The sequence below is a fragment of the Bactrocera dorsalis genome, chromosome 6, assembly GCF_023373825.1.
Source record: "Bactrocera dorsalis isolate Fly_Bdor chromosome 6, ASM2337382v1, whole genome shotgun sequence".
NCBI lineage: Eukaryota > Metazoa > Arthropoda > Insecta > Diptera > Tephritidae > Bactrocera > Bactrocera dorsalis.
In genome coordinates, this window is record NC_064308.1 from 13303904 (window position 1) to 13357472 (window position 53569).

At 40.0% G+C, this 53569-nt stretch overlaps 2 protein-coding genes and 1 pseudogene across 2 annotated transcripts; 1 reads left to right on the top strand and 2 right to left on the bottom strand.

The window, feature by feature from the left end:
• Positions 1–16937: 16937 nt before the first annotated feature.
• On the top strand, positions 16938–18835 carry LOC125779670 (uncharacterized). The gene is made up of 2 exons (XM_049460946.1): positions 16938–17076; positions 18061–18835. Exons 1-2 carry the CDS (start codon positions 17042–17044, stop codon positions 18833–18835), a joined length of 810 nt encoding a protein of 269 aa, XP_049316903.1. The 5' UTR covers positions 16938–17041.
• A 13443-nt stretch (positions 18836–32278) lies between these two features.
• Positions 32279–35450, bottom strand: LOC125779190 (uncharacterized). Its single transcript, XM_049459834.1, has 3 exons — positions 33120–35450; positions 32881–33061; positions 32279–32825 (listed from the first exon to the last, which is right to left on the bottom strand). Coding segments are annotated over exons 1-3 (498 nt in total). The 5' UTR covers positions 33122–35450; the 3' UTR covers positions 32279–32510.
• A 486-nt stretch (positions 35451–35936) lies between these two features.
• On the bottom strand, positions 35937–47245 carry LOC125779671 (uncharacterized; annotated as a pseudogene).
• Between the last annotated feature and the right edge of the window lie 6324 nt (positions 47246–53569).

Sequence of the window (53569 nt, forward strand, 5' to 3'; positions counted from 1 at the left end):
GACATTGTTGGTCATTCCTATCTCACTGCCCCCCAGTGAGAGAATTCTAAGACCGGGTAGGGTCCTGCGTCTCGTAAACGGGACTACTGACTTCTTGGTGCGGTTGATACTCAGTTCAACCTCCCTACTCGACCCCTTCGCTAGATTGAGACCTCTTTGGATCAAGTCACAGAGAGTGTCTTCATATTTGCCTTTTGCCATAATTACAATGTCATCCGCATACCCTAGGCAGCGGATCCCATTGTCTGTTAGCAGTGCCAGCAGGTCGTCTACGACTAGATTCCCCCCTGTGGGCAGCCTCTTGTTGTGCCGAGACGAATTCTGCTATCACCGACTGTGGTCTCAGCAACCCTTGTGCGCAGTACGGCCTTTATCCATCTAAGCACTGGTGCCACCACATTTTTTTTCTCCAGTTCCCTGGCTACACTCTTGTGGGATGTGTTTTCAAAGGCACCTTCGATGTCCAGGAACGGGCAAAGCATCACCTCCCCATGCTCCAGTGAACTCTCTATTTCAGAGGTCAGCTGGTACAGAGCAGTACTGGTAGATCTGCCCGCTCTGTAGGCATGCTGAGCCGCATGCAGAGGTGAGCTCTTCAACGCCTTCGCCCTTTTTTCCTGATCCACAATCTTCTCCATGGTTTTTAGTAGGAAAGACGTTAGACTTATTGGCCTAAAAGATTTCGCCAACGAATGGTCCTTCCTTCCTACCTGGGGTATGAAGATCACCTTCGCTGTCCTCCATACCTGAGGGATATATGCCATTGCGAGGCTCTCTCTCAGCGACCGTACTGGGTGAGGCAGCAGAGACTGCTCCCCCTGTTGTAACAGCGCCGGAAAGGGGCCATCCACTCCCGGAGACTTGAATCTTTCAAACGAGGCCATCGCCCACCGGATCGAGTCCGCCGTAAACAGCTGTTTGGCGATACTCCAATCCTCGCGGGATGGCCTGTGTTCGATCATGGGTGGACAGTGGTCCTCCAGAACTGTCTCCGGGAAGTGCGCCCGCAGGAGCTCTATGGTTCTGTCCTCCGCACTGGTCGTAAATGTACCGTCGTCGCGTTTGATGGCTATCTCTACGTCCTTCGTGCCCCTGGCCAGAGCTTTGTTTAGCCGTGCCGCTTCTGGCGTAGTGGCGATATTTTCGCAGAATCTCCTGAAGCTGGCCTGCTTTGCAGACCTAATCTTTTATTGTACAGGGTGAGATAGCTCCGGCATTCTGCCCAGACTCCCGTACGTTTCGCTCTGTTAAACAGGCTGCGTACCTTTTTCCGGAGGTCTGCTAGTTCCTTTGTGCACCACGGACAGTCTCGTCTGTCGGTGGGCGCTTTTAGGGGGCAGCTGCCATGATAAGCGTTAATTACAGCCCTGTTCAAGTCAGAAAGCCTATTTTCTAGCCCAAGGCCTGAAACGCTATCATCAGTCTGCCCCCTCCTGCTTATCAAATCCCTGATGGTGACCCAATTCGCCTTCCGAGGGTTGCGCCTAGGGGGGAGTTGTCTAACCTCTACCTTTAGCTTGAACCTTACAATCCTGTGGTCTGACAAGGACGGCTCCGTCGAGACTCTCCATTGCGAGACCAGTCCGCTTACAGGCTCATTGCTCAAGGTGAGGTCCAACACCTTCCTCCTGCTTATAGTTATGAAAGTGGGTTCACACCGTACATTCTCTATACCTAAATTGCTGCCTACAATGTACTCTAATACAGACTCACCTCTTATGTTGCAGTCGGTGCTGCCCCATTCCGTATGGTGAGCGTTCGCATCGCATCCTATGATGAGGGGGAGCCTGTGCCGTCTGCAGTGCTCCACCAGCCTTTCCACGACCTCCGGGGGTGCTGTAAGTGCCTCCCCTGGGAAGTATGCCGAGGCCAGGAAGAAGGCCTTGCCTTCAAAGTCCCTGGCCTGCACCGCCACCAAGTCCTGCGTCAGGAACTCTGAAATACAGAAGAAATCAATGTTATTCCTGACAACTATACATGTTCTAGGTCTCTCGCTAGAGAGATCCCAGATTACCTTGTTTGCCTCCGCCTTGAGGCTTTTGACCTCTTCTCTGTAGACCCAAGGCTCTTGGATCAGCAGTATGCCCAATTTCTCCACTGTGAACCTGCTTGTTATGAGGCTGCAGCGGCGTGATGCAGGTTAACTTGGGCAATCTCCGTATTGACGGCCATTATAAAATGGGATCGAGGAAGGGCAGATCCTTTTCCCCGCCGTCAATCGCACTGCTATCCATAGGGACTCCTAATCCGTCGAGGAGCTCCTGCGTGGAGGGTAGCTCTGCTGTCTGACCGACTTCGGGGACGCCGGTAGTCGCTGTTGGCACTGCCTTCTCCGTCCTGCTTCCGCAGGGCCACTCCGACACCTCGTCCACCTACATTTCTGCTACTTCCGGGTCTGCCTCAGATACTGCTTGCTTATCCAATCCTTTGCTTTGGAGAGTCGCAGACGTTGCAGCTCTCTTGCTCCCGATGGCTGCAGGGTTGTAAGGCCGCATGACCACCGTGCTGAACCTGTAGAACAGGCGGAAGCTCGCTGCCCGGACGTACCTGTCCGATTCATCGTCGATGTATCCGTTCAATCTCCATCCTTTAATCTCACGTATCTCCTCCATTTTGCTGCTGGCGACACGCCAGGGCGAGATGCTGAGTCCCCGGTTCTGGTTTTTCATCAGGCCCAAGGCGAACTTGTTCCCGCACCGAGGGAGGAACATTGTCATGCTGTGCATGATTGGCAAGTCTTCCGCCCTCTTCACGCAAAGGACAGGGCCCTTCCAGCCTCCCAGCTTTGGAGCGTACTCTCTCAGCCAGTCAGCGGACTCTTCATCAATGTAGTCCACCTGCAGCATACCTCCTCTGAACTCTACACCTAGGAAGGACGCTGCGTAGTCGTCCCTTCTGAACACCTCCTCCACGAGGAGGTCCTGGAGCACGGTGGCGGCTCCTCCGGTTTCAGCGACTCCGCCGGATAATTAAGAGGCAGTACAGCCATGCGGATGCCTTTAACAGCGTCCGCATATCTGCGCGGCCCTCCTCCACCCGGTGGGAGCCGGTCCAAATGGTCGGCCCCCGGCTGCCTTTACATTGATGCCCCGCAGCCTTTTGGAGCTGGGGGGCTCCTGCGGCGTGATCTGGCCACTCTTACATTTTGCGGCTTGGGCATACGTGTCTGCGGGCATTGCCCTGCTATCGCCCCGCCTTGCGGTCAGGGTGGTGCTGACCGGGCCACGGTTGCCGGCTCCGCTGCCTTACACGCGAGCTGATACGTTTTTGTCGTGCCCCTTTGCCGGGGATGAGTTGCTCCCTTTGCCGTTGTTCCTTGCTATAGCTTCCGCTACCTTCGGAGTCTTCCCGTCGCGGATGTACTGTAGGTACCATTTGATGGTGGAACCGCTCATTCCCTTCCTGTGTGGATCGTCGCACCCACCGGGTTGACCAGCTTCTGGGAGAGGGCGTTGCCCACCTCGTCTGCGCCTCCTCCTTCTTCTCTTCCGAGCGCCGTCAGGCTCTGCCCGATGTGACTCCTCCGAGTCCGACCCACTGCGCCTTTCGGCGGGAGTCTTGGCAGCACTCGTAGCTGATACAGCGGCACCAGGCGTTTTCGCCAGGTGAACGCCGCTGCAAGAGGGCATGTCGTCATCATCCTCCCTGGCGTGCTCTTCAAACAGCGACCGCTCCTCTGCCGAAAGAGCGTCAAGGTAGCTAAACTTTCGCTTAGCCCCTCGACCACCCTTGCCTACTGCTGTGCTTATCAGCACCAACCATACAGGATTGGGGGGCGCCGAGTATGCCTTGCGCCTAAGCCCCTGCCCCACGACAAGGTGCCTACCATTCGCAGAGGTTAAAGAAAATAAATATACTTTAAAAACTATTTTGCACATCCAAACTTTCAAGAGATTTGTGTGTTTACATTTATAACAAAAAGTAGTTTGCCATACTTAGTGTCTGTTTAATATTTAGAGATATAAATGATTCCAAATAAAATATTGATTAATATATATGGATTATATACCATAATAAATAGAAAAACTTATTATAGAATGCAAAGTTTTTCAGTATTTCTCTCCTTTTGATTAATATAGATGGGATATTTTTTTTGAAGCGCGACCGAAGGCCTCCAGTGCAGAAAGTAGTTCGACAGAAACTACGAACACCCCGGATTTGGACCAAACATGGTTATTTTTTTATCTTTATACAAAAACCATTTGTATTATATATTCTCTATTCTCTATATACAATATGTTAAACAGAACATTTTTTGATAATTTTTTCAAAACACAATATGTGGCAAAGCTGGTATTTGTCATGTCATGTAAATAAAAATAAAATGAGAGTGAATTGCATATAAAATTGTTGAACTTTAAATACAAATATCTCGTAAACTATAGTCTGAGAAGGGTATATGTGTATATATTTTTTAATCCAAAGATCATTCTCTTTCAGATTATACCCTCAAATCGCGGCGCCAAAAGAATCGTAATCGTGCTGAACCTCTAATTCTCCCGTATTGACTCGACGGTTGGGTATACCCTTTATAAACGTTGATTTCTGCTCTTTCGGTATTATAGAATTTTCTTTATTCACATAACATGATTTTCGTTACATTTGAAATAGACTTATTTGATCTTATGATTCTGCGATACATATATACGTATAGTTGCCATTTACATTTAATGTGCAAAAATGCAACTGTTAAAGATGTGTGTTTCTCCTATTTATAATGCATTTTACACTAATGTTTTTATTTTTTATATCCGCTAACACCTCACTAACATGGTTCTCTTCTTCTTAATTGGCGTAGACACCGCTTACGCGATTATAGCCGAGTCAACAACAGCGCGCCAGTCGTTTCTTCTCTTCGCAATTGGATATTCCAAGCGAAGCCAGGTCCTTCTCCACTTGGTCCTTCCAACGGAGTGGAAGTCTTCCTCTTCCTCTGCTTCCCCCGGCGGTTCTACCCATTTATTTTATGAGAAATAGTGAAAAAATAACTTTTATTTAATATTTTACTTTTGCTCAATTCTTTTTCTTTCACACAATAACAAAAGGGTTACGAGGTGTGTTCAAAAAGTATCGCGAATTTTGTGTTTTTTCAAAAATAATTTATTCATGAATATCTATTTTGTCCACTTCAAAGTAATCCCCATGAGATATTATACACTTGTGCCAACGGTTTTTCCAACCTTCGAAGCCCTTCAAAAAATCATTTTTTTTTTATCTTCTTCAGCTCCTCCTTCGAAGCCGCCTTTATCTCGTCAAGAGAAGCGTAACGTCGTCGTTTCATGGGCATCTTCAGTTTAGGGAACAAGGAAAAGTCACAGGAGGCTAGATCTGGGGAATACGGTGGCTGCGGCATTATTAGTGTGTTGTTTTTGGCCAAAAAGTCGCGCACAAGCAACGATGTGTGAGCAGGGGCGTTATCGTGGTGCAATTTTTTTGATAGGTAAAAATCGAAGACGACCCAAAACACGTGCAAGCAAAGCAGCTGTCAACAATTAAATGAACATTCAAAATGGCCGAGCTTGTCGGCATAAGTGAGAGACATGAGTACCAACATAACGCCACAAAAAATTCGAAACTCGAATATACGTAACCCGCGAAAATTCAAAATTCGCGATACTTTTTGAACACACTTCGTACATTCTAATTTAGAATTAGTGCTACCTCTCAATTGAAAACAAACAGATCTAGTAAGCTGATATATTTATTATTTGATGAATTTAACGGATTACTTTAAATTTTCTTCAAGAAACAATTCTTGATTTCATGTTTCTTCGCAAAACCAGGTTTGCCATATTTGCATTTTATTGAAAAAATGTAAAATTAGTAGATTTCTTTAGAGCTGCATACTAGCACAAGAAAATTTGCCGCAGGAAATTTTCTTCACCATTTCTTGAGCGTTTTTTATATATTTTTTTTTTTTTTCAAAATTAATTTATTTATTGTATCTGCTTTTTCTTAAAGCCTAACAATAAGTAATGAAATCTTAAATCTATTTAAAAACTATACAGACTCAAGCAAGTGATTGAGCTGTTTTGGTGTTACGTCGCTCTTTAATACGCAGGCATATCTCTTCTTTTAAGTCGTGTTTGATCGCTGGAATGTACCAAAGCATTAGCCAAAGGGTTTGGGTGATCTCGGAGTTTAGATATATATTTAATTCTGCTGTCTTCTACTTCTTTTTTTACCATAGGAATACCAAGGTCTTTATGGATATTTTCGTTACGCATGTACCATGGTGAACACGTGATTGTTCTAAGCATTTTTGATTGGAACCTTTGTATTAGATCAATATTAGTTGCACAGGTCGTACCCCACAGTTGAATGCCATACATCCAAATCGGTTTTATGACCGCATTATATAAGAGCACTTTGTTGTCTAGGCTAAGTTTGGAGTTTTTATTTAAAAGCCAATTTAAATTTGCAGCTCTAATCTTTATACATGTTATTTTACTAGATACGTGTTTTCTCCACGTGAGCCTTCTATTCTATTCTTAGGTGAATTCCAAGATATGTTACTTCGTTCGCTTGGGGTACTAAGATATTGTTTATTTTTACTGCCGGGCACATCTTTGGTCTTAGCGAGAATGTAATGTGCTTACACTTCTGTTCATTCACATTTATACGCCAGTTCGCTAGCCATTCTTCGACAGAACTTAAATGCTCCGTTAATATTCTTGATGCTACAATGTGGCATTTGTTACGGCTCACTATTGCTGTATCGTCCGCAAAAGTTGAAGTTAATACATTGTTAGCTGTTGGAAGATCTGCTGTATATATGATGTATAGTGTTGGGCCTAAAACACTGCCCTGGGGAACACCAGCCCTTATCTGACGTTCATCAGATATGAAATCTCCCACCTTTACCATAAATTTTCTATTTTTTAAATAAGACTCCAAGGTTCTATACAATTCTAAAGGTAGAATTTTTTTAATCTTATATAAAAGACCTTCGTGCCACACCTTATCAAACGCCTGAGCTACATCTAGAAATATTGCTGAACAGTACTCCCTGTGCTCAAATGCCTTTCTTATCTCGTTAGTAATTCTATTGACTTGCTCTATTGTGCCATGTTTCGCACGAAATCCGAATTGATGCATTGGTATTGTGTTATTTTCGTGGAGGAAAGGAGACATCTTTGATAGTAATACTTTTTCAAATACTTTTGAAAGACAGGGTAGAAGACTGATTGGTCTGTATGAAGACGGCTGTGTTAAGTCTTTCTCAGATTTACCTATAATGATAATCTGCGACTTTTTCCATAAAATTGGGTAGTATCCAAAACTAAGAATTGCATTGAAAAGCAAAGAAAGCACCTCTACAGCAATATTTGGTAACTCAGTTAGCATTTTTGGGGAAATTTTATCATGTCCCGGCGATTTTTTTGGATTAAGTTCTTTGATGATACCAATGATTTCAGAAGGTGAAGTCATAAGAGGCTCGAGCGACTCTTTAGCTGTGTTGGGTAAGATTGACAACTTAAAGTTGTTCTTTGGCAAATTGGGTTGAAATACCTTTTCTAGGTGATTTGCAAAGCAATTAGCCTTTTCCTCGTCACTTCGAGCCCAATTTCCTCCCAAGTCTCGTATAGGCATGTTGGAGTCATTTGGTGGCTTCATGGACTTTTGGGCTTTCCAAAGGGAATTTTGCTTGTTTGAATTCGGACACAGCTTCTTCATATACATTTCGGTGTTCAATTCTTCCTCACGTTTAAGCGCGTTTTTTAATCTACGTACAGCAGATTTTAATTGAAGCTGAGTGGAAGGGGAACGATTTATCTGCCATTCACGTCTTGCACGCCTTTTTACATTTACAAGCATTTCTATTTCTCTATTAGAGATTTTTCTGAAACCAAGCGGCTTATAGCTTTTGTTTGGTGTTGCTAAGACAGCTGCGCAGGTTATTATATCATTGACTTCTCTTATACTTTCGTCAATATCTCTTCCTGTATTTATTTTATACTCAATATTAATGTGGCTACTGACGTATTTTTTATATTTTAGCCAATTTGTTTTATAAGAAGTTAGACCCACTTTTGGATTAACGAATATGGGTTGTTCACATAATTTTATTAGTACCGGAGAGTGATCAGAAGATAGATCAGTACATGTATCTGCTGTTACGTGCGATTTATCTATATTTTTGATTACAGCAAAATCAATTAAATCTGGTATTTTCTTCCGATCACTAGGCCAATATGTCGGCTTACCAGGAGATATTATTTCAAGGTTATTGTGCCTATTTATAACAGTTTGATACAGCTGTCGTCCTTTCGGATTAATAAGACGTGAGCCCCAGTACGTGTGTTTTGCGTTGTAATCTCCACCTGCTAGAAATCTTTGACCTAGTGTTCCAAAAAAGTCTTTAAATTCGCTTTCTGTAATTTTAAAACGAGGTGGACAGTATATAGCCGTAAGGTTTAAGTCACAACCCTGATTTTTTAGTGATATTGTTGTAGCTTGCAACTGTGGTGTAGCATAAGATTCTAGAGCATAGTGGTTTAAACGATTTCTAATCAACACTGCCGTGCCACCCTGCGCTTTTCCATCCGGATGATTTGTAACATATAGTCTAAATCCCGGTATGTTGAAATTATTTTTATTTGTTAGATGAGTTTCTGAAATAAGCATTACATCTATATTCTTTTCAGACAGAAATCTGATAATCTCTAATTTATGTTGGTTAACACCGTTAGCATTCCATATGCAGATATTTAGTAAGCTCATTTTTTACTTAATAAATTTTGCAGCATTTGATTTTGTGATTTTATTAAATCTTGGATCATGTTTTGCATGGTAGACATAAATTGTGTCATACACTGTGTAAGATTTATAATCATAGTTTCAATACCTCCATTTGGAGGATTTTGCGGCAGTTGCATTTGCACAGTGTTGCCTTTCACCACATTTGCATAGCTTCCTTGCATATTATTATTGTTAGAAGTAATAGGATTTGTACTTTTTTCTGAGGTTGCTATAATTTCATTACGGGGCGTTTGTAACATTTGGTGACGACGTGCTTGAATGCCCTGAGACAACTTCGATTTCAAATCTTTATATACAGGGCAACCTCTGTAGTTAGCAGTGTGATTCCCTCCGCAATTGCTGCATTTTTTATTTAACTCTTCTTTTTTAAGAGTACATTTAGAAGTGGGATGTAAATCACCACATACCACACAAACACTGCGTAGAGTGCAGTATGATTTAGTATGCCCATATTCAGGGCAGTTAGTACATTGTACCGGACCGTTTCTTTTATGTGGTTCTTCCACAGTTACTCTACGATGCAGCAAATATTTCAAATTATAAATGGGATGGGTCTCATTTTTTTTTAGTTGATTCGAATTCGGCAACAATTCAATTTTAAACATTGGCTGTGGTATTTTGTTTCTATTAAATATATTTACAACTGTTTTAATTCCAAAACCACATTCTTCCAATGCTTCTTTGACTTCACTAGAGTCCACGGCGGACTCTATACCCTTGATTACAACAACAGTCATCAGTTGATACGAATAATAATTTTTGTTTTTATTTGACAAAAATTTAGCTATGTCCATAAAACTTTTTTCAGTGTAGGACTGAATTTTTGTTTCATCTATATTGCATTTTTTCAAAGGCAGTATATGGAAATTGTTAGTACCTACAATTTTACTTATTTCAGCAACGAGAGCATTACTGCTACGTTCGCGCAAATATATTGGGGGTGGTTTGGCATTAACGACTGTGGTGGTACCCTTGGCATCGTCGTCTGTTCCATTGCTTAGTAAGGCAAACCTATTGCCATTTAAAACTTCCGGTTTATTCTTAAATGGTGTACCGGCTTGAAATTTCTTGGGATTGACCGCTGACTTTGAAGGACTTAATTTCCTTTTTATGTTAATATAGCGGTCAATGCCAGTTTGTACAGACTGGCCTTTTTTTATTGGTACATTCTCACCTTGCTTTATGTTGTTCTTCGCTGCCTGCGTACTTGCTGGTATCTGTTTAGTTGGTGTGATCATGTTTGCTGCGTGCCGTTGTTGACTGCCGTTCTCTCCTGCTTTAGTTTTTTGTAAGCTCTGCTTATGGTGCTGCTCAGTTGGTCGCTGCGATGACTCATGCTTCTCACCGTTGCCTTGTTTGTTGGTAGGAGCTGAACTCGCAGGCTCAACAAAGCTGAAGAAGGCATTCAAAGAATGCCTACGGCCTTGTTGGTGGGGCTGCGCTGCGCTCATGCCTTTGTATTTATTTTTTGTTTTATTTCGCACTTATTATTTGTTATTTTGTTATGTTTTTTGTTTATAAACAGTTTGTGGTTTTTTATGTTTTGATTTGTACTTTCGGCGATATTGCCTAACGTTGCACTGAATGCACTTTTTTTTAATATTTGTTTATTTTGTTTTATTTTTGTTTTTTTTCGAAAGTTTCTACGGAGCGAATGAAAAACACGTCCGTATCGGGTGAAAGTTCGAATATATGAAGTTTTTACATTTCTTGAGAGTTGGATACTAAGCTATCGAAATGAAAATATTTATTTTACTACACACATACATACATACATAATACGCATAAAGTTAATTTTCTTTGTTTATTCCCTTTTGCTCCCTTTAAGAGTTTAAGGTCCGTATCTAGCTCTTAAGTAATTGCTCTAGAAAAAAATACATTAATTCTTCAAGTAATAGGATGAATTTAATGATTACTTTCATTTTCCTTCAAGAAGCAATTGTTAATTTCATGTTGCTTTGCAAAATCAGGATGGTTTGGCATTAACGACTGTGGTGGTACCCTTGGCATCGTCGTCTGTTCCATTGCTTAGTAAGGCAAACCTATTGCCATTTAAAACTTCCGGTTTATTCTTAAATGGTGTACCGGCTTGAAATTTCTTGGGATTGACCGCTGACTTTGAAGGACTTAATTTCCTTTTTATGTTAATGTAGCGGTCAATGCCAGTTTGTACAGACTGGCCTTTTTTTATTGGTACATTCTCACCTTGCTTTATGTTGTTCTTCGCTGCCTGTGTACTTGCTGGTACCTGTTTAGTTGGTGTGATCATGTTTGCTGCGTGCCGTTGTTGACTGCCGTTCTCTCCTGCTTTAGTTTTTTGTAAGCTCTGCTTATGGTGCTGCTCAGTTGGTCGCTGCGATGACTCATCCTTCTCACCGTTGCCTTGTTTGTTGGTAGGAGCTGAACTCGCAGGCTCAACAAAGCTGAAGTAGGCATTCAGAGAATGCCTACGGCCTTGTTGGTGGGGCTGCGCTGCGCTCATGCCTTTGTATTTATTTTTTGTTTTATTTCGCACTTATTATTTGTTATTTTGTTATGTTTTTTGTTTATAAACAGTTTGTGGTTTTTTATGTTTTGATTTGTACTTTCGGCGATATTGCCTAACGTTGCACTGAATGCACTTTTTTTTAATATTTGTTTATTTTGTTTTATTTTTGTTTTTTTTCGAAAGTTTCTACGGAGCGAATGAAAAACACGTCCGTATAGGGTGAAAGTTCGAATATATGAAGTTTTTACATTTCTTGAGAGTTGGATACTAAGCTATCGAAATGAAAATATTTATTTTACTACACACATACATACATACATAATACGCACAAAGTTAATTTTCTTTGTTTATTCCCTTTTGCTCCCTTTAAGAGTTTAAGGTCCGTATCTAGCTCTTAAGTAATTGCTCTAGAAAAAAATACATTAATTCTTCAAGTAATAGGATGAATTTAATGATTACTTTCATTTTCCTTCAAGAAGCAATTGTTAATTTCATGTTGCTTTGCAAAATCAGGATGGTTTGGCATTAACGACTGTGGTGGTACCCTTGGCATCGTCGTCTGTTCCATTGCTTAGTAAGGCAAACCTATTGCCATTTAAAACTTCCGGTTTATTCTTAAATGGTGTACCGGCTTGAAATTTCTTGGGATTGACCGCTGACTTTGAAGGACTTAATTTCCTTTTTATGTTAATGTAGCGGTCAATGCCAGTTTGTACAGACTGGCCTTTTTTTATTGGTACATTCTCACCTTGCTTTATGTTGTTCTTCGCTGCCTGTGTACTTGCTGGTACCTGTTTAGTTGGTGTGATCATGTTTGCTGCGTGCCGTTGTTGACTGCCGTTCTCTCCTGCTTTAGTTTTTTGTAAGCTCTGCTTATGGTGCTGCTCAGTTGGTCGCTGCGATGACTCATCCTTCTCACCGTTGCCTTGTTTGTTGGTAGGAGCTGAACTCGCAGGCTCAACAAAGCTGAAGTAGGCATTCAGAGAATGCCTACGGCCTTGTTGGTGGGGCTGCGCTGCGCTCATGCCTTTGTATTTATTTTTTGTTTTATTTCGCACTTATTATTTGTTATTTTGTTATGTTTTTTGTTTATAAACAGTTTGTGGTTTTTTATGTTTTGATTTGTACTTTCGGCGATATTGCCTAACGTTGCACTGAATGCACTTTTTTTTAATATTTGTTTATTTTGTTTTATTTTTGTTTTTTTTCGAAAGTTTCTACGGAGCGAATGAAAAACACGTCCGTATAGGGTGAAAGTTCGAATATATGAAGTTTTTACATTTCTTGAGAGTTGGATACTAAGCTATCGAAATGAAAATATTTATTTTACTACACACATACATACATACATAATACGCACAAAGTTAATTTTCTTTGTTTATTCCCTTTTGCTCCCTTTAAGAGTTTAAGGTCCGTATCTAGCTCTTAAGTAATTGCTCTAGAAAAAAATACATTAATTCTTCAAGTAATAGGATGAATTTAATGATTACTTTCATTTTCCTTCAAGAAGCAATTGTTAATTTCATGTTGCTTTGCAAAATCAGGATTGCCATATTTGCATTTTATTGAAAAAATGTATTGTTTAATCAAGAAAATTTCCTGCTGAAGAAATCTGGTACTAATTTTTGATACATTTTTTCTATAAAGTGCGTATATGGCAATCCTGTTTTTGCGAAGAAACAATTCATCAACAATTGTTTCTTGAAGGAAGGTGACATTGGCGTGCGAATATTGTGAAATTTATAATCTATATATATAAAACAAAGACGGGTTTGTTCGAACACTTATAACTCGAGATCTGCTGAACCAATTTTCATGGTTATTGATTCGTTGGATTTGTCTCCACCCCGAATAGCAAAATACATATTAAAAACATTGAAAACTCGATAAAATTGGATAATTCCAAATAGTAACTTTTTTCCATACAATTTTTTTTTTAAATTTTTGTTTGTTTTGGTTTTCAATATTTTGATTTGTAAATTATTTGAATAGTTTAATTTCGGTCGCTTGCTTTTTTATTCCGGCTATTCAAAAGAAAAATTATTGAAAATTATTCAAAGAAAACTTTACTTGTGTTTCACACAAAGAGGTCAATTGCAGATTGAAATTTGTTACGAAGCCACGAAGAGGTCGCCCTAATATCGGTCGGCGTTCGTTTTGCCATCAACGTATGGCAGCCCAAGGCAAGGCAAGAAGTACTCCCAGGATGCGGTGACATACGTGCGAAATTATGGATCGCGGTCAATCAGCAAGCGATCATCACAGCACGACTTTTCAAACAACAGTTGCGATGTTTGATTGACTTTATCTTGAAGCAACGTATAGATGGTGTTGTTGGATGCTAGATGTACTCTGTTGAGTGGCAAAATAGAGGTTTTCGGCACGCACACATTCTTCTTTGGATGGTGTATGATCAAATTGATGAAATCATTTCTCCGGAAATTCCTGATGTAGAGAAAGATCCAGTATTATATGAAGTGGTGGAAACCAATGTGGTTCATGGACCTTGCGGACACTACAATCGCTTTTCGGTTTGTATGTCTGACAATAAATGCACGAAACAGTATCCACGTGCTTTTCTTTCGGAAACACAAACTGGAAATGATGGATATCAACTCTATCGGCGTCGCTCACCAGATAACAGAACATTCAGCATTCAACTTAGAAGAGTAAATATCGAAGTTGACAACACATGGATCGTGCTATATTCACCATTATTGTCTAATTCATATTCAAAACTCATATCAGAGTTTAGTATTGCAGTTTGGTGAAATCGATAAAATACGTTTGTAAGTACGTCATCAAAGGAACCAATATGGCGGTTATTGGTCTTGAACGATACGGTAGATACGTGAACTGCACTAAAGCGCTTTGTAGGATATTTACTTTTGCAATTCATGAACGTTTTCCGACTGTTGTGCGTCTCGCAGTTAATTTGAAGATTGGCCAAAGTGTGTATTTCAACCCAGAGAATACAGTATAGCCAGTGGAAACATCGCCAGCAACAAAATTAACATTGACGAGTTTTTTCTCAACTTTCGTCAGTGATCCGTTTGTGAGAACATTGCTCTTTTCGGAAATACCTTGATCTTATACATGGAATGCATCGTCGAAGAAATAGTTACGCAGAAAGCAAGGCCAACCAGTAGATTGACATCCAGGTGTCTTATCAACTAATGCATTAGGACGAATTTACACAATCCACCAGAAAAACGACGATTGTTTCTACCTTCGGTTGCTATTGATTAATGTACGCGGTTCAACTATAATTGAGTCATTGCTTACTGTGAATGGTTCGATGTGTGCAAGTTTTGGAGAAGTAAACCAGCAATTACATTTGCTGGAACACGTTAATCACTGGAATGAAAATGAAGTTCGCATACTTTTCGATATAAACATCGACATTGCCAAAGACATTTTACATCGTCTTCGCTAAAAATTGGAAATGGTACAATTTCGGTTGATACTTCCGGTGGTTCGATTCCATCCATTCCATCTTCCCTTTATCAATTGACGAAAGATGAACTCATCACAAATATTCGCACATTGGCCAAATTATCATAACTACGATTCCTTAAGTGTACGCGCAATGTTAGCTGCCAAAAATACCGATGTTGTTGACTTCAACTGGAAGATTCAAAGTCAAATTCCGGGAGACTTGCGCTCATACAAATCTATCGTTCGTCTTGACAATGAAGACGGCGCCGTGAATTATCCAGTGGTATTTCTAAATTCTTTGGACAGGCTTGGTATGTCACCGCATCATTTGCGTCTCAAAGTTGGATCCGTCGTTATTATGTTTTGCAATCTTCATGCGCCGAATACAAGGGGGAGAATGTTTGATTCTAAGAATTCTTTTGAGTTCTAACGATTTTCCATTTCAGTTCATCTTTCCATCTTTTCTGTACACCGGAACAGAAACCAAAAAGCGTTGTTTATAAAGCTGCGTTACATTGAAAAAAAAAATGAAATGATAAACTTAACTTACGTTTCATTTCAAAATACATAATTTTATGCAGGACAACGGCTGCGGGGTCAGCTAGTTATATATAATTTTTGAAAATTAAAAAAATTGATGCAAATTTAGAAAATGATGACTCATTAAAACATTATTGGAGAAGCGCCAACTTGTGATTTGCGTGAAGGAGTGGCCCAGGATCTGGGATATTAGCAACACATTACATTGCAACAAAAATGCTGTAAATCAAGCCTGGCTTCATACAATATAAGCAATGCTCTTGATAAAAGTGGTGAGATAATTTATGTTTTGTATTCTGTGTTTTATTGTGTCTAATAAAATGTATGCCTTAGTAGATAAGTGCAAATCAGCGTGGGTTAGTATGCGCGAAAGCTATCGCAACCATGCTAGGGTAGCTGGCAGCGCTGATAGGGAAGTTTAGGAAACTCCATCATTTTCGGAAAACGTTGATTGGGAGTTTGCGGAGAAAATGTTATTTTTGGTGAATGTATCCCACAAACGGAAGAAAGTCTGAATAATTTGAACGTTCGCCAAACTAACAATTAATTTTTTCTATAGGACTTTCACAATTCCAGTGTCTTTCGGAGAAGATTCGCATACATCGCCAATAAATATCGGGGAAGATTCTAATCTGTCGCTACCAAGTGCAACCGACTCACAGCACTCATACGATTATGTGAGTACATACATATATTGAATATTATATTTGTATATGAAGAAATTTTGTATATGGCCCTAAGTATGGGAATTTTAGTTATTTTTAATTTATTATGTATTTTTAAAGATAGATATACATATTTAGATTCTTTTTTTATTTTTAAAATGTAAAACAATTATAATTGTTTTGTTTTATATTTCAGAACCCAACACCCTCGAAACGAGGACGGCCCTTACCCCACAGAAACCAAACATGGAATCGATTTGATAATATACTCAATAGGCAAGGGGAAATGTTGGAAAGTCGCTCAAGTACCACGCGCAGCTCCCCTTACGAATAAGCAGTTTCAAGTTTTGATATTTTTAAATTAGCTATTAAATCAACTACCTCGATCTTGTTTTTTTTATAGTAGGAGGAAGCATCGAAAGCCCGAGAGCGGGACTTTAATCCGCTAAACCTAACCTACTCCCACCTTATGTCTCTCTCACAGGACCACTGGATAAAGTATTACTTCATGGGAGAGAAGAAGACGTTAAGTCTCCTCTATTGCACGGACCGACTGACGCCTAAACTGTTCTAAATGTTTCAATTTTGTCATAATTAGATTTGCCGCTTCGCTGACAGCATTCCACTTTACAGAGGACTCGCACATAAGTGCTGTCAAATTTTCTACCGTGATACTATCTCCAAGGGTGGTTTTCAGCTTTTCCCTTAGGGTGCGAACAGAGTGGCCGCTTGTTGCCGAGCCGAGCCGGCTGACGCTTATTGCGAGAACCAATGCGAGAAAACTGGTACTATATAAATTAGTACAAATAAGCGCGATCAGGTCATAGTGGGCGCCGAGCTGGTCAGAGCGCAAAGCTGATTGAATGCGAGAAAACAGTTCCAAAGCGTATTCTAGCGCCGAAAACATTGTTTATTCTGCGAAAAGCTAGTTTTGGATATAAAATTCTTTGGAAAAAGTGAAATTAAAAATTATATGCTGTCATTCATCATTTAATGGCATTCTTGTTGAACTTTTCTTGAGTACAGTCGTGTGTTTTGGTTTATTTAAAATGAATGTAGAACAATTAATAAGTGAAGTTTTTTCTCGGCCGGCTTTGTGGGATCAGAAAAATAAATGTTATCATAACCGTGTTTTAGTGGAAAAGCTATGGATGTCCGTTGCTTCAGAAATGAAAATACCAAGTAAGTTACATTGAAATTTATTATATTTTATTCATGCATACGAAATTACAAAATTTATCTCTTTTTAATCTACCATTTTTGACACTTGTTTTATTGAATTCTTTTATGATTTTTTCCAAATGTTCTTTTTGCACTTCTTCTTTTAAATTTTCATCTAATCCCTCTAAATCAATAATTATGTTGTGTAGAAGGCATATACATTTTACAATGAGTTCAGCGAAAAAAGGATCCGTTTCAATGGGTTTCCATAATATTCAATGCACTTTCTAGCTCTTGAAAGCCGGGCATTAAAATATTCATGGTCTTCCGTTATCTCCTTTCGGCTATACGGCCTTAACAAACATTTTAAAAGGGGATAAGCCTCATCCCCAAGAAATACATATGGCACAGTTTCTTCACTGTTTGGCAGACATGTATTTCCAGGTAGTTCTCCACTTTTTAAAAGATTAAAGATTTTGGAAGAGTTAAAAGTGCCACCATCACTTTGCTTTCCGTATCAACCAACTTCAACCGCAATAAATTTGCAGTTGGCATCGGCAATACCTTGCAACACAATAGAAAAAAAGTGTTTATAATTATAATACATGGAGCCAGTAAACCTGGACACTTGATTCGTATGTGCTTCCCGTCGATAGCACCAATACAATTTGGGAAGTTCCATAGCTTCCAGTATTGCTCTGCAATTTCTTGAAAACATTGTTCGTTTGGCTGCGGCATATGTATAGTAAACATATTATCCCATAGAACTTGGGTTGTCTCCTTAACAATAGCTCCTACTGTTGATTTGCCTAGCCGAAACGAAAAAGCTAGTGAGGCAAATGATGCTCCAGTTGCCAGAAATCTAAATAAGAAAGTTAAAACAAAAATTGTTATTTAAATTTATATTATATTATTTGTATAAATTTTTGTATTTTATTGTTTAAATTCATGTATGCATATAATTTTTATCATATTTTAATTATATGGTTTTATTTGATCTTGCAGAGGAAGACTTAAAAAAAAATGGAAGTATTTACGCGCTCAATTTCGATGGGAAGTACGCAAAATTCCAACTCCAAAATCGGGGGATGCCGCATCACAAATTACTTCGAGTTGGCCTTATTTCAATTCTCTACTGTTTTTAAAGGACCAAATGAAATACAGAAATTTAAGTGGTAATTTAAAAGCGTCAAGTGCAAAAGCTACCCAAGAAGAGGTTAAATATGAAGAAGAAATTGAAGATATTCTCAACACTTCACAAGTCGAAGAAACAAGAGATCTGTGCGACAATGACGAGTTCAGCTGTGAAGTTCCATCGAAAAAAAAAAATACCTCTAACAGCACTGCCCAATTGTTGGAAATTGAAAAAAGAAAATTGGCACTGCTGGAAAATAAAAAAATGGAAAAAAAGACTGTATTGGATGAAGATGAAGCATTTTTTGTAACACTTTTGCCGCATATTCGGAAGTTGGACCCAGAGAATAAATTTCTGTGTCGAATGGAAATGCAAAATGTACTTTATAAATACGTGTATGCAAAAGTTAAAAATATGCCCACACTGTCCAATGAAACTTCAAGATACGCGCCTTTGTCTTCACCAATCAGCGTTTCTTCTGAAAGCTACCAGATAAATTCTTTAGACCTTAGCATAACTCCTTGTTTTCAACCGATCTCATTTACCTCAGTTGAAGGTACAAATATACCATCAACTTCATCATCATTGGTTTCAGACCAAAATACAATGGAAACTGTAATTTATTCATCTTTAAACTCCTCTTAATTAATTTATATTATTTATTTTTAATTTTTTTGTATAATTTTTCTTTTTATTTATAAAAAAATGTATTCATGAATTTAATACGATATAAAATTAATTTAATACAATAAATACAAATATATAAAACATAAAAAATTTCTTACCTGAGAGTTACTATCAAGCGTTCACATGGACATATTGGTACTTTAATAAAATACTCCACTTCTTTTTTAATTTATCACCAATCTTTTAGAGCAGGCCTGTCCAACATACGGCCCCCGGGCCACCATCCGGCCCGCATAGGCCATTCACCCGGCCCGCCATCTCTTAGAGTCTTTGGACATCCCAGTTGTATAGGTTTGCTTCTATATGTTTACATGTGTGTGTGTCAATTAAAAAACTTACTCTATTGCAAGTAAAACAGTGCTCCCTGTAGTAAATAAAATAAGCAGTTGATAAGAAAGAGTACCTATAAAGTACTGTACTTTGCAAGTGCCTACAAATAGGTTTAAATCTCATGAGTATATCAAGCAAAACGCGTACATGTACAAAAAGAAAACAAAACAAAAGAAGCGTGTCATATGGCACGAACTGATTCAAATAGCGCAACAACAAATTCATGAGAAATATTTTCGTCACAAACATCAGCACGAGCTAATGGGAAAACTTGTGTATTTGTTTTTTCGCATTCTCGCTCCAGCAAATTTTGTGAAAAAAATAGCAACAACATTCATCATTTTTTCTTATGATCCGTTAACCAGGAAGTAATAGGAAATCCTATGCAAAAAAATGATAATTTGGGAGCGATAAAAAAACAAATTGTTTTTGTTCTCGCACCACAAATTTCATTTTTGGAAAGCCTTTGCATTTGTTTTTGTACAAATTAATATACATAATATTAATTACATACAAATTAAATTAATATCAATTACATACAAATTGTTTGAAAAATAAGTAATTAGTAAGTGATGGATAAAGTAGTGCAGACAGTTAATTTTATACGCGCAAGAGGGCTTAACCACAGACAGTTCCAGGCTTTTCTGGCTGATGTCGGTTCAGATCACGAAGACATTGTATACTTCAGTCGCGTTCGCTGGCTCAGCAGAGCAGCTACACTAAATTCTATGCCCTGCTGGACGACTTAAAGATTTTTCTTGACAACAAAGACCAAGAAATTACTTTCCTTACTGATGAGCAGTGGTTGGCTGATCTGGCTTTCCTGGTTGATATAACTAAATATCTTTCTGATCTTAACTTGAAACTGCAAGGGAAAGACCAACTATGCACACAGTTATACGAACTCGTTCTAGCTTTCACAAAAAAGCTTTTGTTGTTGGAAAAGCAGCTGAAACAAAAGCAGTTGATTCATTGGGAGACCTTATCTACAAGAAAGCAAGCTACCTTGGATTTTGACAAGTATGTACGTGTTGATGTTACAAAGATTAAGGAACGAGTTTGACGACAGATTCGCAGACTTCAAATCACAAACTCCCTGCATGAAAGTGTTTCAAAAATTGAATTTACAGCTGGAGTTAATAGAATTGCAAAGCAGCTCTCATCTAAAAACAGCATATAATAATTGTCTTCCAAACTTAATTGAATTTTACAAAAAGTATATTACACCCAGTCAATACCAAAACCTTACTAAGCTGGCTATTCAACAAATTTCTTTATTTGGTAGTACATACAGTTTGCGAGCAGCTGTTTTCTCGCATGAAATTTAACAAATCAAAAACCAGATCATCTTTATTAGATAGCCATCTTAAAGGCATTTTGCGCTGTGCAAACAGAAAAAATGTTAGACATCTCATTAATTAGATTTTAAGAATAAGAATATCTTTATATGCTAAGGCCATAGTTACATTAATAATAATATATTAAGATTTATGTGATGTTGCTTTTTATAAATAAATAAATATACCAAAACTGAAGGTCTTTTTATTGTTTTTTTGGCCCGCTACGGTTATGAAAATGCTAAACCTGGCCCTTCACAAAATTATGTTGGACGGGCCTGTTTTAGAGAATATAGTCGAAAGCTTCAATACTCATTCGAGTATATTCTTTAAACTCGGCAGGATATTTTCTTAAATCACTATATAAGTGATGAAATTCTCCAAATTCACTTCGTTTATCATTTATTGGATGTTTTCCAAATGATTGATTGATAAAATACTTTAAAACAGTAGCCGAAGCTAAATACTCATCACCTGACGAATCCATATCTTTTCACTTCAATTTCACAAACACGAATGAACAACAAACAAATGCATACAAACATACATAAAACACAAATAATAGATAAAATATCAGCGCTGATTCTCGCATCCACTATGCACACTCAAACTTGTTTCTCGCATGAACAAGTTCTCGCAATAAGCGTCAGCCGGCTCGGCTCGGCAACAAGCGGCCACTCTGTTCGCACCCTTATACTTGAAAACCGAGGACAATAAAAGAACACGTGTTCAGAGTCTTCTATACACTCTGTACACGTCGGACAGTATTGACTAAAGTCATGACGATATTTGAATAGGTAGCTTCTGAAACAACCATGACCACTGAGTATTTGGGTAAGGTGGGCATCCAGGTCTATATGTTGTCCTCCTATCCACAAATGTATGTCAGAAATCAGTCGGTGGGTCCATCGTCCTTTGCATGAAGTTTAACACCGTTGCTGCCACTTTGCAATGCTTTTTATTCTCTCTTCTTTTTTTGCTGTGATAGACGTCTCTGGGAGGATGGAGTCATGTGTAGAAGTTCACGTAAGTGAAAAAAGTTCTCTGATTGCCATTCACTTGGGAGTGGCCAGAAACGATTCGTTTACATGTGACTCAAGCAGCTCACGACTTCCGGTCTTTGATCAAGTATCCTCTGGGTAGCCTAAGAACATCCGTTTGAAGGCGAGCTAAAGTGAGAAGGCAAAACATCCCCTGCATAGGGTTGTGCGCTGGGTATGGGACCCGCCACGTAAAAAAACACCCCCAATGAAAAGGAAAAAACAGCCTCGGATGAGAGACCCCCCTTTTGAAGACGACCATGGCAAACGAAATAAGGACTACGAATTGAGGGCATGCACCTGGAATGTCCGGTCCCTTAACTGGGAAGGTGCCACTGCCCAGCTGGTTGAAGTCCTCGTGAAAACAAAGGCTGACATCACCGCCGTCCAAGAAATGCGATGGACGGGACAAGGACAGAGACGAGTAGGTCCTTGTGACATTTACTACAGTGGCCATCCTCGTGAAAACAAAGGCTGACATCACCGCCGTCCAAGAAATGCGATGGACGGGACAAGGACAGAGACGAGTAGGTCCTTGTGACATTTACTACAGTGGCCATATAAAGGAGCGCAGGTTTGGTGTGGGATTCGTGGTGGGAGAGAGACTCCGTCGCCGAGTACTATTATTCACTGCGGTGAATGAACGTCTAGCCACAATCCGCATCAAAGCGAGGTTCTTCAACATATCGCTGATTTGCGCCCACGCCCCGACGGAAGAGAAGGACGATGTGACCAAAGATGCCTTTTGTTAGTGCTTGGAGCGCACTTATGTGAGATGCCCCCTACGATGTAAAAATCGTGCTTGGCGACTTCAACGCCAGGGTGGGCAAAGAGGGTATCTTTGGTACTACGGTCGGTAAATTCAGCCTCCACGAGGAAACATCCCCAAATGGGTTGAGGCTGATCCACTTCGACGGGGCCCGAAATATGGTTATCTGTAGTACTAGATTCCAGCATAAGAAGATACATCAAGCTACCTGGCTGTCTCCGGATCGAAAAACTACCAACCAGATCGATCATGTTGTGATAGACGGAAGACACGTCTCCAGTGTTTAAGATGTGCGTGCGCTCCGAGGTCCTAACATCGACTCGGACCACTATATTGTTGCAGCCTAAATTCGCACCCGCCTCTGTGCAGCAAAAACGCACGCCAACAAACACAAGGAAGGTTCGACTTCGAGAAGCTGCAATCACAACAGACAGCCGAACGATTCTCTACTGGGCTTGCACTCCTGCTCTCTGAAAGCACTAATCAACAACTCGGTATAAGGGAAGTGTGGGACGGCATTTCAAACTCCTTACGGACAGCTGCAGCCGAAACCATTGGTTTTCGGAAAGTGCAAAAGAACAGCTGGTACGACGACGAGTGCCGTGTCGCAGCGGAGAGAAAACAGGCTGCCTACCTCGCAACGTTACGATCGACCACAACACGTGCAGGATGGGATAGATACCGATAGTTGAAGAGGGAAGCGAGACGCATTTGCAGACAGGAGAAGAAAGAGGCCGAAATGCGTGAGTACGAACAGCTTGATAAGCTGGCCGACAGGGGTAATGCCCGAAAATTCTACGAAAAACAAAGCGGAAGCCGGCCGAGCTATTCAAACACGGCGGCGAAGAACTGATAAGGAGCATGCATCAGCTTCTTTGTAAGATATGGTCGGACGAAAGCATGCCCAACGATTGGAATTTTAGTGTGCTATGCCCAATCCATAAAAAAGGAGACCCCACAATCTGCGCCAACTACCGTGGGATAAGCCTCCTCAATATCGCATATAAGGTTCTGTCGAGCGTATTGTGTGAAAAATTAAATCCCACCGTCAACAAATATGATGATATTGATATCATCGGCTTCAACACCCGCGCCGTTAGTTCTGCTTTCTCCAGACTGAACAAGGAAGCAACGCAAATGGGTCTGGCAGTGAACGAGGGCAAGACGAAATATCTCCTGTCATCAAACAAACAGTCGTCGCACTCGCGACTTGGCTCTCACCTCACTGTTGACAGTCATAACTTTGAAGTTGTAGATAATTTCGTCTATTTAAGAACCAGCATTAACACTACCAACAATGTCAGCCTGGAAATCCAACGCAGGATTACTCTTGCCAACAGGTGCTACTTCGGACTGAGTAGGCAATTGAAAAGTAAAGTCCTCTCTCGACGAACAAAAGCCAAATTCTATAAGTCGCTCATAATTCCCGTCCTGCTATATGGTGCAGAGGCTTGGACGATGACAACAACCGATGAGTCGACGTTGCGAGTTTTCGAGAGAAAAGTTCTGCGAAAGATTTATGGTTCTTTGCGCGTTGGCCACGGCGAATATCGCATTCGATGGAACGATGAGCTGTACGAGATATACGACGACATTGACATAGTTCAGCGAATTAAAAGACAGCGGCTACGCTGGCTAGGTCGTGTTGTCCGGATGGACGAAAACACTCCAGCTCTGAAAGTATTCGACGCAGTACCCGCCGCAGGAAGCAGAGGAAGAGGAAGACCTCCACTCCGTTGGAAGGACCAAGTGGAGAAGGACCTGTCTTCGCTTGGAATATCCAATTGGCGCCACGTTGCGAAAAGAAGAAACGACTGGCGTGCGGTTTTTAACTCGGCTATAATCGCGTAAGCGGTGTCTACGCCAATTAAGAAGAAGACGTCTCTGATAAGTTATATATTCGCGCGAATTCATCTCCCTGGATGTAAATCGGCGCCATACTGGCTAATACCTCAGCAGTGTCATTTGAAATGGTTCGGAAAGCACTTATCACACGTATTACAGAAAGCCTATGCACTGTGTTAATTGGTCTAGCATATGATTTTGTTTCTAGCGCCTGTATGCATATTGGAGCCGCATACAGGATCATTGAACATATTGCCTTACCTATTAAACATCGCCGGCTGGAACGCACACAGCTTTTATTTGCTATCGTTAGAGATAACGCATTATATATTTTATTTGCTTTACTCGTCGCATTTTCCAAGTGGTCTTTGAGCTTGAGTCTTGAGTCCACTATTACCCCAAGATACTTCAACCGATTATGAGCAGGATTTCTGCACGTTTGCAGTATCAACTACTTCTCTTAGTGGGCCTCTCTTTAATAAAGCCGTATTGTTTCTCTGAAAATCCGCCGGACTTTTGGATTACTAACTCCAACCGGTTTCTTACAATGCTTTCATACACTTTCCGAATTGTGTCAAGCATGCAGAGGTCGATAAGATGAAGGTTCTTCGGGTGGCTTATTTGGCTTTGTCAGTAGAACCAGACGCTGTATCTTCCACGGATCGAGGAATATCCCTTCTAATATACACGCATTGTGCATGTTAACAAATAATTTGGGCCTTAGAGTTATGGCTTCCTCAAGGGCTCTATTTGGTATACCATCTATTCCTGGCGCTTTGGAATTTTTGATTTTTTTCGCAATAGCCAATAGTTCGTCTTCTGTGAGTAATAGGGGTGGCTCCGTAGCTTCGTTTCATTTAATATAGGAAATGTAGGCATGTGTCGGGAATAACGCTTCGACAACATAAATAATGCGTTCTTGGGTTGCTGCGACTTATTCTTGAATTTCGACATACAAATTTTGTATGCCGTTCCCCAGGGGTCTATGTTAGCTTCTTTACAGAGCTTTTCGAAACAGGATCTCTTACTACGGATAATGGCTGACTTCAGGAGCTTTTTTTGGCATTTAAATGCTTCTCTGAGGCTGATTTCGCAACGTGTACAAAGGGAAGACCTATTAATGGGGCTGCAACATTTGTATGCTATATGTCCTAGTTGGAAGCACCTAAAACCACGAGTAATAGGTGAAAATTCCCGGAGGCGGCAGACGGACCACCCGATCTTTACTTTGCCACACTTGAGTAAAGTTTTGGCATCCTCAGCTCGTAGGCATTTGAGTGCCACTTCGAGTTTTCCGCAAATTTTTTATATTTTGCTTCTCCAGGTTTTGGATCCCACACTCCTTTTGTAATGCCTCGCAGATTTCTTCAGGGGTGGCTATCTCACCCAAGTCTTTGCACATAATGGTAATATTATGAGTTTTTGGCTGTATTACGACCATTTCACCAATAACTCCCTCTAGGGCGCTTTCGAATGTGTCGGCTCTCTTTTCTGTTTGATTTTTTAATTCGATTATTAGGTCTCTTTTTAGGGTTTGTCTAATGTACCTCACGTTTGAACTCAGTTCTTCAAGGCCTCTGTCGCATTTTATTTTCTTCAAGATATCCGTATACGACGCTCCCTCCTTTTTTGTTAATATTATAGCGTCTGGTTTCGATATGATTCTCTTCTTGATCGGTTTCTTCTTTCTAACGACGTCTACCCATTTCTCGCCTGCGGGCTTGTCTCCCAAACTGTCTTTGTGCATGCATTCTGTGACCTCACTATATGTTGCTAGCACTTTATGACTTATCTTTTTCAGCTTCTTCGTTGGTGGCAAATATCCCAATATCTCGCGAGGTCTCTTTGGGGCATTTTTATCACTTTGCGGCGCCTTTCCTACCATAAATCTTTTCGACGGGTTCTCTTGCTTTTCTGCCTTGTCACACACCTTACCAGATCACACATAGCTTGGTTAATATGTCTCTGACCAGACATGATGCTTTCGAGCTCTTTAATTTTCCTACTCAGTTTGCAGAAAATATTGGGATTTCAACTATTTTGAAGTTGCTCAGATATGCCACCTTTGCCTGCTTGGTCGGCATTTTCGCATATTTTTGCTGATCCAGCAGCGGTGGGTTCTTCAGGTTTGCCTTTTGGAGGCGTTCACAAGATTTTTGAGTTCCTCCGAAAAGGATTCTCTGGTGTACATCCCAAACTGTTCTCAGAGGCCATAACTCTGTCAGAGAATAGTTGGGAACACCTGTCAGTCTTTTCCCTAACAGAACTTACTTATATTTTGATGGTTGGCAATGTCGTAACCAAAACAAAACGAAGAAGGAGAAAAGGAGAAACAAAACAAAAAACAGCTGATAGACTAAATCAAAACGGCAAAAAAAGAATTGAGTGCACGTTTTGATTCGCTGTTACGTGGGGAAATTCCTATTTAATTTTTTTTTATTTGTATATAAATTTACCAAAAAAGGGGCAGGTAAGTGCCAAATAAATTCTATTGAAACCAAATCAAAAGTACTTATCTAATTTTTGGTATTAGCGTCCAATCAATCAAAAGTTCAGTCACAGTCTCCCGGTAAGTCTCTAACAAAAACAAGCCTGCTACCACTTTAAAAACCACAAAAATTCTTGCTGATATTTTAGACCACTAGAAACACGTCTACTTTCACTGACTACTTTCAACAATCACCTCGATCCGGTCAAAACTACCTCCATCTGTTGGCGACGACATGTGTATTTCAATAAATCTAATGCTGCATAAGAAGGTTGAAGAGCATAAAATTAAGTACAGAACCAACGACGGTTAAAATTTTTTTTATAACTATTTTTTAATAATAATTTACTACTGAAATTTTTTACTGAAATTAAAATAAGTATTTTTAATAATAAAATTTTTTACTGAAATGAAAACTAAAAGTTATAGTCTTGATGTTTTTTATTTGCATAATATAAATAATATAATTCTAGACTAAAATGTTTTGCCAGGGAACAGTAGAATTAATATATGTAGTCTGTTAATACAATATATGGGGTATTCCATACCAAATGGACCACTTTTGAACTCGACCCCTTTAGATTTTGCTGAAACTTATCCATCCTTTTCTACCCTTTGAAAAACATTTTTGAGAATTTTTTAAAAAATTTTTGTCCAACTTCAAAAAAGTTATAAATTTTTCAAAACAATGGCTTTTTTATTTTCAAATAGCCATAACTTTTGTAGAAATTGACTTTTGGGGACCTTTTTTCTTTAAATTTTTGTTTTTGAATGAACTTTTTAAAAAAATACAGGAAAAAAATTTAACACGATCAATTATATAAAATAATCGGTTTTTTTTAAGTAAAATCGTAATTTTTTGGAAGTTCGCCATTGTTTTTTCTAAAAAAAAACTTCAATTAATTTGACAACTATCCCTGCTAATCCCGGAGTGGGTTGATTTTTTTTATATTATTTTTATTTATTTAAAAAAAATGTAAAATTTTCAAAAATGAAAAAAAAAAAAATGTTTCCGTAAACTTTATTTCTGTCATATCTTCTTCTTCTTAATTGGCGTAGACACCACTTATGCGATTATAGCCGAGTCAACAACAGCGCGCCAGTCGTTTCTTCTTTTCGCTACGTGGCGCCAATTGGATATTCCAAGCGAGGCCAGGTCCTTCTCCACTTGGTCCTTCCAACGGAGTGGAGGTCTTCCAGCTCATCGTTCCATCGAATGCGATATTCGCCGTGGCCAACACGCAAAGGATCATAAATCTTTCGCAGAACTTTTCTCTCGAAAACTCGCAACGTCGACTCATCTGTTGTTGACATCGTCCAGGCCTCTGCACCATATAGCAGGACGGGAATTATAAGTGACTTATAGAGTTTGTTTTTTGTTTGTCGAGAGAGGACTTTGCTTCTCAATTGCCTACTTAGTCCGAAGTAGCACCTGTTGGCAAGACTAATCCTGCGTTGGATTTCTAGGCTGACATTGTTGGTGGTGTTTACGCTGGTTCCAAGATAGACGAAATTATCTACAACTTCAAAGTTATGACTGTCAACAGTGACGTGAGTGCCAAGTCGCGAGTGCGACGACTGTCTGTTTGATGACAGGAGATATTTCGTCTTGCCCTCGTTCACTGCCAGACCCATTTGCGTTGCTTCCTTGTCCAGTCTGGAGAAAGCAGAACTAACGGCGCGGGTGTTGAGGCCGATGATATCAATATCATCGGCATACGCCAGCAGTTGTACACTCTTATAGAAGATGGTACCCTCTCTGTTGAGTTCTGCAGCCCGAAATATTTTCTCCAGAAGCAGGTTGAAAAAGGCGCACGATAGGGAATCACCTTGTCTGAAACCTCGTTTGGTATCGAACGGCTCGGAGAGGTCCTTCCCGATCCTGACGGAGCTTTTCGTGTTGCTCAACGTTAGTTTACACAGCCGTATTAGTTTTGCGGAGATACCAAATTCAGACATCGCGGCATAAAGGCAGCTCCTTTTCGGGCTTTCGAAAGCAGCTTTGAAATCGACAAATAGGTGATGAGTGTCGATTCTCCTTTCACGGGTCTTTTCCAAGATTTGGCGCATGGTGAATATCTGGTCGGTTGTTGATTTACCAGGTCTGAAGCCACACTGATAAGGTCCAATCAGTTTGTTGACTGTGGGCTTTCATTTTTCACACAATACGCTCGACAGAACCTTATATGCGATATTGAGGAGGCTTATCCCACGGTAGTTGGCGCAGATTGTGGGGTCTCCTTTTTTATGGATTGGGCATAGCACACTTAAATTCCAATCGTTGGGCATGCTTTCGTCCGACCATATTTTACAAAGAAGTTGATGCATGCTCCTTATCAGTTCTTCGCCACCGTGTTTGAATAGCTCGGCCGGCAATCCATCGGCCCCTGCCGCTTTGTTGTTTTTCAGGCGGGTAATTGCTATTTGAACTTCTTCATGGCCGGGTAATGGAACGTCTGCTCCATCGTCATCGATTGGGGAATCGGGTTCGCCTTTTCCCGGTGTTGTGCTATCACTGCCATTCAGCATGTTGGAGAAGTGTTCCCTCCATAATTTAAGTATGCTCTGGGCATCGGTAACTAGATCATCTTGGGGGGTTCTACAGGAGTATGCTCCGGCCTTGAAACCTTCTGTAAGCCGCCGCATCTTTTCGTAGAATTTTCGAGCATTACCCCTGTCGGCCAGCTTATCCAGCTGTTCGTACTCACGCATTTCGGCCTCTTTCCTCTTCTGTCTGCAAATGCGTCTCGCTTCCTTCTTCAACTCTCGGTATCTATCCCATCCCGCACGTGTTGTGGTCGATCGTAACGTTGCGAGGTAGGCAGCCTGTTTTCTCTCCGCTGCGACACGGCACTCCTCGTCGTACCAGCTGTTCTTTTGCACTTTCCGAAAACCAATGGTTTCGGTTGCAGCTGTACGTAAGGAGTTTGAAATGCCGTCCCACAGTTCCCTTATACCGAGTTGTTGACAAGTGCTCTCAGAGAGCAGGAGTGCAAGCCGAGTAGAGAATCGTTCGGCTGTCTGTTGTGATTGCAGCTTCTCGACGTCGAATCTCCCTTGTGTTTGTTGGCGTGCGTTTTTTGCTGCACAGAGGCGGGTGCGAATTTTGGCTGCAACAATATAGTGGTCCGAGTCGATGTTAGGACCTCGGAGCGCACGCACATTTAAAACACTGGAGACGTGTCTTCCGTCTATCACAACATGATCGATCTGGTTGGTAGTTTTTCGATCCGGAGACAGCCAGGTAGCTTGATGGATCTTCTTATGCTGGAATCTAGTACTACAGATAACCATATTTCGGGCCCCGGCGAAGTCGATCAGCCTCAACCCATTTGGGGGTGTTTCGTCGTGGAGGCTGAATTTATCGACCGTAGTACCAAAGATACCTTCTTTGCCCACCCTGTCGTTGAAGTCGCCAAGCATGATTTTTACATCGTGACAGGGGCATCTCTCATAAGTGCGCTCCAAGCACTCATAAAAAGCATCTTTGGTCACATCGTCCTTCTCTTCCGTCGGGGCGTGCTTGCAAATCAGCGATATGTTGAAGAACCTCCCTTTGTTGCGGATTGTGGCTAGACGTTCATTCACCGCAGTGAATGATAGTACTCGGCGACGGAGTCTCTCTCCCACCACGAATCCCACACCAAACCTGCGCTCCTTTATATGGCCACTGTAGTAAATGTCACAAGGACCTACTCGTCTCTGTCCTTGTCCCGTCCATCGCATTTCTTGGACGGCGGTGATGTCAGCCTTTGTTTTCACGAGGATGGCCACTGTAGTAAATGTCACAAGGACCTACTCGTCTCTGTCCTTGTCCCGTCCATCGCATTTCTTGGACGGCGGTGATGTCAGCCTTTGTTTTCACGAGGACATCAACCAGCTGGGCAGTGGCACCTTCCCAGTTAAGGGACCGGACATTCCAGGTGCATGCCCTCAATTCGTAGTCCTTATTTCGTTTGCCATGGTCGTCATCAAAAGGGGGGTCTCTCATCCGAGGCTGGGGATGCTTCGCCTTCTCACGTTAGCTCGCCTTCAAACGGATGTTCTTAGGCTACCCAGAGGATACTTGGTCAAAGACCGGAAGTCGTGAGCTGCTTGAGTCACATGTAAAAGAATCGTTTCTGGCCACTCTCAAGTAAATGGCAATCAGAGAACTTTCCTCACTTGCGTGAACTTCTACACATGACTCCATCCTCCATTTCTATCATATAAAAAATATAATTTAACAATTTTATGATATAATATTCTCAATTTATAGACTTATTTTACGAATATAATCACCAAGATTCACACTAGTGTATAGTTTCTACATAGTATACTGACTATAGGTACGTCTATAATTGGGCAACCCTAGTTTATCGACCTTACTAATAGGAAAAAATTTGAATCTTGGTGATTACATTCGCAAATTAAGTCTATAAATTGAGAATATTATATCATAAAATTGTTAAATTATATTTTTTATATGATAGAAATAATGTTTACGGAAATTTTTATTTTTCATTTTTGAAAATTTTACAATTTTTTTTAAATAAATAAAAATAAAATAAAAAAAAATCGACCCACTCCAGGATTAGCAGGGATAGTTGTCAAATTGATTGAAGTTTTTTTTAGAAAAAATGGCGAACTTCCTAAAAATGACGATTTTACTTAAAAAAAAAAACCGATTACTTTACATAATTGATCGTGTTAAATTTTTTTCGTGTATTTTTTCGAAAAGTTTATTCAAAAACAAAAATTTAAAGAAAAAAGGTCCCCAAAAGTCAATTTCTACAAAAGTTATGGCTATTTGAAAACAAAAAAGCCATTTTTTTTTTTAATTCATAACTTTTTTGAAGTTGAACAAAAAATTTTAAAAAAATTATCAAAAATGTTTTTCAAAGGGTAGAAAACGATGGATAAGTTTCAGCAAAATCTAAAGGGGTCGGGTTCAAAAGTGGTCGATTTCGTATGGAATACCCCATATGTACTTGTATTTGTTGAATTCATTTCGATTGCGAGTGTCTTCTTGTTGTTGCAACACTTCCCATTCTCCTACTATCCAATTTCCAGTGCTATCCTCAAAACCAGAAAACGTATTCGAATTATAACTACGTTCGCTGACATTTATTTATGAAAAAATTATGCAACAGGCAATATGCCGAAACAACAACTTGCGCTCGTTCAGGATTGCAAAATAAAAGTTTTTTAAGGCAAATGCCGAAAGCATTTTCAATGCACCGCTTAGCTCTACTTAGCCCGTAGTTAAAAATCCTCTGCTCTACCGAGAGTTTTGTGGTGCTATACGGTTTTATTAACAAAAGGCGTCGTCTCCTACGATGAAATGCGGATTTTTTTTTATTAATTACTGTGTCTGGAGGAAATAGACAGGTGTCATTCAGAATGCTGCTACCAAACTTAGAACTTCTCATAATATTAGAGTCGCCTTCACTTCCATAAGCACCTATATCCAAATATGTAAATTTATAATTAGCATCACAGGTAGCCAGCAAATTTATTGAATGAAACCTCAATAAATCCAAAAGTTTAAAATTCGTATTACTTTGTGGTACAACCGAGGCATATAATGTGGTCTTATCTTGTAGTTATAAAATACTAGCAACCCGCCCCGGCTTCGCACGGAAATAAAATATAAGGCCTATGTCACTCACTGAAAAAATGATTAAAATCGATCCCGCAGTTTTGATTTATTCATTACTGTCCGTGGCCCGCACGCGTTACATTTGGAGTAAAACAATTCCCCTTTCTTTATACCATGAAGATTTGCTTGCTATTTTTGAAATATCTAAATTCATACCCTTCATTTTTTTGCATTTTTACATATTTATTTTATTTTTACAACTTGTTGTCTATTGGATGCATTATAACTTGAGTTTATATTTTGTTGCTCTGACGATGAGGAAGACAAATCTACATTCACCCCTGCAATTGTAATATTTGAATTTTCATTGACGGGTTGGGTGCCAAGAGCAACACCTGGTATGCCTTCTATAGTTTGAGAAATGACACAAAGACGCACAATAGTTCCTTCGTTTGGAGTGAGCTGATATTTAGAAAATGGGCCACCTCCTGTTGCTCGACTCTCAATTTTGTTGTGAGCTAATTTTCTTTTGATTTCGCTCTTCCACTCAGTAATAACCTATAGAAATAAGTTTGTTTTAATTGCAGTTTAATTTTGACTGAAATTTACTTACCTTTTTCCACCCGTTTACATCTTTGTGTGGAGGACCTGCAGCATTAAGCGATTCAGTTAATTCCTGCCATAACGATTCTATTGTCGGTTTATTGCGTTTCGTAAACCCTCTTAAGATATCTGGATTTTTTTCCATAAATTCAATTATGATCGTATTTTGCGTTCTATTCTTATGTTTTCCCCTACAAAAATAAAGTTAATTACTTTGTAAGAATATAATAAATAAATTCCTGAACTTACATTTTCTCAACCGTCTAACAACACACAGAAATATAAACTAATATTCAAATCTGTTGGCGATTATCTTCTTGTTTTATTTCTGATAGCAAAACCGATAAAATTGGTTTCGATGACACCCAAAACCGATACAAATTCTGTTTCGAACATCAAACCAATAATATCTGAATTCATGACACCTACTGCTTTTTTTGATCGGTTTCAATTCCGATTCCGACAACTATCAGATTCCACAACACCCCCGAATTACATGGAATTCAGTACGGTAATAACGACATGAATTGAAAATACATACATACATATTTACGCCCGAAATTTAATGATGCGAGAGATTCGTACATATGTATGTACTTACATACATGTGTACGTACCGAGTTCTTTCACCACACGATCTAATTCAACACGAATGAGGTGGGGTGAGATTCCCACATAACTTCTAAAGTTTCATTCGGTTGACAGCGAACAAACACACAAACAATTTTTTTTGGAAAAAGTGCTGCTCTTGTTTAAACAATTTTGGTTAAATAAGAAATGAATCAACTATTTTTTTGATGCAGAACGAAAGTAAATATTTGAAAGTTTAACTTCAAGTAAGTTTCATTTTAATCGGTGGATTCTTTTATGATGTATGGCTATGTAAACAAAAAATATATGGCTTTTTACCACATTTTGTCCGAGTGCCACACCCCCTTTATATATTTCTTCAAATTATAATGACATAAACCTTCCTCTTCAAGCAATCTATCTATTAAAAAAAACCGCATCAAAATCAGTTGCTTAGTTTTCAATATTTAAACATTTAAGGGGACAATAGGACAGAAAAAGTGACTTTGTTTTATAATCGATAGCGAGAACCTAAGTGACGTTGCAAACCCCCCGAAGGTAAGTATCTGTAAGAATATTTTTCAAAAAAAAAAACAACACGGTTTAAAATTCAGAAAAAATGTATAAAACCAGAACCACTGCCAAATTGGCTTTGATTGGCATAAAATCTTTTGGCCTGCTGTTGCGTTTCAGAAATAGATGCGGCTCCACCATCTCATAAAGTTCATCAAAAGCTTGTGGTGCCATGCGAAAGTTTTCAACGAATAAATTTGGAGAATTTCGCAAGGCTTCGAAATCGGACAAGAATCTTCCCTTGTTGTTCCGTTCCTTAAGGTATGGTCTCAGCCAATATTTCGCCTTCTTCTTATGCTCTTTGTTTTGGGATTCAGCATCCATCTCTATGGCAGCCATCATGGCACTACAATTCAACGTAATCATTAAATTCATCCTCCAGTGAAATAAAACCATTTTTATGAAATATAGTTCATTTCAAAATTTGATATAAAACTTACCAATCTTCATCCATATTCCGTAAATCGCAATGCAAATATTTCTGTGCTTACACACATACATAAGTTAATTTTCTTTGTTTATTTTCTCTTGCCCTTCTCATGTGAATCATTCACAATGCGTGACTAGCTGTCAAAATTACTTGAGGAAATAATGTATTTTTTTCTTCAGCTATTATTTAGAAGCTGGATACCTACCTTTATGACTAAAATAAAGGACGAAAAGAACGAAATTGATTGATTTTTGAACAACCGCACAATCTTACCTAATTTAGCTTGGTTGATATTTACTTTTAATTTGATTTTTATGATTTTGTGATCTGACATGGAGGGCTCTGATAACACGATCCGCTGTCCAGCACCTCCCTTCTGTTCTCTGTAACAAACGTGGGTTCACAGCTCTTGCGTAGCATTTCGCAAGTTCGGAGTTGTCTCAGGTACCACTTTAGACTGGCATCGCTCATACCCTTCCTACAGGGGGCACCTGGTTCTCCTGGAGAATTGCTGGTGGTAGAGGGCAGTCTGTCTTTTCTCTTTCTCCGAGCACCTGCGGTGAAAGCCCGTTGTGACTCATCCAAATCAAAGCAGCTGAGCCTGCCTCCTCATGACAACGCATACTCCTCTGGCAACAGGGAATTCGGGAAGTTAAACCGGTCTACTTACTTGCACCAGTGCTGTTGTTCTTGCTGTTGGCTTTAGTCGTCTGCAGTGGTTGTTGTTGTTGTTTTGGTGTCGTTGACGAGGATGTAGCATGATATTGATATTGGGGTCGGACAATGGAATCGATGGCAAGTGCTCAAAAACAAAAGAAATATCTCTCCGACTTTTCTCGCTTCTTATCTGCATGAAGCTTAATACTCCCACCACTAAATCCACAGCTTCTATATTTATGAACTGGACGAAGGAGTACAGATTACACCTTAACATTGCAGTCGATAATGTTAAGATTTCGACTGTGATTTGCTGAACACATTGAGCGCGACTAGGGATGGCAAATTATTATTTTTTAATCGATTAAAGAATCAAATGATTTATTGCAAGATATAACAAATAATTGCAATTAATGTAAAAAATCGATTAATCGATTAATTCCAATGTTTTTAAATAATACTAAATTGCATAAAGACCACCACCAAGTTTCTGCGCCGAATCTTGTATTATAATGCTCTATCACAGAGTCCCAGACATATCCTAAAAGAGAAAATGGCCTATATTTCAAGTTAAGTAGCACAATGACATTAAATTTTTCAAAATATGTACATCAATCTTAAAGTAAAAGAATTGCCTCATACTTGAAAGACTAGGTTTTGCAAATTTTGCGTAAAAATAAAACCAATAAAATATAGGAGACTATATTCTTATTTCAGACATTCAAATTATGTTGGTATATACACAAAAACAAAAACGGAAATAAAATTAAATTATCGTATTAAAAATTCATTTGTCTTAGCATAAATGAAAATGTATTAATTGAAGTCAATAAAATTTATTCTTTGTTCAACCAAGTCTGAAGAAAAAGCAATTTCGATAAACGTTTTGTTGTCAAACGATTGCGTTTTCGGTCGCAGTTGCACCCGCTTTTGAGAAAAACCGCTCAGCTGGTACTGAGGTACCAAGTAGATTTTATTTAATAATTTTACGCCAATCGGCATTATACAACATATATAAAGAAATATAAATTGATATAGAGGGGAAATATAAAATTATAATATAACTAGCTGACCCCGCAGCCGTTGTCCTGCGTGAAATTAAGTATTTTGAAAAGAAAGTTAAATTTATCATTTCATTTTTGTTTTTGTTTTTTTTTTCCATGTAACGCAGCTTTATAAACAACATTTTTTGGTTTCTGTTCCGGTGTACAGAAAAGATGGTTTTCCAATTCGTGAGAATGAGAATTCCAAATTTATGCCTCACACTATGCGACTATCTTTAGGTCCTGTTGATTGACATCACAAATGCAATTTTCACTGGAAACGGAATACGTTTGAACTTAAATGAGAAATCGTTAGACCTCAAAGGAATTCGTAGAATCAAGCATTCTCCCCAATTAAGAAGAAGAAGCATTCTCCCCCTTGTATTCGATAGGTGCGTCACAATCAGTCGGGTTCCATTACACACTTTCAGCGCATGAAGATTGCGAAACATAATAACGTCGGATACTACTTTGAGACGCAAATGATGCGGTGGCATACCAAGCCTGTGCAAAGAATTTAGGAACACCACTGGATAATTCACGGCGTCGTCTTCATAGTCAAGACGATCGATTGATTTGTATGAGCGCAAGTCTCCCGGAATTTGACTTTGAATCTTCCAGTTGAAGTCAACAACATCGGTATTTTTGGCAGCTAACATTGCGCGTGCACTTAAGGAATCGTAGTTATGATAATTTGGCCAATGTGCGAATATTTGTGATGAGTTCATCTTTCGTCAATTGATAAAGGGAAGATGGAATGGATGGAATCGAACCACCGGAAGTATCAACCGAAGTTGTACCATTTCCAATTTTTAGCGAAGACGATGTAAAATGTCTTTGGCAATGTCGATGTTTATATCGAAAAGTATGCGAACTTCATTTTCATTCCACTGATTAGCGTGCTCCAGCATTTGTAATTGCTGGTTTACTTCTCCAAAACTTGCACACATCGAACCATTCACAGTAAGCAATGAATCAAATAAAGTTGAACCGCGTACATTAATCAATAGCAACCGAAGGTAGAAACAATCGTCGTTTTTCGGGTGGATTGTGTAAATTCGCCCTAATGCATTAGTTGATAAGACACCTGGATGTCAATCTACTGGTTGGCCTTGCTTTCTGCGTAACTATTTCTTCGACGATTCATTCCATGTATAATATCAAGCTATTTTCGAATAGAGCAATGTTTTCACAAACGCATCACTGACGAAAGTTGAGAAAAAACTCGTCAATGTTAATTTTGTTGCTGGCGATGTTTCCACTGGCTGTACTGTATTCTCTGGGTTGAAATACACACTTTGGCCAATCTTCAAATTAACTGCGAGACGCACAACAGTCGGAAAACGTTCATGAATTGCAAAAGTAAATATCCTACAAAGCGCTTTAGTGCAGTTCACGTATCGACCATATCGTTCAAAACCAATAACCGCCATGTTGATTCCTTTGATGACGTACATACAAACGTATTTTATCGATTACACCAAACTGCAACAGTGGCGAATATGGTACGATCCATGTGTTAACAACTTCGATACTCACGCCTCTAAATTGAATGCTAAATGTTCTGCCATTGTCGTCTGGTGAGCGACGCCGATTGAGTGGATATCCATCATTTCTAGTTTGTGTTTCCGAAAGAAAAGTACGTGGATACTATTTCGTGCATTTATTGACAGACATACAAAACGAAAAAGGATTGTAGTGTCCGCAAGGTCCATGAACCATATTGGTTTTCATCACTTCGTATAATACTGGATCTTTCTTTGCATCAGGAATTGCCGCATGATTGAATGATTTCATCAATTTGATCTGGTGTAACCACCTTCCAACATCCAAAGAAAAATGTGTGCGTGCGGCAAACCTCTCTTTTGCCACTCAACAGAGTACATCTAGCATCTAACAGCACCATATACATATGCACTGCTTCAAGATAATGTACATCGAAGCTGTTGCTTAAAAAGTCTTGCTGTGACATCGTGACGATCGCTTTCTGATTGATCGCGACCCATAACACCGCACGTATGTCATCGCATCCTGGGGGTACTCGTTCATGTGCCTTGGGCTGCTAATGTATGTTGATGCCAAAAAGAACGCCGACCGATATCAGCGCGACCTCTTCATGGCATCGTGACAAATTTCAATCTGTAATTGATCACTTTGTGTGAAAAACACATAACATTTTCACTGAATAATTTTCAAAAATTTTTGAAACAAACGCCAAATTTGAAAGATTTAAATAATTGAAAAACGAAATAAAAAAATTTGTATGGAAAAAATTAACTTTTTGGAATTGTTCAATTTTCCGACTTTTCCTCATAAAAGACATACAGATTTTTTATTTCTAAACCTTTCCCAATCCACAACGAACAACTTCATAAGATTTCATCAATATTGGTTCAGCCGTTCTCTTAGCATAACTAACGAACAAACATTCATTCGTTTGTATGAGAAAAAGAAAAGGGCTGTTGTTAGGGGTTTTCCGGCAATTATTCGAATTTTTTTCTCCGCAGAAATCATCCCTGAACCTCAACGAACATTTTAAAAAAAGAATTATCAAATTTGGTTCAGTCGTATGAAGGTTATGAGCGTACATACATTTTGGCGATTCATTTTTATTTATATAGATTATTACATAGAAATTATAGTAAAGCAAGTAAAAAAAAAAGAAAATTAAATTGTCTTGAGTAGGGGAATATTAATAGACGTCGTTTTATATCAGGGATGAATGCGTTGAGTGAGCCGTTGTAGAAATCCACTTCAGTATGCAGCGCGTTGACAAGCAACGCGATGCGATTGTGTGGGCCGAACACGTAGTTTTTTGAGGTTTTTATGGTTTTTAGCAGGCGGTTGCGTCTTAAAAAGATACCCGTCGGTGCCAACTCAAAACAGCTGGTGATGTCCGGAGCATCAGTTAATCCATTCACGACTTTAAAGAAGAACATTAGGTCAGCTCCCTGATGACGAGCATGTAACTTGTTGATGTTGAAGCGGTCATAGATATCTTCAGTTGAGTTGTGACCACCAGAAACATCGTGACAGTACCGGTAGCCTAGAAGTTTACATAGTTTCGCCTGAACTCTTTCAACACGGTTGATTGTCACGTCAGTGAAAGGTGACCAAATTACACTACCATAGTCCAGGACTGGGAGGAGCAGCGAGGAAGAAAGACGCGGAATGGAGTTTGGATTCTTAAAGTCTTTACTTGTCCGAGTAACATATATATAAAACCAAGAACTTTGAAAGCCTGATATAAGATTTTGTCGATGTGTTTGCTGAATGTCAATTTGTTGTCGATGAGTATGCCCAGGTCCTTTACTTGTACAACTAGTAACCTACTAATTAGGTGGAGTGCATGAGTGCGATCGTGAAAATGAAATGACAGCGCACTTTTTGATATTCAGATCAAGTTTATTTTTGAGGCACCAGGTCGCGAGTGCATCAATGTCACTTTGGTGAGTAACAGTATTTTGTTCGCAAGATATGGCTCTGAATAACTTTAGGTCATCTGCATAAAGCAGATGGTCAGATCGGAAGATATCACCGATATCATTAACAAATATATTAAAAAGAGTGGGACCCAAATGCGAACCTTGCGGCACCCCAGATGTTACGTCATGCCTGATAGAGAGGTTACCATAACCCTTGGAATTGCCTACCAATAAAATACGACTGTAACCAGTTAAGTGCGTTACCTTGGATGCCATGCTTGCTTCGTTTACTCAGTAAGATGTTGTGATCCACTCAATTGAAGGCTTTGCTAAAATCTGTTTAGATGGAATGAATTACTTTATCGTTCTTTAGAGATTCAAGCAGGTAATTGACGTAAATGAACAGGTTTGAGGTAGTGGATCTCCCACCTACGAATCCATGTTGTTTACTGGTGATGATGCTTGAGAAGAAAGCAGTCAGTTGAGGAAGAACAATCTTTTCAAAGAGTTTAGCTAGAGCAGATTGAATGTAAATTGGTCCATAGTTGGAGATATCAGCCTTTGGGCCGTCCTTATGAATAGGACACACAGAAGGATCTTCCAATCAGTTGGGAAAGTACCATTGTGAAGCGAGAAACTAAACATATGTGTGAGATGTTCACTGAGGCTGGTGGCACAACTTTTGAGAAAGATGTTTGGTAGGCCATCAGGATCAGCTCCTTTCTTGGTATTCAGAGACATTAGACATTTGTGGACTTCATTGATACTGACAGCAGGCTCATTATTGGGTGATGAAGAGCTCTGGCATGGATCATAAATGTATACACTTTTGAAGAACGATGCGAATATATTGCTGATATCCAAACCTGAGGTGACTGTACAGTTGTTCCAGGACATGGTTGATGGGAAATAGGGTGGGTCGATTCCGGACTTTTTTTGATTCGGGATTTCTAATAGTGCGGAAAAGTTGCCTTAGTACTTCCTGATTCCAATGCAACTTTTTGTTTGGAGATCGGATTGCATCTTCAACCCCAACTCCGGCCTTGAAATTTCGGAAATTCGCCTAAAATCGTGAAATTGTCTACATAGCGCCTGAAATACGCATCTCATGGCAAAATGTATAAAACAAAAGTTATTTGTCACGTCATTTGCTACCGAAATGGTATATGTGATCATGGCCGTAGGACGAACCGTCGCGAGATACGAGCCAAAAGGCGGCGCGCCACAGCGTAAGGTGAAAATTGTTGCAGCTCTCAGCTAACCTGTATTGGTCACCCAGAACCCACCGCGTGGAGGTGGCTGCTCTTCGGGTTCCTCCCAAGGCCAACCCAAGCAAGCAACCATATACCAGGCTTGTTTTAGTCTGAATCTGTGTCAAATTTATTGATAAAATCAGATTTTGTACTAAACTTTGGCACTTGTTACCTAGATTTTAGTGTAGAGCGTATAAAACGATCACGATGGGGGCCAATAACTTTAGAAGATGCCTCTGTCACCAGTTTGACGGTTCTCTCGACTGTCACGGGGTGAGAGGTGAATTCACTAAATTTCCATACTTCTGAAGTGTCTCCCGACAGCCCTTTAATGAGTTCTTCGTTAGAAACTGAACAAAGAAGACGGTCAAGGGCCAACTTTCTGACTTCTATCCGTTCGTCGGTCATCATACTAAGGAGAATGTTTTCTGGAAGAGCAAAGAATCGAATCGACAACCTTGCACAGTTTAGCAGGTAAGTATCTCGACCTTTAAATTGCAGCATAGAGATGGCGAGAGCCATCTTTGATTGAACTGTTGAATCTTATTGAGAACTAAACTTACTATAGTTCGGACTAGTATTGTGTTTCTTATAGGTAGCGTGAACTTTTTTCTTGAGTAGCGTTTTATGTTTTAGTTCACTTGAAAACCAACGAGGAAAAAGACTGCCCAACGTGTATTATGTCGTAGAGAACTTTGATTTTGTATGTCTATGGATTAGACCAATCTGTGTTTAAATAAAAATGATTGAGGTTGACATAGTCAGCATTCTTGAAGTGTAAGTAAGGTGACAATGTAGACTTAAGACTCGATTGAAGCTCAATTGAGATATCCAAAGCTGGATGATACCGATCTATAATAGTAATTTCCTGGGTACGCTCAATATGTACATGTAGGTCACTGAAACAAAGATCAAGTAAGTTAATATTGTCAATTAAGATTTTGTTGAATTGTATGCATTCCATTAGAGGGAAACCTTCATAAAATAGATTTTCACAATCTGAACGTGGTGAACTACTAGGAAGATTGAAATCTCCAGTGATAAGAAAGTTGGTGTCCCTGTGTTTATCTTTCAAGTAGTAAAGCGTATCAAGATAAATCTGGTATACGTTGAGTGAAGCTCTAGGGACAATGTAAACACACCCAATGATGATATTAGAGTTATTGCACTTAATTTTCACATATATTCGTTCTAGGCTATTATCGGGGATGTGGATGCACTCAGCATGGAAATACTTTTTTAATGCTATGAGGACACCACCACCGCGTTCGTTGATACTTGTTGAATTATTTCTGTCTTGCCTGAAAATGTTAAATGTGTCGTCTATTACCTCCCCGTCGTGAATAGCAGGATGAAGCCATGTCTCAGAAATACAGAAGGTATCGATGCTGCTAGTTGACGTTCCAGTATTAAATCACTGAGCTTGGTTCGAAGATCCCTTACGTTCTGGTAATGGACTTGCAGACTAGGTTGAGTTTCCCTTATCGATGATCGAACGAAAATTTTTATCTACTAATTTAGGAACACCATTGACATACTTTATTGTCTTAGATGTATCACCATTCTTCGTTAAGGTATCTAACTGCGCCCGGAGGTTCTTGAGGTGGTTTAGCTGAGATGGAGTGAGATTAGTTTTAAAGATCACTTTATTAGATCCAGCAGCGGGTTCCAGAGGTTTAGATTTGAGTATTGCACGCGCTACACTTGGAGATGGAGTTTCAACGAGAAGTGGACGAGTGCGCCCGAGCAGAGGGCGGCCCAAACGACGAATCTTAAACTGGTCCACGTTACCAGTCAAGTCCGGAGCAGAACTGAGAGGACATTAGCTCTGTCCTCTTAAAGCCGGTCTTTACCGTCTGCTTTCGTTAATTCAGTGACATTTAACAAGACGAAGTTCAGCGAATTAAGGGAAGACATCTTCTGCTGGAGCAGGAACATTAGAGAAGGTTTTGAGCTTACCTTCAATAGTTCTCAGTCTGCTTTCAAGCCCAGTACATTTGTCATCCGTATGCTTGTGCTTCTTGGTTAGGTTCGAGACATCTTTCCTGATGTCAACAATATTTTTTTCGATGGAGGACTTAAAACTATTAAATTTGCTGTCGAACGAGGCAGCAAGTTTAGAATATTGAGCATCAAGCTGACTCTTTAGCTTACACATAGTTATATTGTCATCATCATTGCTATCGGATTCAGGGTCGACTTCGGTGACAACACTAACATCTAATTTAAAGGGACCTTATTTCCATTGGAAGCCTTGCATCTTGATATTATTAGCTAGTTCAGTGAATTCAGGTCTAGTGCGCCCAGTGCATTTAGAATGAGTCCATATACGGCAACCAGTACATAATACGAGTACACTTGGTGATTTAGCATGAACGATAGAATTGCATTTGCCACACATGTGCGTCGGCTGTGTGCTTCCTTTAGGAGGCATGTTGGGCGTAAAAAACTTGAATTTTCGGTAAAGATCAGTTATAAAGTAGCACAACACTACACTAAATATCAATTATGTTGTGGTTATATAAAATTTTGGTTAAGCTGCTGCCTGCTCCATTTACTTAGTAGTTCTTTTCCGTTGAAGAGGGAAGCGAGACGCATTTGTAGACAGAAAACGAAAGAGGCCGAAATGCGTGAGTACGAAGAGCTTGATAATGTAATGCTCGAAAATTCTACGAAAAGATGCGGCGACTTACAGAAGGTTTCAGGACCGGAGCATACTTTTGAAGAACCCCCAAAGGTGATCTAATCACCGATGCCCAGAGCATACTTAAATTATGGAGGGAACACTTCTCCAGGATGATGAATAGCAGTGAACGTACAACGCCAGGAGAAGGCGAACCCGATTCCCCAATCAATGACGATGGAGCAGACGTTCCACTGCCCGACCATGAAGAAGTTCGAATAGCAATTACCCGCCTGAAGAACAACAAAGTGGCAGGGGCCGATGGATTGCCGACCGAGCTATTCAAACACGGCGGCGAAGAACTGATAAGGAGCATGCATCAGCTCCTTTGCAAAATATGTTCGGACGAAAGTATGCCAAACGATTGGAATTTAAGTGTGCTATGCCCAATCCATAAAAAAGGAGACCCCACAATCTGCGCCAACTACCGTGGGATAAGGCTCCTCAACATCGCCTATAAGATTCTATCGAGCGTATTGTGTGAAATATTAAAGCCCACCGTTAACAAACTAATTGGACCTTATCACTGTGGCTTCAGACCTGGTAAATCAACAACCGACCAGATATTCACCATGCGCCAAATTTTGGAAAAGACCCGTGAAAGGATAATCGACACACACCACCTCTTCGTCAATTTCAAAGCTGCGACAGCGCGAAAAGGAGCTGCTTTTATGCCGCGATGTCTGAATTTGATATCCCCGCAAAACTAATACGGCTTTGTAAACTAACATTGAACAGCACCAAAAGCTCCGTCAGGATCGGGAAGGACCTCTCCGAGCCGTTCGATACCAAACGAGGTTTCAGACAAGGTGATTCCCTATCGTGCGACTTCTTCAATCTGCTGCTGGAGAAAATTTTTCGACCTGCAGAACTTAATCGAGCAGGTACAATCTTTTATAAGAGTGTACAGCTGCTGGCGTATGCCGATGATATTGATATCATCGGCCTCAACACCCGCGCCGTTAGTTCTGCTTTCTCCAGACTGGACAAGGAAGCAAAAGAAATGGGTCTGGCAGTGAACAAGGGCAAGATGAAATATCTCCTGTCATCAAACAAACAATCGTCGCACTCGCGACTAGGCTCTCACCTCACTGTTGACAGTCATAACTTTGAAGTTGTAGATAATTTCGACTATTTAGGAACCAGCATTAACACCACCAACAATGTCAGCCTGGAAATCCAACGCAGGATTACTCTTGCCAACAGGTGCTACTTCGGACTGAGTAGGCAATTGAAAAGTAAAGTTCTCTCTCGACGAACAAAAGCCAAACTCTATAAGTCGCTCATAATTCCCGTCCTGCTATATGGTGCAGAGGCTTGGACGATGACAACAACCGATGAGTCGACGTTGCGAGTTTTCGAGAGAAAAGTTTTGTGAAAGATTTATGGTCCTTTGCACATTGGCCACGGCGAATGTCGCATTCGATGGAACGATGAGCTGTACGAGATATACGTCGACATTGACATAGTTCAGCGAATTGAAAGACAGCGGCTACGCTGGGTAGGTCATGCTGTCCGGATGGATGAAAACACTCCAGCTCTGAAAGTATTCGCCGCAGTACCCGCCGCGGGAAGCAGTGGAAGAGGAAGACCTCCACTCCGTTGGAAGGACGAAGTGGGGAAGGACCTGGCTTCGCTTGGAATATCCAATTGGCGCCACGTAGCGAAGAGAAGAAACGACTGGCGCGCTGTTGTTGACTCGGCTATAATCACGTAAGCGGTGTCTACGCCAGTAAAGAAAGAAGAAGAAGTTCTTTTCCATTCGCAAGATCTTTTTTACAAACTCATTTCTTATTTGGAGATCCTTAGTTAAAGGTCCTCTAAGTTTTTGGTTGGCTGCATTTTTACTTTTAAATCTTATTAGACACAATACAAATCAAGTTCGAGTATATATAGCTTTCAAAGCTTTTATAATGCTTCAAATTAATCACTTTTGATATATTTTATTCTTCGTACAATTTTCTTTAATCTTTACAAAAAAATTGCGACTTTAAACACGTGTCTTTCAAATCAGTACTTTTTTGAAAGTCCGTACAGTTTTGATTTTCATTTATTCCCAAGCATCAATAGTTTTTCGGCTTAGTTCTAATACCTGACAATTTAAATAAAAGATCAATTCATCGTGGAGATGTAAAATCGTTGTCCTTCCTCCTTCTTTTGTTCACTAGAGTTTTCTGAGGAGCCCAGAGGTCAAACTCATTATCTACCGATTCCACTGACGACTCGCTGCCCGTTTCTATAGTATTATCTGCAACTGTTATTTCAGTACATAAAAACTGTATAACTGGGGACAACGCTAATGGATTTTTGAAATGAATTATTTTGAATCTCGGGTCGAGTAATGTTGATGCAGATAGCAAAAAGGAATGTTCGATGTCAGTATTTGGTTAATATATGAACATAGTTTAATGAACCGTTCAAGCTTGTAGTAGGTCGAACTCCAACGTGTTTTCACGTCCAAAATTGTCTTTAGCATTTTGCCTTCAGCTACTCCGGCAGCAGCTTGCACATTTCGAAGATCATCATTAGCTTTAACACTTCTCAGGACTGTTCAGTGAGTTTTCACATATTGAGGGTGTATGCAAGACAAGGAATATGGCGTTTTTTGCCAAATGAATCATGTACTGCTTTCACGATGTTTGCACCATTGTCGGTCACTACAGCCATTACTTATTTTCCGTCAATAGAAAAGTCTTTCAAATCAGCAATGAGAACTTCGGAAATATGTGATGCAGTATGTGCTTCCGTTTATTTATAAACGCCAATTGTTCCATTAAATTGCTTCGTCTCATTTACACCATGAATGGTCACAGCAAGCATGCTATTCACTTCTACTTCAGTCCAGATATCTGTCGTTAAACTCAAATATGAAAAAGTTTTTAGCATCGCTACACATTTTCTTTTCTTCATTGTACATTTTTTCAATGTGAGCCTTGATGGTATTTCTTGTTGGGACTTTGTAAAGAGGAAAATGTTGTTTCATGAAACTTAAGAAGCCTTTACCTTTTAAAAAATAAATGAACAAAAAGCGTCATTAATTATCAATTTGTTTTATAATGTAAGTATTTTAATATACCTTCAACAAAGTCAAAAGGTAGATTATCCTTGATAACCATTTCCACTATTTCATGCTGCAGCTTTTGGTTCTTTGAGCCATGAAGCGAAAAGATTTCAATATTTTGGAAGACTTTAGAAATGAGGGTTGACGATTTTTACTGTTACAGCTGGGTAGCTCTCTCATGCTGCTTTCATTCGGTAAATTGCTGCTGAAGCTTGGCCCCTCCCTCAAAGGGCTTTCATTAATTGGTTTGCTGCTGCAACTCGGCATATCAATCATGGTGTCAGTGTCATCATCACTTAGGGAAACATTGTTTTTACTCCTAGATTGCAGAGTCTAATTTGTGCACATATATTTATATATAACTAGAAGAAATTTAAAATGTACCGATTGCTCCAACTTACCACCAATTTGCAGGCTACAGTTGCATGCTTTAATTTTAAATGCTGCAACATATTTGATGTGTTATTAGAAAATTTTAAATTTTTGCAGCAAAGTTGACATTTAACGTAGTTATTGTTTATTTTATTAAAAAATTTCCATACTTCGCTTTTAACGGGCGCCATTGCTCTTCAAACAACTGAACGTAAAATGCGTTTGACTTAACTGTAAATGCAGTGTTACCAGACATTCATTTGTTGATATTAAACTACATTGACATATTAGAATTTAACTATGTTTACACCGTTTCCAGTCATTAATGACTGATGCGACCAATTTCGAGCCTTGTACGCTAACTTAGATGAACATAAAATGTATTAAATTTCAAAATGCTGTTTGCGATTATTTAGCAATTACTCAAGTAATAGTCGAGTAATTAGAAAAGATGATTCGATGTAATTAAACCGTAAATTGAATGAAAATAATCGATGAATTTAATCAAGTGCCATCCCTAAGCGCGACACGACATGTCAGCACGACAGGGAACTAAAAATGGCGTTGTGAGCCCTTCTACATGAATATTTGTGAGAAGGCAGCAACATAACAATGGCCCGCAGGTACACAAGATAACACAGCTGTCCATTTTGCATATACACAATTTCGTTGTGGCCATACTAATACTTTGCACTTCAATGAAATTTTAATATTTTGTTCAAAGTGAAATTTTTTATACAAAAAATAAGTAAATAGGTAAATTTATTTCTTTCAAACTATCAATTGTTATTACATATGACATAATATAACTATTTTATGCTTTTATTTGTTAAATAAAGTCAGGTTTGTTAGAGCTTTGAATAATTTTACATTTTACATATTAGTGGCTTCACCACTCGACCTCATCTCTGTACTGTTAGCTCTACTGTTGTCCTTCTGTCGTTGGCAAATACTTATATTGAAGTTAGCGAGAGCGACAACTGTCGGCCTGCAGTCGTGCAGCTGTCAAATTAACTGTGTTCTTAAGAACGTGCGTATTGTTACAAAAAGTAGTATTAAGTTGTATTTGTATTACTATATGCATCCCTGATTATGAACAATAGCTGTAGGTATATGGAATAGCATTTGTCTTGACATCTGGCGCCGCACTGTCTGGCGCCGCGACTGTCTGCTTGCGTCTGGCGCCGTATGTTCTGGTAATTTCCAGACGGGATATTCTAGAAGGACACGTCGGCATCAGCGAGAAGTGCGTGGCTATAGCCGTATGTTCTGGTAATTTCCAGACGCGATATTCTAGAAGGACACGTCGGCATCAGCGAGAAGTGCGTGGCTATATAAGCCGTGGCAGCGCCAACGTAATCAATCAGTGCTAAGAGTAAACTGCTATAGTGTAGACGAGTTGTGAAATAAAGAGTTGCTGAATTAAATTAAACAGTGTTGATTTTATTTGTCAATCCAGAGATACGAACCTAACAAAGTAAACTAGCAAGAGTAAATTCGTAACAATTGGTGTCAGAAGTGGGATTGTCAAATAATCCAAATTCAAGATGGTTAAATTCGGAGAATTGAGAATTCAGCAATTAAAAAAGGAACTGGAGGAGCGTAATTTGCCGATAAGCGGGCAAAAGGCGGATCTGCAGGCACGATTACGTGAAGCAATGGAAGCGGATGGAATTAATGTGGACGAGTTCGAATTTGTTGGGCCAGAAACTTCTACAAAGGTAGAAGAGAAAGTAGAAGAACAACGAACATCATCAAGTGTAGACATGAACACGTTGTTAGTGGCTATTAAGCAAATGGCAGAAAATGCAGTGCAAACAGAAAATCGTCTGGCACAGCAAATAGCTGAAAATACATCGCAGTTAAAGTCTTGCCTTACACAACAAATGACTGAAAATAATACGCAGTTAGAAAAGCGTTTGGTACAACAGATTACAGAAAATAATACACAAGTGCAAGAGAAATTTTCAAAATTTGAAGACGAATTAAGCACAATAAAAAATGACGAAGAAAATTTAAGATCAGAATTTCTTCAACTGAGTAATCGTATGCGAGAACTGCAACTGCATGGCCCTGCACCATCAACAAATAATCCAAGATTGAAGGCACCCACATTCGATGGAAGTATTCCATTTCAAATTTTCAAACTTCAGTTTGAAAAGACAGCAATGGCCAATAACTGGAATGCAGCGGACAAAGTGGCGTCCTTGTTTGTATCATTGAAAGGGCCTGCGGCAGAAATCCTTCAGACTATTCCAGACTGTGAACGGGACAACTATGAGGCATTGATGAGTGCGATAGAAAGACGATATGGTAGTGAGCACCGGAAACAAATATACCAGATCGAACTGCAAAATAGGGGTCAGAAAATGAACGAGTCATTGCAAGAGTTCGCAACTGAAATAGAACGACTGGCTCATTTGGCAAATGCAGATGCACCTGTGGATTACATTGAGAGGGTAAAAATTCAATGTTTCATAAATGGAATTCGTGATGTGGACACCAAACGCGCCACATATGCATTGCCAAAAAGAACGTTTGCTGAAACGGTTTCGCACGCCCTCACACAGGAAACAGCTTCCCTACTAAGTAAACCAGCACACAAAGTACAAAGGGTTGAAATGGAACAACCGGCGCTGATGGAAGAAATATTGAAGACTCTGAAGACAATTGCTGCACAGCGAGTAAATACAACAGGCAGATGTTTCAACTGTAGAAAAGCGGGTCACTTTGCCCGAAATTGCAAGATAAAAGTAAACCCATCAAAATGGAAACAACCAACAGATAATGAGGACGAAGCATCCACATCTCACAAGTCGTTAAACTAAAACGGAACAGTTCAAAGGGGCGTGAGCTGGTTCCCACAACTATTTGCCCCGCCATCTCGATATCACAAATAGGTCGCCATGACAACAATCTTACTATCAACGGCATCGTAAATGGACGACTGTCAACGCTTACTTTGGATACTGGTGCCACACATTCAATTATCCGACCGGATGTGGTAAGAGGAACGGTTGAACCATTAGTCGGTTGCAAGCTTCGAACGGCCACCGGGGAGGAAGCAGCTGTCGCGGGAAAAGTGTTTTGCAAAGTGATGATTGGTACCCTGGAAGTTAATCACACCTTCATCGTAGCAGAAATCACGGATGAAATTATAATGGGAGTAGATTTCATGATTGATCACGGGGTTACTTTGGATTTAAACAAGCAAATGCTGTTTTGCCAGAACATGGAGATGCCTATAAACACCGGATATGTGACCAACGTTGAAAGTAAGAGGGTGATTGTTGATGATAATCAGAGTATTCCACCAAAATCTGAGGCGATTGTATGGGCTAAAGTGAATGGAGGAGGTGGGACTGAAGAGTTGTGGATTGTGGAACCAACAAAAATAGATACACCCATATTGGTAGGAAGAACGCTTGTGAAAACTAGAGAAGACGCCACCATTCCGGTGAGAGTAGTGAATGAATTCAACACGCCTATAAGGCTGAAGAAAGGAGCAGTAATTGGACAGTGCCAGAATATAAGTGCAATAGCACGATGCGAACGGTCACAACAGAAGCCTACTATTGAGCCACAGCAGATAAGTCCTACACTCCTAAATAATTTGCTGAACGAACTGCATGGAAATGAAAAATTAAAAGCAGAAAAACTATTAGAAAAATACGCATCCATATTTGCAAACGAAGGAAACAGAGGAAGAACCGGCATTGTCAAACATCGCATAAATACTGGAGACGCTAAACCAATCCGACAAGCTCCGCGTAGGGTTCCACTAGCAAAACGTGAGGATGCTAACAAAATTATTGAAGACATGCACAAAAACGGTGTAATCGAACCTTCAATAAGTCCATGGAGCTCACCTATCGTCTTAGTTAAAAAGAAAGATGGTAGCACCCGTTTCTGCGTAGATTATAGGAAGTTGAATGATGTCACAAAGAAAGACAGTTATCCTCTACCAAGAATCGACGATACATTAGACACCTTGTCTGGAGCGAAATGGTTTTCTACATTAGATCTACAAAGTGGATATTGGCAAGTCGAGATTGATGAATGTGACCGTGAAAAGACCGCTTTCAGTATGGGCGACGGGTTATGGGAATTCTCTGTGATGCCATTTGGGTTATGTAATGCGCCTGCAACGTTCGAGCGACTGATGGAACATGTGTTAAAAGGACTCAACTGGAAGACATGTTTGGTGTACCTTGATGACATTATCATCATGGGAAAAAGTTTTGATGATCATCTGAAAAATCTAGAGGAAGTCTTTCAGCGAATAGCATCAGCCGGATTACGCTTGAATCCCAAAAAGTGTTCATTATGGAAGAAGCAGGTCACATATCTCGGACATAAAGTGTCAACTGAGGGAATTCACACCGAGGAAGGAAAAATAAAAGCAGTGAAAGATTGGCCTCGACCCACCAACATTCATGAACTCCGCAGCTTCCTCGGCTTATGCACGTATTACCGCCGTTTTGTACCTGGATTTGCGAACGTGGCTAGAAGTTTACATGATTTGACAAAGAAGAATCGCCCGTTTGTATGGCAGTTGGAACAAGAAAAAGCGTTTGAGCAGCTTAAAGAACTACTTTGTACGGCGCCGATGTTGGCTTATCCAATACCTGGAAAGAAATTCATCCTGGATACAGATGCGAGCGCTTATGGAATTGGAGGTGTTCTGTCTCAGCTCATCGACGGACAAGAAAGAGTAATTGGGTATTACAGCAGAGTGCTCGGGAAACCAGAGAAAAACTACTGTGTGACGCGAAAAGAACTACTAGCTGTGGTGGAATGTGTAAAACATTTCCACAAGTATTTGTATGGACAACGATTCTTGCTGAGGACTGATCATGCAGCATTAAAATGGTTATTACAGTTTAAGAATCCGGAAGGCCAAATTGCACGATGGATCGAAAGATTACAGAATTACGACTTCGAAACGGAACATCGAAAGGGGATTCACCACAAAAATGCGGATGCATTATCACGTCGCCCTTGTCCACTGGAATGTAAACATTGCTCCAAATCAGAAGGAAAAGAAGGTATAATCGACGTGCGATTACTGAATATAGAACCTGAAGATGATTGGACTCCTCACCGCATCAGAATCAATCAGCTGGAGGACCCTGATCTTGCAAAGCTGGTAATGGCCAAAGAAAATGGGGTACGACCACCAAAGGAACAAATAAGTAGCGAGAGTCCAACTGCAAAAGCATATTGGGCCCAATGGAACAGCATAAACCTCGTTAATGGATACCTTCATCGTACCTGGGAAAGCGAAGATGGCAAACATTCTCGTCTGCTGATCATAGTACCGAAGTCCATGATCCCAAAAGTATTGAAAGAATATCACAATGGACCTAGTGGAGGGCACCTTGGAATAACAAAAACTATAGAGAGGATTAAACAACGGTTCTACTGGATCGGTTGTCGAGATTCCATAGCAGAATGGATAAGTAATTGCGTAGAGTGCATGGCAGCTAAAGGTCCTAAAGCCAAAAGTCGCGGTAGGCTACAACAGTACAACGTGGGATCACCATTTGAACGAGTCGCAATGGATATTGCAGGTCCGTTCCCAACCAGTACGGCCGGAAACAAATATCTACTGGTTGTCATGGACTATTTCAGTAAATGGCCAGAAGTATATGCCTTACCAAACCAGGAAGCGAAGACAGTAGCCGAAGCGTTTGTAGAAAATTGGATAACAAGATTCGGAGTGCCCGTCGAATTACACTCAGATCAAGGCAGGAATTTCGAATCTTCCATTTTCCAAGAAGTCTGTACATTATTGGGCATCCACAAGACACGGACAACAGCGTTACATCCACAATCAGATGGAATGGTGGAGAGATTCAACCGAACGCTCGAAGAACATCTGCGGAAAATCGTTGATAAAGACCAACGGAATTGGGACAAGTGCATCCAGATGTTCCTGCTGGCGTATCGTTCAGCGAAGCACGAGACAACTGGTTACACGCCAGCAAAGATTATTTTCGGATCTGATCTGCGACTCCCTGCTGATCTTAAGTTTGGAACGAATCCTACAGCTGTAAGAAATGATGGAGATTATTGTTCTGCCTTAAAGGAAGAAATGAATGAATTGCATCTAATGGTAAGACAGCATACGCATCTGATGAGCAATAAGATGAAGGACCGGTTCGATCAAGCGGCAAATTCAAAAGGTTTTGAAGAAGGTGATCTGGTCCTGTTGTACAATCCACTTCGAAAGAAAGGCTTGTCCCCGAAATTGCAGACAGCCTGGGAAGGACCCTATATGGTGATGAAACGACTTAATGACGTGGTATACCGCATACAAAGAAATGGGAAAGCACGATGTAAAATGAAAGTAGTACATTTGGAGAGGCTCGCCCCATTTGGTTCAAGAGGATTTGTGCCTAATCGGGACGATTAGGCTTTAGTGGAGGGCAGTGTTACAAAAAGTAGTATTAAGTTGTATTTGTATTACTATATGCATCCCTGATTATGAACAATAGCTGTAGGTATATGGAATAGCATTTGTCTTGACATCTGGCGCCGCACTGTCTGGCGCCGCGACTGTCTGCTTGCGTCTGGCGCCGTATGTTCTGGTAATTTCCAGACGGGATATTCTAGAAGGACACGTCGGC

Excerpts from the sequence above, each read along its gene's own strand:
- LOC125779190 (XM_049459834.1), bottom strand. Across the intron at positions 32,826-32,880 it reads ATGTAAACGGGTGGAAAAAG|GTTATTACTGAGTGGAAGAG; the intron begins GTAAGTAAATTT and ends TTATTTCTATAG.
- LOC125779670 (XM_049460946.1), top strand. The coding sequence starts at position 17,042 with ATGGATGTCCGTTGCTTCAGAAATGAAAATACCAA. Across the intron at positions 17,077-18,060 it reads TTCAGAAATGAAAATACCAA|AGGAAGACTTAAAAAAAAAT; the intron begins GTAAGTTACATT and ends TTGATCTTGCAG.